The sequence below is a fragment of the Pipistrellus hanaki genome, assembly GCF_964339955.1.
Source record: "Pipistrellus hanaki genome assembly, chromosome: 9".
Classification (NCBI taxonomy): domain Eukaryota; kingdom Metazoa; phylum Chordata; class Mammalia; order Chiroptera; family Vespertilionidae; genus Pipistrellus; species Pipistrellus hanaki.
Window position 1 is genome coordinate 22426411 of NC_140511.1, and position 72089 is coordinate 22498499.

At 40.3% G+C, this 72089-nt stretch overlaps 1 pseudogene across 1 annotated transcript; it reads right to left on the reverse strand.

Annotated features, from left to right (window-relative positions):
- Positions 1-10129: 10129 nt before the first annotated feature.
- On the reverse strand, positions 10130-50248 carry LOC311627620 (large ribosomal subunit protein uL11-like; annotated as a pseudogene). The gene is made up of 2 exons: positions 50110-50248; positions 10130-10809 (listed from the first exon to the last, which is right to left on the reverse strand). The product of its transcript is annotated as a large ribosomal subunit protein uL11-like (transcript).
- Positions 50249-72089: the final 21841 nt, after the last annotated feature.

Genomic DNA, 72089 nt, shown 5'->3' on the forward strand with positions numbered 1-72089 from the left:
CAACAAGGGGAGGAAATAAAGCCACTTGCTATCTCCCAGGAGAACAATTGAACTAGGAGTAACCAGTGTCAGGGCATCAAAGCATGAAGGGAGAGAAGACAACTTTTTGTGCAGTGTTAAAGAGATTTAGGATATTTTATTTACAATCAAATGAAGATTATATAAACGGACAGATGGGAAAGTCTTCAGGGGAGGGGGAATGAAGGGCAATAGAAAGAAAATTTAGGAGAAAGGGAGCACAGAGCAATAAGGGGAAAGAAGAGAGGATCCCAGAGATTCAAACTTTGAGTGTAGTTGTAGGACTCCTAGGATTGTAGAAATGGGAGGGATTGGTGAGGTCAACAAGTGTTGATATCCAGGGAAGTGAAGACAGCTGCAGATAGTGGAGGGCCCCCAGGAAGCTGGCCATGGTCTCCCTCAGGATTCTAAACGGAATATGCTAAGGGAATGATCAGTCCCCCACAAGGCAGAACTGGAGATGGTGACGAGCAGGAGATTCAGCCTCAGAGGCAACACTGCTCAGGAGCTCGCTCATGCTTCCAGCCTCAGCTCAAACCTTAGCTCCTGGATGCTCGGCCTCCCCAGGCAGCTTGTCAGACACTTGTCAGGAGGGAGACCAGACAAGCAACAGTACGCGGCAACATGCTTGACTGGGGGTAGTTCTACCTTTGCAACATCTCAGCTTCACCTTCAGAGAAGTGTTCTGGGCAGCAGGATCCTGAATGCCAGTCAGCAGGTCCGGGCAGCCCTAGGAACATGGCCGCCTGTGAATACGGTGAAACGCTCCAGGTCCCGCCTTTGGCCTCCAGGCCAGTCCAGCCAAAACAACAATTTTGGCTCCAAAGAAAAAGGCACGTTACCATCCAATCTGGCCACTTGAAATGAAACTAGAAAAACATCCTTAGAACAGAGGTAGGTCTTAATTCACCTTCCTCTTTTTTTTTTTTTTTTCCTCTGAGGGAACTTGGGTTTTAATTAGTATATTTTGTCCTCCTAAATCTGATATAAAAGTAAAGTTATATGCTTTCTACATCATATACAGGCCTGATACTGTATGTGCCATTCGTTTTACCACAGTTATCCGAGGTGCTGTGAGGAGAAGGAAGTGCTCATTTGTTGGGGGTGCTATTTGGAACAAGTTTTTCAGAAGTAGGTTAAGCCACAATGGCAGTATGAAACTTATTTAAAAGCTGCCAGACATAAGTATAACAAAATATAAGTAGAACATGTGTTTTTAATTATATAAAATGGAATTTTGCTTTTGTCATATTTTTTTAAAAGTTTTAAAAAAAACCCCAAAACTATTGCCAGCCTGAGAAAATGACAGTGAGAGGAAGGGGAAGAAGTAGATAAAGTGTCAGTTGCAATATGACGTATTCAAATAAAACCTCCATCCAACACTTGCTTCCATCTCCTTGACTGCCCAGTCTCCTGCGCATCACTATTCTGGTCCCCTTCCTTACACTCCAGAGGGCAGGGAACATATCTGCTATTTCATAGTAACCCTTTCCTACACACTATGAATAGGAAAGCCCTCCCCCACTCTGAAAAAAACGCTTGTAGATGCTCAGGTATACACACACACACACACACACACACACACACTCACACTCACACATTCTCTCTCTCTCTCTCTCTCTCTCTCTCTCTCTCTCTCTCTCTCTCTCTCTCTCTCTCTCTCTCTCTCTCTCTCCAGGAGATTCATGTCTTCTGCCTCCACTCTACTCCACCCCCTCAAATTCCATCCTCTGACCTCCCAAAGTAAGTCCTTCTCCGCTATAAAATGGGCACTCAGTACAGAACAGCAGTCAATGCCAGGGTCTGACCTGACCACAGTCTCTGCATCCCCGCAGTGCCTAGCGCCTTGCCTGGTGGGAAGAAGGCATTCGGACATGTTTGATGAGGCACCTGCAAGACGGACATGCCGCTTTCACTAAGGATGTGTGGGAAAGGAGGCAGGGCTCTGGGGCAGTGTGTTGGTAGGTGAGTGAGTGCCAGGGTGAGACAAAGGCTTGCAGAACAAAGGCATGGTGACTATATATTGAAGTTTAGAAGTTGTTTTCTTTTAGATCGCAACCAGATCAAGAGAGAAGCACACAGCACGTACACACACACACACACACACACACACACACACACACACACACACACATTTAAGAGAGAAGAATGAAGGGGGGAGGAGAGAAAGACACACACACACATACACACAACACACACACACACACACACGGAGAGAGAGGTGAAAGAGAAATCTTGATTGGCTGCCTCCAGCGCGCCCCCTACTTGGGATCAAGCCCACAACTGGGCAAGTGCTCTGAAAAGGAATGGAACCAGCAACCTTCTATGCATGGGATGATTTTTTTGTTAGAGAAATCCTAAATTTCCGAAACTGGACTCTGCTGATCCCAGGAAAAAAAAAAAAGGATAATCTCGGAAACAAAAGGAACTGCTGAACAGTGATGTGGGTAGATGAGATGCTTAAAGATGAGACATATAGTAAACCACAAAGGTGCCAGCAGGGTGATGACTACCATCAGGTTTTCCAGGTTGCAGTCTGGCTCCTCATGGGCTCAGAGGGCAAGGCCAGGCCCCCCAGAGAGGACCCAGGAAGCCGGGAGTGTTCCCTGCTCGGCAGGGGCCCGGGTTACTCCTCCCTGGCCTGTCCTGCATCCCTGGAGGCACAGAGAACACTGCGCTGGTGAGGCATTTCCACCCCGAGAGACTCCCTTCAATCACTGTCGCGCTCACAAAAAGCCCTGGCCTGCTTTCCTTGTCTCAGCTGGAGAGGGGTGCCCAGCTCTTGCCAGAAACGAATTCTTGATGTAGTTGACAAAAATAAAACTGCCTGTGAAAAGCCAGTTTATACATTAAAGACAGACACATAGCTTTAGTGGCAATTGTATTTACTGGGGAAAATAAATAACAGACTAAATCATCAAATAACACTCTCTCCTCCTTTCTTCCCGACCCAGCTTTCCTTCTCCCCGCTCTGTGCTCAGCCCACAGTCTCTCTGTGGGTAGTTTATTTCACCAAAGAAGCTGTTTGATCAACTTGAACTATATATCAGCTGAAAACAAATCCATTTGACCAGGAGAGGGGTGGCATGAACCCTTTGTCTTTCATAGGAAAAAATGGGGGCTGAGATGTTACTGACCATAGGGACGGAGGAAAAACATGATCATTTTGAAGTCTCCCGTCACTTTTCACTTGGCTTTTATTTAAAACGTTAATCCCTTTCCCCCACACCAATTGAAACTAAAAAAACAAAAAAAACAAAAAACAAAAACACTCCATTTAAAAAAAATTATTTTACTAGTGGCCTGATGCATGAAGATTCATGTAAGAATAGGCCTTCCTTACCCTGGCTGCTGGCAGCACCTTTCTGTCTTCCCACACTGTACAGAGGCCAGGGGCAGCTGGGGTGTGCAAAATGCCATGGCAACGATGCAAGCATCCCACCCTGCTCCCAGCTGCTCTGTGCCTGCTTATGCAAATTAACCCACCATCTTTGTTGGGTTAATTTGCATACTCACTCCTGATTGGCTGGTAGATATTGCAAAGGTAAGGTCAATTAGCATGTTACTCTTTTATTAGGTAGTTTGTTTGTTTATTTATTTACTTATTCATTTATTCATTTATTCATTCATTTTTGCTGCTTCCAAAATCCAGCCCTGTTATGGCAATTTAGGACAAAAGAGGGTCAGACCTTCCCAAAGGTCCTTTCCCCTTAAGAAATTCTGAAGGAGGCATCTGTTTTATGACTCTCTTAGGTAGGTTGGGGGCCACACGATACTGGTTTAAAAAGCAGACAGTTTTAAAGCTGGGAGGAAAATAGCTTTAAACTCTCCACCTCAATTTGCTGAACTATTTCATCCTCTGTCATGACACAAATATCTATGATGTTAGAGACACTTGGGTTGAGCTATTAGACTCTTATCAAAATATGTGCTTATCATTACAGAATCACAGAGTGATAAAAATGTGACCTAAACTGTTATTAGTAAGCAGGATTTAGCTTTCCTTTGGCTTAGTTTTTCCCATCTGGTTTTGGTTTTTGTGGTTGCCTTTCCAGTTCTGAGCAAATGTAATAAAAAAGAAGATTAAGAAAAATGAAAACACAATATGATTTGTGAATCTCATCCAGTCCAATCCTTTAAGTAAATTGATTTTTTAGGAAATCAGGACTGGAGTATGATACTATGCTAGAGACCCATGTATCAAATATTCAAATCGGTACACAGATATAAAATAAACGATTCTTTCTGGAATGCTCTTTTAAACAGAGAAAAATATCATTCCACCCTACGCTGATCCTCCATAACATCAAAAGGGAGGAAGAAAGAAAGAAAGAAAGAGACAAAGAAAGAAGAGTAGAAAAAAAGAGAAAAAAAAGAAATCCATCAATGAGGAAAAGCACAAAAAAATTATTGGTGAGAGTGGTCAAGAGCCTGGAGGCAAGTTCCTGCAGGTAACCATTGATCCTCTGACCGAAGGTTCCCCTTATTTTCCACAGAATTCATCTACCAGGGCACAATGAAAGCACATGCTTTCTGTTACCTTGGTCACCCCAACTTGGGTCCAACCTGTTCTATTTCTTGGTCATAACATGGAAGTATAGTAATAATAATAATAGCTCACAACCATTATGTGCCAATTGTTACATTAACTATAATATAAGCATTACCTTTGGTCATCAGAGCAATCCTCTGTGGAAGGCTCCTTCTTTTCTCCTTCTCCTTCTCCTTCTCCTCCTCCTCCTTCTAATATATTTTATCAATTTTTTTACAGAGAGGAAAGGAGAGGGATAGAGTTAGAAACATCAATGAGAAATATTAATCAGCAGACCTCCTACAGGGTATGTGCCTACAACCAAGGTACATGTCGTTGACCAGAACAGAACCAGGGACCCTTGAGTCCACAGGCCAACGCTCTATTCACTGAGCCAAACTGGCAAGGACTATTATTATTATCACTGCTTTTTTTGAGGGGGAAATCAAAGCTTGGAGATGCTAAAAGACTTGCTTTAGTCATAGAGTTATTAAGGAGGTGGAACAGAATTTGAAACAACAGCTCTACACCAACACTCATTCTTTATCCTGAATCTCTTCAGTCTGAGTCAGGCACCCACCAGGAAAAGAAAATTAGCTGGAAGGGCTGAGGCTCACCCTCCTTGTTCTGACTCCCAGCTTATTGGCACGCTCCCGATCAGCACACGAATATTACAGTTCGTCTTCTCATCTGTCTACTAGTTCATCTTTTCTATTGGACCAGAGCTCAGAACTCCACAGTGCCTGACACACAGTAGGTGCTTCAAACATTGTTCTTGGGTAAAATGTGCTAAAAATGATTACACACCGGGCATTTATAATAATTAATACTAGTCATGCATAGCAAATTCTGCATGTTTCCTCCCACCCCCACCCCAGATATTCAAAAGTTTGTAATTGAATACAAAATTTTAAAACCTAGGCAGGTGCAGTTGAAAATATAATCTGACCCATAATTGCCATTATTATAGTTGACATTTGCAAATTTAATTCTAATTACAGAATTAATCGTTGCATTGTATTGAAAAGAAAAGGAAGTGTTTTAATTTAACATTTTAATAGAAAGTGTAGGAACACTTGCTAACTTCATTTAAAAAAAAACCTGCCATCAAGTAATTTTTGAATAGCTATGCCACAAAACACAATTAGCTTTTTTGATGGAAGATATCTTATTTTAACAGAGGGTTTTACCTTTCAGCCTTGCATTGTATTTAGCTCAGGCCTCAGATGCCCTCTAGTGGTGATACATAGTAAGTAAATAATACAGTAAGTGGAAAATAAAAGTAATTTATTGGGTGTTGGCCCTTACACAATCAGTAACCACATCTGTTCTGACTTATTAGATAAATCGAATATAATGAAAAAAGTTGGGATTTTTTTGGTCTTCCCAGATTAATGTAACGTCCTTTTAAAAGGTCTCCAAGTATTAAAACAATAGTAGAAATACCAAACATACACAAAATGAATAAATAAGAGATAGAGCATAATTAAAAAAAAAATGTATATGTATCCAGGACCTGGCTTGAGAAAGAGAAAAATAAATAACAAGAAAAAGAAAAGCACTCAGTTTTTGTTTGAGTTAAAAGGCCATTGTTTTTCCATGTTATCATACTCCCAAGACACAGAATAAGAAAACTCATCTCCATGTGACTAAAATCAGCCCTCAGCCTGTGCTCTCTCCAGCTGATCCAAACACTGTTATACTGAGGACACAGAGAAAAAGCTTTCAGAATGCCTTGCACAAGTGAGCACACAATAAATGTTTACTTATTGGGTCCTCAGGAAACAATCTTTTGTTAATAAGTCTTGACTGTTTGAATCTTTCAAAAGATAACCTGCAGGAATAGAAATTTCTATCATGGAGAAAATTAATATTTTCTAGCTGCTTTCAAATTAAATTAGAGACATACCTTGGAATATTGCAGTTCAGTTCTGGACCACTTTAGGAAAGTGAGTATAGTGATAAAGCTAGTGGTAAACTTCCTCTCTCCCATATCCCCAAGTTACCTTTATTTATATTTTAAAATCTTTATCACTTTTTAAAAATATTTTTATTGATTTTTCACAGAGAGGAAGAGAGAGGGATAGAGAATTAGAAACATCGATGAGAGAGAATCATCTATCAGCTGCCTCTTGCACACCCCCCACTGGGGATGTGCCCGCAACCAAGGTACATGCCCTTGACTGGAATCGAACCCGGGACCTTTCAGTCCGCAGGCCAACGCTCTATCCACTGAGCCAAACTGGTCCCAGCTAAAATCTTTATCATTGAAAGTATGACATATGTTCCCTTTTTGGCCCCATTGACTGCTTCTAGCCCCTCCCCCATCCCAAGCCTTCATCTCACTATTGTCTGTGTCCATGGGTATATATGCATACAAGTTCTTTGGTAGATCTCTTCCCACCCACCCACCCGCCTCATGCCTTCCCTCAGATTTGACAATCTGTCTCATGCTTCTATGTCTCTGGACCTATTTTGTTCATCAGTATGTTTTGTTCATTGGATTCCACATATGATTGAGCTCATGTGATGCTTGTCTTTCTTTGACTGGATTATTGTGAGTGATAATCTTTGGGTGGTAGAAGATATTGCCTCCACTTCGTTAAAGACGTGACACCTATGAAGCACAATAAAGCGAAGCACACTAAAAGGAAGTATGCCTGTATTCCAAAATCATTACCAGAGGAAATTGTTTCATTCACATTCTAAAAATGGAAACAATGGTCACTTGAAAGAGTCTGATTGAAAACTTTCAGTGTTGCTATCAGGATCACTTCTAGCAGCTCTACCAATTTAGATGAGTTATAATTGAGAAATATTTGTTAAACTTATTTTATTGATTTTTCACAGAGAGGAAGGGAGAGGGATAGAGAGTCAGAAACATCGATCAGCTGCCTCCTGCACACCCTCCACTGGGGATGTGCTTGCAACCAAGGTACATGGTCTTGACTGGAATTGAACATGGCATCCTTCAGTCCACAGACCGATGCTCTATCCCAGTTGTTGGCAAACTGTGGCTCATGAGCCACATGCTGCTCTTTGGCCCCTTGAATGTGGCTCTTCCACAAAATACCACGTGCAGGCATGCATATACAGTGCCATTGAAACTTTGTGGCCCATGCGCAGAAGTTGGTTTTCGGCTCTCAAAAGAAATTTCAATCATTGTACTGTTGATATTTGGCTCTGTTGACTATTGAGTTTGCAGACCACTGCTCTATCCACTGAGCCAAACCGGTTAGGGCTCAGAATATTTTATTATGTTTCAACATATTGGAAATTGATAAAACAAACAAACAAACAAACCCTGATTTCTTAAATTTGTATAGATCCAAACTATATTTCAATGGTAAACACTCAAATTGAATCTGATGACAGTTTTCAATTTGTAAATAGAAAAAAAAAATGGTTTAAAATACACAGAAATATACAGATGGGACTCAATATGCTTGTCCACAAGGTGTCACCATGGTACCTATGAAATATAGTTATAGCTATATTTATCTGTCTGTGACCTTATTTTTTAAAAAAACAAGCCATCAGTGGGTATAGGTGGAAAAGTGCAGAGTGGATAAACGGAAATGGAAAAAATAAAATAAATTTAAAATAAATAAATAAATAAACAGTTATAAAACATCTATACATCAGCACATGATTCTGAAATTAAGCACACATAAGAAATAAGTGAATTCATAAATGTCTAACATATATGAAAGTGAAACTTATTTGTTTAGATGTATATTGACATTTTAATTATAAGCATTCAAGGACAGTATTAAACTGATAATCTAAAAATATATGTACGGCTGTATTTAAGATTATTCATTTTTTGACAGATACCCTAAAAAACATGATATGTTCCTGAACTGTGACTCTCCTCACCAAGTATGTGATACACTCCTGAGTAGTTACAGATTGAGGTAAAACTTTTATATTTACTGTGCACGAGTGATGGTTAAAGAATTGAGTCACGAGTGATTTCTGAGTGATAAACAACTGACAATTTGTGCTTGTCCTCTGTTTCTGCTTTAAGTTGGCTCAAGGTTAAGAGCCAAGAAGTCAAAGCAGAGTTCAAAATCCAGGTCAGCAGCCACCTGTACAACCTCCAGCAAGTTCACTAACTCCCCGAGCTGGCTTTTTTACTTATAAAATAGCACTCCGTCTCATTGCTGTGGTGAGAGTAAATCAAGACAATGCATGTAAAGCACCCAGCACAGAAGTTGTTATTAATTTCAGGAGAAAAATGTTCTGCAGACTCACATTTTATGCTTTGATCACAGACCTTAGCATATGAGAGACATGAGTTGGGTTCACAGATATGGAATTTCTGTGTAATAAAATTCAAACATCCCTATAAAAATCTAAATACTCGCAATAACCGATATCCCACAAAGGACTCTAATCAAGGTTTTGTTTGCTAAACTCAATACTTTGTTTGAAGAGCAAGCAGACGTCTGGCCTTGCTTTCTGGAATGGTTTTCTTCTCCTGGTGAGAGTCACTGAGATTCGCCTTAAGTCTGGCAGCTGCACACAAACATCATTTGGCCAATTTTAGGCAACCTGTGGGATTTCTTCTCATCTTCTATGTGGCATTGTAGTATTCTCCTTTTTTTTTTTTTTTTTTTTTTTTAAAGCCTTCGACAGCTCCCCAAGGCTCTGAGAACAAAGTACAAATGAGGCAGCTTGCCCAATTAGTCGAATCAGCCTCAGATATGGTACCCGCATATTCCCACCACCAGCTCATCAGCCACACTTTACAAATGAGAACTCTGAATGCCAGAAGGCTGAAATGACGTGCCCAAAGCAATATTGCTCCTCAGTGACTGAGGTAAGACTAGAATCCCGGCGTCTCGTTGGCATCATCTCTGCATGAAGGGGACTCCTAATCTCAGAAGAACCAGAAGGATCGCATTCAAGACAAGTGCTAATGTTAATGGCCTCAAGGAGGCTGGAACAAAACTGTAGAGCACTCACCTGTCCACAGCAGTCAGGTTTCTCCAGGGGTGAGATGTGTCCAGGGCCATAGCAAGTGCCTCTTTTTGTTTGTGATCTCTTCTTTATTTTTTTGTCTGTCTCTAAATGTTTAAATGAGACAACTAACTGAAACAAGTAACGCTACTGCTGCTTTTTGCAGGAGGCACATTGGCCTGTGGACTACTCTGAGGCCCGGAGTCCTACCCTGTGGGTGGGGACTTTGCTAGAAGCTCAGGCCTGCATTGGAGGAAACCTTCGCCACTCGCAGTGTGCGCTGTGGGTCAGCAGCCTGCGCATCCCGGGAGCCTGTTTGAAATGCAGAGTCCTGACCACATCCATATTTTGGAATCTGAATCTGCATCAGAATCACAGATTCCCAAGTAACCAGTGTAGACACTAAAGTTTGAGAAGAACCATCTTAAGCACTGCATGAAAGAGCCTCACGGAAGCTGAAGCAGGAAGCTAAATTGTGTTTAGATTTCTTTGTGATGCTCTGGCTGGTTGCCAAAGGGAAAAACTTTGTTTTTTGTGTTTTTTGTTTGTTTTGTTTTGTTTTGTTTTGGTTGTCAAATGATCTTTAATTGAAACATTTTCCTTCGTAATTCTTAACTAGCCACTAGCCAGACATTCCACGGCACCACTGTGGATCTCATCTATGATGTCATGAGGGTGGAGGCCATCAACATTGCACCCCACAGGCTGGCACTCCCCAGGATCCCTTTAATGATTCCAGAGAGTTCTCTAGCTATAGGTCCTATAGGTCGGTGCCGCGTCTGTCGGGCTATGCTGACAATCTCAGCAAAAGGGGTATTTCCACTGAGCTTAATGTGTTTTTCTTCTTTCTGTCTCTTGGTGGTTCTTTGAGGGCTTTGGTGACCAGGGCAGAAGCAGAAGGCACTGCTTCCATCTGGGTCTTTCTGTTCTCAATGGCCAGTTCCACCGTGACCCTCAGACCCTTCCAATCACCAGCTGCTTTGGCAATGTCATCACCAACTTTTTCTGGAGACAGGCCCAGGGGACCAATCTTAGGGGCCAGGACAGACAGGGCACCCACACCCTGCCCCCCCCCCCCCCCCCCCCCCCCCCCCCCGGTGCACCTCAGGTACACGACTTTATTTCGTTAGGGTCGAACTTTGGGGCATGGTGGAGGCAATTGGTGTCTGATGAACCTGGATTCAGGAAGACAAAGAAAGTTGCCCCTGAGCCTCCTCCAAGCCAAAAGCCGAAAAGCCCTGAGTCGTTATTGACACTTTTTTGAAACTCCACAAATGAGAGTTTCCTTCTCCCTTCTTAAAGGAATTAGTTTTTAAACAAAGGAATTAGTTTTTAAACAAAACGGACAAAAATGTTTAGCTTCCTCTTTTGCTTTAGCTCTAAGAGAAAATTTTATTTATTAGAGGAATTTTAGATACACATATAGAAAAAATAAAATAAACCATTTGCCAGTGCAGAGTGATAGCCACTATTTTTACTATCCAATTTGTACATATATATGTATTTATTTAATCTTTTGAATAAATAATGCATTCATATAGTTATAAAATATGAAAAGCTATATAATAAAATTTTTGCCCATTCCTATACCCCATATGCTCAATGCCACCCCTATCCCAATAGATAACTACTCATTAATTTTTATACATTCTTTAAGAGATAGTAAGTATAATCACATAAACATGAGTATGTATGCTTTCTCCATTTTTACCAAAAATGATAGCTTTATTCTACACAGTTTTGCACCTTATTCATGTTTTCACAACTACTAAAAGACCTACATTTATGATACATTTCGTAAATTGTATTTCAATTTCTATTACCATAATCATTTCTCATATATCTATAGAGTCTTCATAAATGTTATTTGATATTAGAGGCCCAGTGCATGAAATTCTTGCATGGGTAGGGTCCCTAGGCCTGGCCAGAGATCAGAGCCCATTGGGGCTTTTCAGCTGCCTGCTGGGGCCTTCCTTCCCTGACTGATGACTGCTAGCTGGGGCCTTTCTTTGTTCCATGCCACCCCCTGGTGGTCAGCACACATCATAGCGATCAAACTCCTGGTCTCCCAGTCAAACTCCTGAGAGACACTTTGCTTATTAGCCTTTTATATATATAGATGGCCCCACAGTACTTCATTGTGTAAATTTGGAATAATTTATTTAACCAGTGGAGGTTACTGATGCACATTTTGGCCCTTTCCTGTTCCCCACTTCAGTTACAGATACCTTTGTAATGAAACTTGGTGCACAGATATCACTATGTCTGGGTACTGGGGGAGCTGGACAGACATACTCAACTGCCATCAAGAGCCCAGAATGCCCATATTCTTTCCCTTCCTCAGTTTTGTTCAGTTTCTTTTCAATTTGAGAAAATACTATGTATTTCTATATTAGTTATTATAGATAATACTAATATTATCTCCCTTTTCTCTTAATATATAAAGAGGCATTTATAGCTTGTCATAAATAAGGCTTAACTACTATGTAAAATGATGGGAAAGGGGGAAAGAGCAGATGATATTTCCACCTGGCAAAGTGTTCATTCCATAACTGGTAATAAAGGAATGAAATTACTTTGAGGCAAGTAGAAGTAGAAAAAAATAAATAAAAAGAAAGAAAACCTCACCTAACTCTGAGAAAATGGCAAAGGAACATTCATATGAAATGAATACCATACAGGAATCTGAACTTAAAACAGGTGGAAAATAATATTAGAAAAAGAGAAGCTTTTCATTGAAAAAGGTGTCTTAAAAGTCTGAATAAGCCAAATAACAAAGGAAATAGGTTTGCAGAGAGACGTGCATGGTCTACCATCCATCTTTGAAGCACAGGGCTTGGAAAGTATCAAGCAGAACCAGTTCTTGGTCAGAAACTATTTGAGATGGACTCACCAATCCAAGCAAACCCCTAATACCATAGCTTACCTCCTGGCAGAGTCTAGCAGGAGGCAGCTGACCATTGCAGTGCAAGATGATGCGATGAGATTGAGTTCAGTTCAAGCAGCAGAAATACGGAGAGGAAAACATAATTTTAGAACTGTTGGGGAATGCCCATTCTTAGGGTAGGCGAGGATACCAAAAGCCAACAAATTTTCTACTCTCTTCAATCCAATCCAATGCAATATGAAATTCAGCCTCAGAGAGCCAGTCAATCCAGGGTTAGAGGAAAGCTGAAGCCTTAAATATTTGAGATAAATTCCAAAAGGAAGGGTGAAAAGACTTGGTGATTGGAGAGGTATACTATATGCACATCTATTAACTAGCACGCTGTAATAGCTGAACTTGTAGGATGCATCATAAAGAACCTATAAGTGTGCTCCCTCACTATCTCACATGGCCCATAGGAAATCTGCAACTTTGACCCATTGTAAATGGGAATTCATTCACTCCCAAAATGTTTCCAGAGACTGCAGATAGGTCAATCCAATCAGCACCTCCTCTTTAGATTTCTCAGTCATGACTAGAATCCCTATGTATAATGTCTACTAGTAGGAGACCTGTTGGGTTCCAGAACCATTCTTCCCTGGGCTCCAGGAAAAGGTGTACAGGTACATACATACAGCTCCCAAAGTTCTCACAAAACCTTTTCTCATTTCCTACTCTAACTCTTTGCCACCTCCAACTCCCTTACAGGTTGTAAGTGTGGCTTAGGGCTGTAAAATGATTCTTGATGACTCTTTTGCAACTTATAGATTGGTGGTATGGCACCAAAATTTTACATGTAGTGTATTCAAAATATAGTTAAGTTTTAGTCATTTTTAAACAGCTGATAGGCACATCTGTAATAATAAAAGCATAATATGCTAATTAGACCAAACAGCCGAATCAACTTTCGGACATCATTCTGGATGTCCTTCCGGAGGAAGCCATGAGGGTGGGAGCCGCAGCAGAGGTGGTTAGGGGCTTTCAGGCAGGCAGGCGAGCAGTTAGGGGCAATCAGGTAGGCAGGAAGGCAGGCAGAGTGGTTATGGGTGATCAGGCAGGTGAGTAGTTAGGGGCAGTGAGGCAGGAAGGCTTAGTGATTGGGGGCAATCAAGCAGGCAGGCAGGTGAGTGGTTAGGAAGTAGCAGTCCCAGATTGTGAGAGGGTGCATGTTAGGCTGAGGAAATCATCCCCTCCCATGCCTGGATTTCATGTGCATATATAATTCTCGTGCATATATAATTTACATTCAAATTCCCATCACTTTTAGAGTGGCATTTTTAGTATCTAAAATACTGAGAAACTTGTATGATATGTTATCCTATGAACAACACAGACTAGAAGGGTCTTAAAATTTCTTGAATTTCTTTTTTATGTTTAAGGGGTTGCATGTTCTGGAAGATTTAAACTTTCAGGTTGAAAGTGTATTTTATTTTCCAGAGGAAAACATCCATGCTATTTTCTAGAGGAATAAGGAAATGAAATGCCACAAGTGAGGAAACCATTTAGGTTGGGGATTGTGTATGTATGTGTAAAATGCGGGATGTCTATGAGATAAATCTGTGTGGGAAAATGTCATTTTGGGATTGCATTTTTATGTTATGAAAGAGTGGGAAGGAGAAAGATGAATAATTGACCCTTGCCATTTTCCGTTTCCACTGCCTTCTCTCCCAAGCAGATAAAACACATAAATACTATCAATAAATGCAGACTGTAAAGCAGTACCTTGGCAGATGTGGATTATATTCTAAAGGAGCACATTCGAAGAGCATCACCCAAATCACTTATTTATTCTGCATCCCTTATACATACCTCAGTGCAATTCTGCAATATTATCATGCACTTTAAGCAAATCTCCCTTGCAAATTAGCTTGATCAAATTTTTAAGTTGGGTTTGGAGTATTTTTAGTCTAATATATATATATATATATATAGCCAATGACCAGAACACCATAACTGGAATGACTGGTCACTATGACGCCACTGCAGCCAGTGAACCAGCCCAATTAGGGGTGGGGCTGGCTGGCCAACCTCCCGAGGGCCCTACTTCCACCTGGCCCCACTCCTGATTGTCCCCCTACCCCAATAGGGGGTGGGGTTGGTCAGCCAATCTCCTGCAGCCCCTCTCCTTGGCCAGCCCCATCTCCAATGGGACCCCACCACCCTTATCAACCCATGGCCCCTCTTCCCAGCCAGCTCTGCTCCCCCATTATACCCCCACACTGGTGGGACTGGCCAGCCAACCTTCCAAGGCCCCTCCTCCATCCACTGATGCCCAATTGCCCCCCATTTGGGGGAAGGGCCAGCTGGCTCCCTGCCCATAGCCCCTCCCATGGCTGGCCCCTGCCCCAATCAGCCCCCCACCCCAATTAGGGCAGTGCCCTCTGGCCAAATGCCCATGACTCCTCCCCCCAGCTGGCCCGGCCATGATCAGGCCCTGATTGGGGCAGGCTGGCCAGCCAACCCCACACCTGCATGAATTCATGCATTGGGACCCTAGTATAAAATAACTTCATGCTATGCTAAGTGAAATAAGTCAGTCAGAAAAACACAGCAATCACATGATCTCATTCATAAGTGGAATCTAATTAACAAGATAAACTGATGAACAGAGTGGATCCATAGACATGGAAGCATGGAACGAGTGTGGAATCTCAGAAGGAAGGTAGAGGAGAGTGGATGAGTGGGAGGTAATCAACCGAAGACTTTGTATGCATATAGGCATAACCCATGGATGCAGACGTGGAGTGGTGATGGTCTGGGTGGGGGGAAGAAGATGGGCTGGAGAGGGTTGATGGGGGAAAAAAGGGGACATACGTAATACTTTCAATAATGAAGATTTAATAAATGAATAAATAAATAAATAAATCTATAATAATAAAAGCATAATATGCTAATTAAACCAGATGTCCTCTGGACATCCTTCTGGACAACCTTCTCAAAGTCCCAGGTGCCAGAGGGAAGCTGGTGCCAGCAGCTAGGGGAAGGAAGGCCTACTCTTGCATGAATTTTGTGCATCGAACCCCTAGTCCTATATAATAAAGAGGTAATATGCAAATTGACCATCATGCCATCACACAAGATAGCTGCCCCCATGTGGTCACAAGATAGCCACCACAAGATGGCCAGCAGGGGAGGGCAGTTGTGAGCAATCAGGCCAGCAGGGGAGAGCTATTAGGGGCAACCTGGATGGCAGGGAAGGGCAGTTGGGGGTGACCAGGCATGCAAGGGAGCAATTAGGAGTTGATCAAGCTGGTAGGGGAGTGATTAGTGGGTGATCAGTCTGGCAGGCAGAAGCAGTTAGGGGCAATCAGGCAGGCAGGCAGGTGAACAGTTGGATTGGGCCTAAACCAGCAGTTGGATATCCCCTGAGGGGTTCAAGATTGGAGAGGATGCAGGTTGGTCTGAGGGACAATGCACAACCCCTCCACATGGATGAATTTTATGCACTGTGCTTCTTGTAAATAAATAAAATAATTCTTCAGTTTATAAGAGTCACTATGAATTTTCTCCAATATTAAATCTTCCTCAGTATAGTTTTATAAATTAAATTTATGCCCTGGCTCGAGTGGCTTAGTTGGTTGAGCATCATCTCATGCACCAAGAGGTCGCTGGGTGGATTCCCAGTCAGGACATATACCCAGGTTGTAGGCTTAATCCCCAGTAGAAGGCATGCAGGAGGCAGCTGAAAGATATTTCTCTATCATCCTGTTGCTCTCTTTCCCTCTCCCTTTCTCTCTCTCTCTAAAACCAGTAACACCAATAAAAAACATATTAAATTAAATTTATTTAATTGGTAAAAAAAATACATTTTTTTGTAGCATAGACTCTCCTCAGAGCACACCAGGGGTATACTGAATATTGAGATGCCCCAAGTATCTTGGGCAGGAAAGAAAGCTAGATGGAGAGGACATACATATACCTATTTCTGAGCAAACTGGAGACAAGTCCTGTGTGGGAGGGCCTGTGGAGGTAGCCATGGCCAATTCGAAGGATCCCACGTGACGTAGGGGCTGTGCATCAAAAACGTTTGCTTTTTATTAACATCCTCTCACGTGTCCCCAGACAGGGGGCGAGTGCGGAGGAGGGATGTTTAGGACATGCGTCTTTTCTTCTGGGCCTTGTTTCTCTATCAGGATCACTCACGTTTAAAAACATGCCCAGAAGGGCAGGATCTGATGGCGTCATGGAGAGAGAAGAAAGAAGATGAAATGGGCCTGGAACCCTAAAAGAAGAAGCCAGGTCTCGTGCTAGCGTGAAAGGTGGGAGAAAAGTAAATGCTTCTCTGGGCTCCTTGAAGATGGGGAGAATGTCATCGCAAGTGGCCATTCAATACATGCTGCTTAAGGAAAGATGGCCGCGTCTCAGGCACGCAGCCGGCAGCCTGGCCAAGGCCTCAGCCCTGTCTTGCACGTTCAGCATCCTTTCCTCAGTGTGTGCACTTTGGAGGGCAGAGCCCACCTGCCAGGCGTTAGCCTACCCTCCCCCTAGCTGTCTCGGTGCCTCCCTCTTACCTCCTAGCACCTAGGAAGGATGGCACACTCACTCTGAGCCTCATAAAGGATTGCCTAGGATGATCAGATTAGAATAACTTATTTGTAACCATTATAAATGTCTAAGAAATGTGGTGGGTACCATTTTATTTTTGGATTTTGAGAATTACAGAAGGCACACGTGCAATTTAGCAAAGAGTAGAAAGCAGATAAGTTAAAAAGAAGAATCACTCGCTGTGGCACTAATGAGAGATAGCGAGATAACCATCTCCCTGTACAAAAATGGGATCACATTGTACATATTTTTGTGTCATGTTTTTCCCCCGTCGTGACAAACCGTGAGCATTTTTTTCCGCGGCAGAATTTTAGAAGCGCTCTATTAATGGGATGCCTTTCTCTGATGTCCTACTTTAACCCAGCTACAGCTTTAAAAAATAAATAAACTTGGTGGCTCTTTTCCTGCTCCTAATGAATCATTACCATTTATTATGCCTCCAGGATTCAGCAAACAGTGCCAGCTCTGCCTCTGACAGAAAAGAAATGGGTTCACCCAAACGGGGAAGTTCTATTTGAAAACACAGCTAAAAATACACAGAAGGGTAGCAACATCTCAAGGGCAAGGTGAACTTCACCGGCACGTGAGGCGTGGGGAAATCCTGGCACAGACTCCATCCTTCCCCTCCCCCAAGCGGCTAATGCAGCTGGGGAGAGAGATTCCAGCAGAGGAAAAGAAGTAGCTCCATCTTACAGCAGCATTCGCTCAAAAAGATTGTTCAGGCTTTAATAAACCCGTGCCTGCGGTCCTACTACTAAACTCAAAATCAGGACCACACCCGGGTAAGCTTGTGAACTCTGAGCCAGGGGTGCTGCAGAGAAAACCTCAGCTTGTCCAGCACTCAGAGCTGGGGGCACGAATGCTCCGGAGACACCTGAGCATGGACCCTCTTTTCTCCCTCCCACCCCAGCGAGGAGTGGCCCTATTGGTCAGACTTTGGTTCAATCAACAGAGAATCTGTGTTTTTCCTAAAGTGTACATGTCAGTGTTTTTTTCGTATGTTCACAGGTTGTCCAACAATCACCACTGGCTAATGTCAGAACATTTCCATCCCCCCAGAAAGAGGCCCTGAGCCCAACACAGTCATTCCCTGGCATCCACTCACAGACCTCCTCTCTGTCTGTGACTTTGCCTCTTTTGGATATTTCGTATAAAGGCAATCAAACACTATGTGTCTTCTGTGTCTGTTTTTAACTTAATGTCTTAGCACATGACAGAACTTTATTTTTTTAATGAAATTCATTGGGTTGACATTGGCTAATAAAACTATAGATTTCAGGTGTACAATTCTGTAATACATCATCAAGTCTCCTTCCATTACCACTTCTCCCCCATTTACTCCCCCGATCCTTTTTTCCCTCTGGTAATTGTTGCACTGTTGTTTGTGTCTAAGAGTTGTTTTTGATTATTATTATTTTATTTTTTGCTTAATCCTTTCATCCTTTCACATTTTTCACCCAGCCCTGTAAATCTGCCTTCCTCTGACAGCTGTCAGTCATGTTTTCTATACATTTTTTTTTGTTTTTGTTTATTAGATTCCACATATAAGTGAAATCATATGATACTTGTCTTTCTACAACTGATTTATTTCACTTAGTGTAATATTTTCCAAGTCTATCTATGCTGTTGCCAAGGGAAGATTTTCTTTCTTTCTTTCTTTCTTTTTTTTTTTTTTTTAAACAGCTGAATAGTATTCCATTGTGTAAATGCACCACAGCTTTTTTATCCACTCATCTACTGATGGGCACTTGGGCTGCTTCCAAATCTTGGCTAGTAAATAATGCTGCAATGATCATGGAAGTTCATATATTATTTCAAATTAGTGTTTCAGGATTCTTCGGATACATTTCCAGAGTGGAATCACTGGGTCATAAGGCAGTTTCATTTTTAATTTTTTTTTTTTGAGATAACACCATACTGGTTTCTACAGTGACTGCACCAATTTTCATTCTCACCAATAGTACATAAGGGTTCCTTTTTCTCCATATCCTCATCAACACTTGATGTTATATTTTTTTATTTTTTATGATAGTTATTCTGACATGTGTAAGGTGATTTCTAGTTGTGGTGTTAATTTGCATTTCTTTGATGATTAGTGACGTTGAACATCTTTCCATATGTCTATTGGACTTCTGTTTGTACTCTATGGAGAAGTGTCTATTCAGGTTCTCTGCCCATTTTTAAATTGGGCTGTTTGTTATTTTGGTGTTGAGTTTTATAAGTTCTTTATAAATTTAAGATATTAATGTCTTATCAGATGTATGATTGGTGAATATGTTCTCCCACTCAGTGGGTTGTCTTTTCATTTTGCAGATGGTTTCCTTTGCTGTGCAAAAACTTAGTTTGATATAGTCTCATTTGTTTATTAATTTATTTTGCTTTCATTGTCCTAGGAGATATATAAAATATATATTTCTATAAGAAATGTCTAAGATTTTATTGCCTATGTTTTCTTCTAGGATTTTTAAGGTTTTGGTCTAACATTGAAATCTTTAATACATTTTGTGTTTATTCTTGTGTAAGACGATAGTCTAGTTCCATTTTTTTGCATGTATCTGTCCAATTTTTCCAATACCACTTATTCAATAGAGTATCATTATCGTGTTGTTTGTCTTTGCTTCTTTGTCAAATATTAATTATCCGTAAAGGCTTGGGTTATTTCTGGGATCTCTATTCTGTTCCATTGATCTATATGTCTGTTTATATGCCAGTAGCATGCTGTTTTGACTACTATGGCCTTATAGTATCATTTAATATCAGGTAGCATGATTCCTCCAACTTTGTTTTTCTTGACATCAGTATTTGGAGATTTTAATCTTTCACCAAGATTAGCCACCAAATGAAGTAGAAATCTTATTATGCTAAGCGAAATAAGCCAGTCAGAGAAAGATAAATATCCCATGATCTCACTCATTTGTGAACAACATAAACTAATGAAAAAAAATAGATCCAAAACCATAGAAGCATCAAGTAGACTGTCCAACCTCAAAGGAAAAGCAGAGGGGGGGTGGGGAGATAAGAGATCAACCAAAGGACTTATATGCCTACATATAAGCATAACCAATGGATACAGACAGTAGAGGGATGAGGGCATGTGCTGGGAAGTGGGAATGGGTGGGGAGGTCAATGGGGGAAAAAAGGATACATATGTAATAGGTTAAACAATAAAGAACTTAACAAAAAAAAAAAATCAAAGTCTTGAATTCCTCCTGTCCCTTAGGAATCTCTTCAGATACGGCTGTGGGGAATATGAAAATGAAACCACAAGTCAGAGTTGGGTGGGGAGACATCTAAATTAGGAAACCCAGTTTCTCTTATCTGTGTTCAATTTAGGGGGGGGGGAGGGAAGAAAATAATATCCAGTATTGAGAAAGGAGCATTTGAAATCTCCAAATGTAAATGTGTATTTATCTATTTCTCCATTTGTTTGTGTCAGTGTTTACTTCTTGAATTTTGAAGTTCTCTCTCCATTTTTTAAAATCTCCAACATGGATATTCTTCCATGGATTTTTAGAGAGAGAGAGAAGGAAGGAAAGAGAGAGAGAAAGAAAAAAAAATCAATGTGAGAGAGAGACATTGATTGGTTGCCTCCTGCAAATGTTCTGACCAGGGTGGGAATAGAACCTGCAACTCAGGTATGTGCTCTGGACCAGGAATTGAACCCAAAACCCTTCAGTGCTCAGGCTAACATTCTAATCACTGAGCTACAGTCAGGGCAAAATTCTGTTGTTGTTTGAAACTCAGTTACTTATGAGGTATATGCAAATTCAGTATTATTGTCTTGTTGTATTAACCACATGCAAACAAATGAAACTGGATTATAGTTTGTGTCCATGTACAAAAATTAATTCAAATTGGATCAAAGACCTCAATATAAGTCCCCAAACAATAAATTACATAGAAAAAAATATAGGTACCAAACTTATAAACCTTGGTTATATAGAGGACATTTTATGAACTTGACCCCAAAGGTCAGGGAAGTAAGGAAAAAAATAAATGAATAGGACTATATCAAACTAAAAATATTCTGCACAGCAAAAGAAATTGGCAACAAAACAAAGAGGCAGCCAGCCAGATGATATTTTCAAAGAGTAGCTCTGACAAAGGTTTAATACATAAATATATAAAGAACTCATAAAACTCAACACCAAACAAACAAGTAACCCAAGCAAAAAGTGGGCAGAGGTCCTGAAAATATACCTCTTCCAAAAAGACATAAAAACACCCAATAGGTATATGAAAAGATGTTCAACTCATTGGCAATTAGGGAAATGGAAATCAAAACTACAGTGAGATACCATCTTATGCCTCTTAGAGTAGCCATTGTCAACAAGATAAGCAATAACTGGTGTTGGAGAGGTTGTGAAAAAAGGGACCCTCATTTTCTGCTGGTGGGGATGCAGACTGGTACAGCCACTATGGAAAGCAGCCTGGCAATTCAAAATATTAAGAATAGAGCTACCATATAACCCAGCAATTCTACTCCTGGTGTTATACCTGAAAAATTAAAAATCATGTGTTCACAAGATATATGCACCCCTGTGTCCATTGCAGCATTGTTCATGGTGGCCAAGACATGAAAGCAATCGAAGTGCACTGCGATAGAGGACTGGATGAAGAAGATGTGGTCCATATATACAATGGAATGCTACTCAGCCATAAGAAAGGATGAAATAGCACCATTTGCAACAACTTGGATAGACCTTGAAAACATTATGCTAAGTGAAATAAGTCAGTCAGAAAAAACTGTGGTACATCTACATAATGGAATACTAGGCTGTGATAAAGAAGAAGAAATTTTTACCATTTGCAACAGCATGGATGGAACTGGAGAGCATTATGCTAAGCAAAATAAGCCAATCAGAGAAAAATAAATACCACATGCTTTCACTCATTTGTGGAATATAATGAACAACATAAACTGATGAATAAAATCAGATACAGAGACTGAGAAGCATCAATCAGACCATCAAACCTCAGAGGGAAGGTAGAGGAGGAGGGCTAAGAGGGAAGAGATCAATCAAAGGACTTGTATGCATGCATATAAGCCTAACCAATGGACACAGACAACAGGGGGTGAGGGCATGAGTGTGGGGGTTGGGGGGGTGATATTAAATGTCAACTGTAATTTTAAAAAAGCAGTAATCAGTGTTAGTCATACTTTCAAAGGTCTGATTTTTACCTTTTAGACTTTTAAAATGCCAGAAGAAATATGGGTTCATTTAAGAAAAACAGAAAGCACAAATAGGCAAAAAGATAATAATTATTCACTATTTTATCTTACAGAGATAAAAGCAGAGACATTTCTTTTTAAGTAAATAATCATTTCCTGATTTTTCCATTGATTTTTTAGGGAGAGTGGAAGAGAGAGGAAAAGAGAGAGAAACATTGATGTGAGGGAAACATATGGATTGGTTGTCTCCTGCATGAGCCCTGACGAGGGCCTTAGCCAGGGAGGAGCCTGCAACTAGGTACGTGTCCTTGACTGGAATCTAACCAGGACCCTTTGGTCCACAGGCTGAGTTCTAACCACTGAGAAAAACTGGCTGGGACTCCCATTGATTTTTTTAGAGAGAGTAAAAAGGAGGGGGAAGTACTGTATTGTCAGCGTACTGTGAGGTGAATGGAACACTGAGATTGACTAGAACATTGGTATATTTAAAGTTATTGTAGATATTATTATACACAATGAACTCCAGGGGGCTGTTGGACGCAGTGTCAGTGTAACTGGGGGAAGTGGATTTCTGAATCATGTCCGGGAGCCAAAGTAATGATCAGAGTCACAGCAAATGTGGCAGTGGCACCGCAAGCATTTCACCCTTATTTCCCGCAGCTCCGTTAGGATTTGATGGAAGCAGCACCTGTTGCAGCCAGCTGCAGACCCTGCAGGAAACCAGAAGGTGAGGGAGCAGCTGGCCAAGATGGGCCGCCTGTGTCTGCTCGGTGCAGCTACCTCTCCTGCTCACTCTGAAAGCTTGGCTGGTGAATCAGGAAAATGCAGCAGGGTGGTTGTGTGTACATGGTCTCTTTCTGCCAACATGTAACCCCCCTGCAGTTACCTTTCTACCTTTTTGTTGTTTACAATAACACCAAGAACACAGGCTTATTAAGGAAAAGAAAAAATAAACTATCCAAGTAAAAAGGAAATTATTTATGGTGACCCAAATTAAAGGTAGTAAAGTAAATATATATATATATATATATATATATATATATATATATATATATGCAAATGGAATCATCCTGTATATACTGTTCACAGCCTGCTTTATCTTGCTACTCTTAGCATCATATTTGAGTTGCATTTAAACCAAGTGCTGGTTCCTCCTCTTAATGCTGCTCTCGCACCAATTCTACCCTCTGTAAAATTTTATTTTCCTGTTGAGTCAGTCATTATTCTCTTTCCTGTCCCACAAAAGAAAGACACTCAGGTCTAGTAAAAGATGTTGCTCTCTATGGGACAAGTTTAAGTTAAAAAAACAAGCTCTCATCTTATGCTGTGTGAAAAAAGGAAAAACTTACAAAGAAATGGGACACTATTAAGCAGGGAATTAGTTCTTGCTGCAGCAGGAAAGGTTTTTTAGAAAATGAGAAGTCTGAAAATTAATTAACTTAGTAAGTGCTTTCCAGAACTTAGAAATATCTCCAGAATAAGAAGAAGAAGGAGGAGAAGTAGGAGGGGAGGAGAAAGAGGAGGAGGAGGAGGAGGAGGAGGAAACTCCTCAAGATTTTGGAGCAGAGTATTTGATCAACAGTTCACTAAGGATATGGGTGTAGGAAGAACCAAACAACAGCACCCCTAGATTAGAAATTCCATGAGGAAATCCAGCCAGTGAAACCTCCATTATGAGACAAGACTGACTAGAGGGAATGGCAGGGAAAGAAAGAGGGCAGTGGACAACACAGCAAGAAAGTTGAGAATATTGTTTCCTCAAAAAATATGCAAATATTCTAAATTAAGTATAAACAGAGCATGAGGCTCTGTTTACATTAAAATGAAGTGCATGTTTTTAAATCAAATTTAAAAGTTCACTAAAAAAATTAGTTTACAATTATCACTTCAGAAGGCAGGTCTTGTAAATATCATCTTTTCTTGGATGACCTGTCATATTTTTTCAATCTCTTTTCTCATTTAATTTTGTTAAAGAAACAAGGAAACACTTTTGAATTAAACTAATACACAGGCAAAATTGGATGAATTTTGTCTCTAGGGTGAGTGGGTCTGTATTCTCTTCTAAGACAAAAAAAAAATATTTTTTTTCCAGGGGGAAATGAGATCAAATGTCAATTTTTATAACATTGTGTGTACAGGCTGGGAACCTAAATTTGTCTATTATACTGCCCTTAAAATCAGGTCTTATATGACTACTTGTGTTTGGTCTGTGTCCTTTTCTATCAAGTTGCTACTGTATTTACTGCTAATCAATGTTCTGAGTTTACCAGGGCATGAATGGATCTTGATCTCAACCCTTCAGACTCCTCAGCCATTATATTGCACAGTCTTAGCGAAAGGTATTCATCATCCCTAGTAGTCATAGAGTGCAGCACACTCATAGACAATAAGAAGACATGGGAAAGCTAAAACAGAATCCTGTCAGTCTACTTTTCAGAAGCAATTACTATTATTGGGCTCAATTCCGCTGGTAGTATGGAGAGTTGTTCACTCTGAAATAGCAGCAGAATAGATAGTTACAGGTCTGTGGGGTTTGCATTTATTCTGCTTTTCCTCTAAGATGCATTAAGAACAACAATGAGAATAACTCTAGTGACTTCCTTTGAACACGTTATCTTTGAAGTGGACAGAAAAGCGAGTGGTCACTGAAGACGCTTTGAAAGCCCATGCCAGGGAACAGGGAGAGGAGGTAGAAAAAGATGGGAAAGGAGAATTATAATGATGGAGAAAAGGTAGATCTAATTTATTTTTCCAGGCAGTGTTCCCCAAATGAGAAAAAAGAAAAGGGACTTCAATTTCCATGAGCTACATTATTTGTAGCTGAAGTTATTTAAAGCTATCTCAGAAACTGATTATGCTTTATAGTCTTTCCTAAGGTTTTGTGGGCTTTCTCTTACTTTACAGTTTATTTGTTGAGGTAAAGGAAAAGATGACTCCATTTCTTTAAATTATACAATTTTAAACCATGCAAGTCAAATCTGCCCTGAGATCCAAGAGTCTCAATCAAGAATCAGATATTAAGTCAAAGCTCAGAAACTATTAGGTGTAAGAACAGATTTTGAGGCAAGAAACAAGATGGAAACTGAGGAAAAGAGCAATGTTTACTCAGAATAGGTTTGGGTTGCCCAGAACTCCTTTTTACCAGATGCAAGGGTTGCATTTAACCGAACTTGCTTTTAGAGGAGATGAATGCCTTGCTGGCAGTGGCCTCTGTGGATCAGCTCTGGGAAGAGGTACCATGGGTTCTCTTTCTGCCCGCATCTAGATTTAGCTCCTCAGCCTTTATGAGTTCAAGTCCAGCCCCAACATGCTTTATTCATAGGACACTTGGATCTAAACCCAATGGCAATTCAACAAGTAACTAACTGGTCAGGTGCTTAAACACATCATTGACAGATAGCTACCCAAACCTGAGGAGTCCTGGGAGGATATGCTGTCCCTCCACGGAGGAAGAAAGTTAAAATCCTTCCATGAGCTATCGTTCCGTCAAAGAATAAGGTCTCAGACCATCTCATTGGCCTCCAGAACTGCTTTTACTGAATTGTGCTTTCCTGGCACTGCTGGCTGTATAGTGTATAAACTGGCACCACCAGATCAGATACGTTCTTTCTGAATAAAAATTAATAACCTGTTAGTTTGATTGGTTCATCCCCTTTGCCTCAATCTATGTTGCCACATGGGGGAAACCAAGCTATTCTTTGGTTTGTGTCCTTCCAATTGTGATGAGGGGATGGAGTCTCTCCAAGAACTTAGACTTTCCTCTGGGTTTAGGATCCAGAATGTTCTTTCTCGTTCAGAGACATGCTGTACTGCCTCTCATCAGCAGTGTCTCACCCATGGGCAAAGCAGGCTGCTCAGGATGTCATAAAAAACTTGGAAATAAGACGAAGGATAACTATGTGGTATTTTAATATAATTCTGGAATATTATGGAATAGGTTTAGCAAAGGATTATCTAGTTCTTTAGCAAAATAGACCTTTGCTTGATTTATTTGCTACTATTGATTAGGGCATAAACTGTATAGTAAGAAGACTGATAAATTACAAATTCTTTTTGCCAGTAAAAATTATATGCATTCTTTAGTAGAAAACTATGGGGATCCACGGATTATGGTTTTATTCCCTTATAGTCATCAACTAGTTTTTAAAAATAGAATTTATCAAATATTTTATCACTCCTTTTCTGATTGATGATATAAACCTCTCTTCTGCAAATACTCATTGAGCCAGTTTTACTATATTGCTTGTTCCTTTATTAAGGAGTTAAACAAATCTTTGACACAGGGTCACCACATATTTTATTTTATTAAAAAATATACTTTATTGATATTTTACAGAGAGGAAGGGAGAGGAATAGAGAGTTAGAAACATTGATGAGAGAGAAACATCTATCAGCTGCCTCCTGCACACTCCCTACTGGGTATGTGCCTGCAACCAAGGTACATGCCCTTGACTGGAATCGAACCTGGGACCCTTGAGTCCACAGGGCAACATTCTACCCACTGAGCCAAACCAGTTAGGGTGATCACCATATATTTTTAATAATAATTGTATTTTTAACGTTTTGAAAATTATAGCTTGAAAAAGCCTTTCCTATCTGTTCTATGAAGCCCATCTTACACTGTTTGGGTGATCTTTGTCTAAAGAACTCTCTTTATCTGATCTCTGTAAGTCAGATTATTACTTCTAACTTTTATGAAAAAAAGCAGAATGGTGTCATAAGCAGAGAGATAGACAGATTTGAGCTGGAATCATTGCTTCCTGGCATACTTTGCAACCTTGAACAAGATCACTTAACTTCTTTGATCATATTTTCCCCTAAGATTGAATGAATCACACATGTTGCAATAATTAAATTTCTCCATTTATTCATTTGTAAATTGGGAAATCAAATTGGTTAATCTTTAAAGTCCTCTTCAGTTTTAAAATTCTCTGATTCCAACATTTTAGAGATTCTTATTCCCATTTAACTTTCAAGTGTCAGCATTACATGCACAAAGATCACTCCTTCTAGTTTAATGCTTGGCTATAGAACAGCAGCAGCAGGCTGAGCAGGGAGAACTCGAATATCCTCCACAAAGCAGGCTTATAGATCCCCAGGGTGCCAGGTCTCCAGGTCATTTTCAGTTCCACTCATAAAAGTACCAGATGCTTCATTAAGTGTAAATCTAAATATCTAACAATTCCGTGGGCTGACATCTAACTTTGAAACAAAGAGAACTATAGTCAAAATAATTATTACAACTTGTGCCAAAGTCCCCTGAGAAAACAACCACCAGATGAGGGTGGTTTATTCCTGGCATCATGATACCATCTTCAAGGACAGATCTCTAGCAAGAAAATATTTTTTTTTTCTATTCCTTTGGACTCATAAAACTAATTTTAAAATGTCTTTATATAAAACCTTAAAACAGGGGCTATTTTATATAAAACCTTAGGGGATATTTTATCATGCTTGTGAACTTAATGTCTCATCTGATTTTAATTTTGTATGTTAACAACAAAATATGTTTTAATGATGCTTTTTAAAATAAATATTGGCATGGTGTTATCCTGGTAACATTGCTAACCTAGTTAACCTGATTACCTTTTCTGAAATAATTTTTAAATTGTATTGCAAAACAGAATGATGATTATAATAATAACCTAACTATTTGAAAAAAAACTGTTACAAGAACTGAGAATTTCCTGGATGTAAGGCATATGTGAGTGATACATCGATTTTCACATTGAAGGGGAACAGAGTTTGCCACCCCAAAATACAACTTTTGGGGATGTTGATTATTTTGAGCTGACTTTTCTCAAGAAACAAAAGACTCATAAAGAACATTTGACCTTCCCCCTTAAAGACCTATCTCCACATTCAGTCTCATTGGGGATTAAGGCTCCAACATTGGGGATTTCAGTCCATAATAATGTTATATTTGTTACTAGCCATGTTGGCTCTTGGTTCTTGAGTCTGACAAAGAGAGAATTCAGAATCAAGACTTCTAGCACAGGGGAAGTTTATTTAGCATGCAAAGCGAAAGTATACTTGAAGGGAAGAACTCAGCGGGGTGCTCACAGAACTGCCTTGGCCTTTTAGAAAGAAAGTCACAGAGGCAGAAGAAGTGAGCCAGCTGGGCTGCATGGACTCAAGAAACAAGTTACAGAGGCAAAAGAAGGACCGTTGGAGACAGGCTCGGGGAGTTAGCCTGGGACAAGCTACTGCTGTCCGATGCTCCCCTGGTTGGAAGTCTCCTGCGAAGCTTAGAGCAAGCATGTCAAACTCAAAGGCTAACATGGGCCAAATAAACAAGGTTTAAGTTTATGTGGGCCAAAAAAAACCCAAAAGCTTCAATTTTCATAGAAATGTAGGTTTATTTTGATAGAGACATGCTGAATACAAAAGGCTGAAATAAGTAAGCATTAACAAAAATAACAGAACATTTTAATAAAAATTAATATTTTTTCTTGAATATTAACTTACCAGACACTGAATAATTGCACAAATTAATAAGCATAACACAAATAAACCTATTTTTTTTTTTTTGTACTCCAAAAGTGAAATATTTCCTGTTGCACACACCAAACAAGTTAGCACAAGACTAACGATTTGGCAATCGGCTGCTAAAATATTTGCTGCTAGTATTAGTGGAGAGAAATGGTGTGCCTGCTTGTAATGTGTGTAAGGGAAATGAATGCAACATGATTATAGTAATCAGTCATTAGTGAACATTGTAGTATGTTATTAGTAGTCTATATATATAAAAGGCTAAGCGACCAGCTGACCGGCAGACTGGCTGGTAGGTATAACGTGCACTGACTGCCAGGACCAAACTTTCAACAGAGGAACTGCCTGAGAAACAGCAACTTTACAGAGTGCCCTCTCACACACCAGGACCCCTCAGGGGCTGTCAGACTGCTGGCTTTGGCCCCATTCCTACAGGCCAGGTTGAGGGATCCCACCTGCCAGAGGGACCCCTCACTGGGCAGATGCCATGCCCTTCAAGCCCCAGCACCTCCCCAGGTGTGGCCAGGGAGGGGTGTAGGGAGGTTGACTCCAGAGCGTGTCCAGCCTGCCTTGCCCAGTCCTGCCCTGCCGGTCACCTTCTAATTAATTTTCTTTCAATGTGCACAAATCCATGCACCAGGCCTCTAGTGTTGTATAACAGGATATTGTAAAAATTAAGTTATGAAATTTTTATTAAAAAGTTTCTTACATTCTGTTATATTGACTGGGCCACAAAAATATTTGTTGTGGGCACCATGCCACCTGTGGGCCGTGAGTTTGATATGCTTGCCTTCTTAGAACTTAGGAGAGAGAAAGCGAAGTATGCCTGAGAAAAGAGGGGAGAGGGAAAGACGAGGATATGCTTCAGGGAGCGTGCACCCTGCATCCTTTGTCATAATGGTTTTTTCTGTTTTCTAATGGCAGGAATTTTAGGGGAGGCTTCAGGGGCCAATGAATATTCCAATCGCCATGGAATATTCATCAGCTTCCCAGGTGTGTCCTTTATATGCTGGTTCATCAAAATGAGCTTATAGGGTCAGGGTTGTGGTCTCTACTGATTGGTTAGGCAAAAAGTCATTTGTTCATTGCATCTGGTTTTGCTGCTTTTCTGGGCCTGGGGCTGAAAGGCAATGGAGGTCTAGGTGTTATCTCTAGTTGATTTCAATGATTTGGCTTGAGTGTGCTGGTTATCTAAAAATTCCAGAGATTTAACCATTTGCATATGGAGAAGTAGGACTGACTGTTCTTTTTAGAAACGAGCATCTCCCCGTCTCCCACTCAGGGCCCAGCATAATTCCGATAAAGGGGCACACATGGATGACGTGCTCAACGTGACTTTCTGGGTTAAGCCCTGCATTACAACAAATATGGATTCCACAGAAGAATGAGTCTTAAATTGCTTACTCTTCCTTTGTGACCGCAGTTCCGTTTGCTGCTGCCGAGATTGTTACACAAGCAAATAAATCCCTTTAATTGGCCCACCCTCGGGGCCAACAGCTCACCCCAGCAAGTAATCATGTGGAAGAGTGGAGGCTGCGGAGGTGGGGTGCATCCTGCTGAACAATCTTTGCTTTTATTTTACCAACTGATTTTAAAAGGCTGCATTGTAACTTGGCATTAAATATTTAAGAGTGATATTTAGGTAAGATTGATTCATTTAACAGGCATAATGGAGTGGGGAAGCCGCATGGAGCGACTAAAGGGCTTAACAGTGGGAAATCTGTGCTAGCAGGCATCAATCCGCACCTGGTAATGGCCCTGAATAGGCGCGTCGTCTTGCTATTTAAATAAATTGATGTGCAATTCATCTGCTGTTTAGAGCCATTGGAAATGCACTGCGCTAACTCTATTCCTTGGCAAGCATCCCAATTAAGGGCCTGGGTCATTTATCAGGAGTGCCAAGTGTAGTTTAAGTTGCTACCAAGCTTCTACCTTTTACCAAAATGGCTATTTGTTCTAAAAGGGGCCACAGGGGACTGGGGTGGGGTGGGGGGCCCTGCTGGGAGAGCTGCAAGGTGTAGTAGTAAGAAAAGGCTGGAAGCAGACAACTGCAGTTCAAGTCCTGACTTCTCTACTGAGCAGCACATCATTGAATCTCCCCGAAGTTGAATCTTTTTCTCTATAATGGGAGGAATAATGTGCCTGCTTTACTTTCTCGTGAAGCACAAAACAAGATAATAAAAGTGAAAGCACATTTCCGTTTGAAAAGTGCTGCTCAAATTGTGAGTTATCACTAACAGCATCATCCTTGCAGGGGCACCGTCATTTAATAAAATTAAATGTTTATTTCTCCTCATGTTCTGCCTGGTTTTCTCGCCTCCCTTTCCCTGTCTTGATCAGACAATCTCAAAGCTGGAAGGAGAACCGAAGTGTTAGCCTCTTAAAAGATTCACAGCTTATGAGATGCATAGGTTTGTATTTTGTTACGCCCAGACTTCGCGATCCCCAAGGACCACCAGGGAGCCGAGTCCGATGCAATAAACAAAAGAGCCTGTTCCATGCTAGCATGGGCTCCCCGATTCACGCCGGCAGCATGGCGGAAGAGAGCGCGAACTTCTCCCAGTCCAGGGGTTTTACTCCGGTCGGTGGTGATGTCACTGCCTCAGCTAACCCTGATTGGTTGGGTGAGGGCTAGGGATAACTCCGTCCTGCGGGGCGGAGTTGGGAGCTCATCCTCGTCCCGCCCTGCCCTCTCAATTTCTTGGTGCTAACTGTTCAGAGTAGTTCTGTAGTTTCATTAGCCGCCTCTTGGTGATATATACATCAGTAAGGGAGCACTTTAAAAGCATTTAGAGTAGGTATGATCATAAAGAGCAGCTAACTAATTTGAGAAATTTATTTTATGCTAAGACTTCTTAATAGATTACTGCTGATTCCACACATTTTGAAACATTCCATTCTTTTCATTTTGCCCAGTTGGACATGTTTGGACTTGGGTATAGAATATAGAGATATCATTTATGCCTGTTAATTTTAAAGAACTATAACTCCAAACCAATTAAGTCTGTGCTTTGCATTGAAGTAGAAGTTCTGAAAAACAAAAAGTGCTTACTTTTTAATAATGAATGTCTCCCATTGAAAAGTTTGAAACAAGCAATGGGATGGGTTATAATTATTTTTGGTCCATTTTTCTTGCTGATACAATTAAAGGAAGTGCACAGTAGCCCACTAAAAGTCCAATGATATACTATGCATGTTAAGAATCATGTTGACTTAAATAGTTTACCATTAAGTTGATTTCTTTGTTGTTTGCTTTTCTAATTATATCATGTACATTATTAAATATAATAATTAATAAGATGTTGACTATAGTTTGCTGAATATTACTTAATCATTCATGTCTAATGTACTTCAATATCCTCTATGATTAAATCTGATGGCTGACTTAGTCAAATGAAGATATTTTCATTAAGGGCAAGCAGTGCAACAATAATTCAATTCCATCCAGTGAGAGCATATGCAGTGTCTCCTTTTATGTAGCTAGGTGATATTTTCCAACCCCTTTCACTATTCGCTGACAATTGCCATCCGATGCGCTATAACGCTTCTGTCTACTCAGCCTTCTGCATTGATTTTTATCTTTCCTGGCTAACTGTCACCAGAATAATGGTTTCAACAAAAATCTAGTTGGTATCAAGTTTTTTTGCTTAGGAACCAGCATGTGCAAAGAAGCATTGGTTATATTGATAAAGTTTAGTGGAAAAACACCTTCCCAGATTTGCTTGGAATAGAATTTCTACTATTTTCAACTAAACATCTTCACAAGATATTAAAAAATAGTGGCAGTAGCTGACTAGGTAGATGGTGGGACGCTACTAAATTAGACTGCTGTCTATCTGGAGTTTTAACATGACTAAATGCTCAATTCTCTGACTAATCTTTTATTTAAAAAACAACAACAACATACAAAAAAATAGAATTCACAGCTCCTTTCTTGAACTCCTCTTCCTCCCCATACATTATTGTGATACTGTATTCATCTTTTTGTTAAACTATAATCATCAGAATATGTAAATTCATGCCACTCATAAAAATATAAAATGAACACACACCAACATTTTATTTACTTACTAATTAATGAGGGAACTATTAAAATGTTACAATTCATTCAAAGGACAACCAGAAGAACAGACTTACATAGACAATTAGAAATGATATAATGAATTTGCTAGCACATACAAAACTCAACATCCCATGGGCACTGAAATAATGTTAGGAACCATCTTTTCTATAGGGTGGGAAATAATTCTTATTTTCCTATCAGACAAAATATAATTATATTTCTAAGGACAAGAATCATCCTCATTACAATCAGTTTTCTATAACATATAGAATGGCAAAATAGCCTAGCCAAAGACAAAACAATGAAAACACAGAATCAGATGCCTACAAAGGATTTGCTAGACAATGTCCAGCATTCCATTGAAAGGACATTCAGTGATCTTTTGCCCACTTCTAAGCCTTTATAATCTGCCCTAACACTTTTAATTGGATGATGTCATTTTGATCATATCAAGATTCTCCGACTTTATGTCTCCTGAAAACCAGCCCCTTGGCCACTAAGGCCACTTATCAAGGACGTGAGGCCCTTTTTCCTTATTTCCTTTTTTGCCCTCAAATCTATGGTCCTCTCCACTAAGCACTCCTGACCTCCATCCCTCAGAAACACATTAGTAGGTGCTCTTGGGGCTTGTGGTCTTACTGCACGCATTATTAATGCAGTTAGATAACACCATGAACAAAGGAAGAAGAGACTAAAAGAGAGAGCCCAAACAGTGGCTCTATTCTCAGGGTGTCTCTAGGCTCGAGGAAGAGAAGTGAGAAAACCACATTCTTACTAAAAGTGGAACAAACAGCACATGGATGGTGCTCACTCTGTTGTGTTTTTTTTTATACTCCAGCCCGATGAACATGTGACTTTAGTCTGTCTTCCCTAGTCTGTCTTATCTAGTTCTGAACTAGATATCTGTCTGCCTCAGAGTGTTCTACTGTCTCTCCCTCTTTCTTGCAAAAATTTCCAGGGGAGAGGGGAACTCAAGTTAATCAACTTCCCAATGCTCCATAGGAAATCTATCCAGTCAGGTGGATCTCCAACATGCCTAGACCTCTTTATGTTGCCATAATCAGAGGGTCAGATGGCAAGACCTATTGGACCTGGAAAAGCAGAGTGGGGGGTTCAGAAGTCTAAATATAGGAGCATGATTAGAGATTCATTAAAAAGACACTCGCTCTAGGACCTTGAGCTTAGAATGCCAATCGATGACAAAGATATGCCCTGAGCAGACAGCCTAAAGGAGCCATGAAATGTGGGCTGATGATGAAACAGAGACCGTGTCTGGGCTGTTATGTTCGCCCGCACAAATATGAGTACCAGGTTAATGTCCACCTGAGGAACAGTCGGCCCAAGGAAGATTCAGTCACTGAGAATGAGGAGTATTCCAGGAGACAAAGGCAATGTCAGAAATGTGGCCCATGGGCTGGAGGCCAGAGGCGAGTGGGTAACAGCAGGTTTGACTCACAGCTAAAAAACCTGCATCGTTATTAGCATGTTGCTGGGACAAGGGTTGGGTTCAATGCATTCAGTGTGTGTGTGAAGGACGGTGAGTCTCTTGATGGTTAATTCGACACTTTTCTGCAGTAGAGAGCCGTGGGGCGGTAGGCAGCAAGGAGGACTCAAGCAGCAGATGAGGGGATCTTGCCTCCGAGTTAAACTACAATTCCTGTAACTGAAAACTCCCAAGGAGACATACGACATTTGGAAGCTTAGTGCTTGCCACTGAGGTTTTAAGTATACAGCACGGAGCCTGCTGTGAAGTTCTGTCCTCAGATACAGGACTTGATTACGATTCCAGGTGCTTAGCGAACGCGCTGCCAAATATCTGTGCCTATCCGGTAGCTTTTGTGGCTTCATAAATCACAGAACCCATTTTATCTTGAATTTTAATTTTATTTGCCCTTATAGAGTGATAAAGTCAATAAAAGTGAGGCTCATTTACTCTTAAATAATTAAAATCTTGGTTTTTAAATAGCTATTAGATATCCAGATAGTCAATTGAATCCATTTCTAAAGTGCATTAAAACCTCTATTTTTATGAAATAGAAGGGTACTTTAGCCACTCAAAGGCAAAAATTCTGTCAGATTAGTTACGGGCCAAGTCTACCCTACAATCTTTGACCACTTGATCCTTGAATTAGCATTGCAACTTATTTGTGTACATTGCTAAGTAGATACATACAGCAGGTTTTTCTAACCTTTTATAATTTTCTAGAACTAATGATATACTATGGGCACGTTAACTTAATCATCATTCTAAGGTCACGTGTGCTGTCTGAAGCTGGGCTTTGTGAGAGAAATAGGGCACAGGCCAGACCGAGAGACCCCTCTGTTGCACGATTGGAGCCAGGGAGGGATGCCAGGGATTGGCCAGCTGGAGAGAAACCACGGGAGGTCTCCAGGGTATGTCTAGCCAGTCTTGCTCAGTCCCGATCAGCCAGAACCCAGAAGCAAGCTAACCTACCAGTTGGAGCATCTGCCCCTGGTGGTCAGTGCACGTCATAGTGAGTGGTTGAGTGGCCTTAGCATATCATTAGCATATTATTAGCATATTATGCTTTGATTGGTTGAACACATGACTGGACACTTGGCATATTAGGCTTTTATTATATAGGATTATAAGTGTATATTACAAAGCAATTGAAGGCAATGATACATTCTATATTATCCCAGTACTTCAGCTTTCTACGTATCTTAGTTTTCTCATACAGAATAACTGATGCTTTTCTTATTATACTGCTTTGAGGATTAAACAAATCAATCCTTGGAAAGTTTAGGTCTCAGCACACACTAAATACTCAATAAATTATTATGCTTATTCTCATCATTATTTGTATTATGGGCTGCTCCATTCAAATGTGCAGTTGCCTCACCTAGATTGTGCTCATTACTCCACACCTTCTCTCCTCTTCTCTTATCTATGGAATGCATCTTTCTTTCAAGGTTCTTTCCTGAGTCATAAAACCTTCCCTTATCCAAGGCTGTCCTCTTAGGCTTCTTCAGATTGCTCTTTGCACAACTCCAGTGGTTACCCTTTCCATGACGGTCATTGTACTTGGACAGTTATTATGATAATACTAGTGATCCAGTGCATGGATTCCTGTATGTTGAAAGGAAATTAATTAGGAGGTGGCTGGTGGGGTGGGACTGGGTGATGTAGACCAGACATGCCCTGGAGACAACCTCCCATGGTCCCTCCCCACTGGCCACACCTTGGGTGGTGCCATGGCTTGAAGGGTGTATGTGGAGTGAGTGGGGACCCTCTGGCAGGTGGGGTCCCTCAGCCTGTGGGGATTGGGCCAAAATCAGCTCTCTGACATCCCCTGAGGGGTCTTGGAGTGTGAGAGGGCACTATGCAAAGTTGCTGTCTTACAGGCTGTGGAATGCAAACGCAAGTGTGCAGTAAGCCAGATTCAGGGCCAACAGTGCTCCAGCAATAATATAACCCCTGGCCAAAGGTGGAATTGTGGGACCCCAAGAGGAATAGGGCTCCCTCCTCTCTGGTTTTGGGGTCCGTCACCCAAGAAATGCTGCTGCCAAGTCACTGTAGCTTGGCAGCTCCTGTGTTGAGCATCTGCCCCGTGGTGATCAGTGCACATCATAGCAACTGGTCAGATGGTCAGACACTTAGCATATTAGCCTTATATATATATATATATATATATATATATATATATATATATATTCTGGCAGATATCACAAAGTGTCTTGAAAATGGTGCTTATGCCCATTTGTACAATGTCAACTTTTAGGCTAGTGGAAGTGCAATTTTTCATCATTGAGCTTTCACTAATTTTCATGGATCATTGAGCTTTCACTAATTTCCATGCATAGGTTAGTAGATGGAAAGCCAGACATGGCATATATAATACTTGAGAATGTGGAAAGAAATATTTGTCATACGATTAAGATTAAGTAACCTTTAATACAAAAAAAAATTGCATCAGTTTTGGAGTGAACTTTAGGATAGAAGATTTTAAATCCTGTTGGTTGTCTTGCACAAGGCTGTGCCTGAGACCTTGGTCTGCAGCCACAGGAATTAAACAATCTCCTTAAGAACAATGAGACTTATGTCATTTCTTTCAGTGTCAGTGTTCTTTTTTTTTTTTTAAATTGGGATAAGAGCACTTGTCCTGCCAATCTAATTCTGAAAAAAAATCAAATAAGCTTATGTTTGTGAAAATGACTCATAAACATAAGAATATTTTTCTATTTTGTTTCACATATCTTGGAAGACATTTTCCCAACTTCTGTTTTCTTTAAATCATAATCATGAGAATTGCATCTGCCTTTCTTCTACTTTTTCCTGAAGGGAAATGAGTTAGTTAAGTGACAGCTCTAACCTCCAGTTTATGGTGCTAATAAAAGCTACCTCTCAGGAAAGGGCTTGGCCAGACTTTTCGTCTATTGGGTCTCATCAAATGGGGGCTTGGGTAGGTGAGGCATCCAAACAAATGAAACAGAGAAGTCTGATGAGAAAGCAGGTTTGAAGAGGTCAGTGGGAAGTGGACCATGGGATGATCAGAAGAAAAAGTCATCCCTGTGGGGCCATTTTTTTTTTTCCTGATTACCCAGCTATCATATTATTGTGTTTGGAGCTCTTGGAGGCACAGCCCTGAGCACACTCAATCTGTGTGATTTAAGATCATGAACACTGAAATTCAAACTGACACTTGAGGAATCTGAACATTTGGCTCCTGGATTAAAATGACAGCTTGTTCCTTTTCACAAACACATGGTTTCCTAGACTAAAGACTGAGCAACCCTGAATTTAGTAAGCAAGACCTAAGTGGAACATAAGCTGATGCTTTAATAGAATGAAAACGGATGCTCCCAGTTTCCATAAACACTCTTTTTTTTTTTTCCAGCTCATGAGTACCTTTTCTCAGGGATGAAATCCATCTTTTTGAAATGAGGAAATGAACTGTGTCACTAGCCCTCAGAGTTATGAGTGAAAAATATGGTGGATGTTCAGCCTCTCGCAGGTGCAGAAAATAATTCAGCGTATCGAAAATGTCATGCCGACCCCTCGGATGACTTTAGCCTCTGTGTACCAAACATCGTACTTGGTTTGAACTTTTTAACTTTTCCAGTTGCCCTGTTTTTAAAATTCTCTTTCTAAAAATGTGGAAATAGTTAGAGATCCCTATGCCTTTTCAAAAAAAAAAAAAAAAAAAAAAAAAAATCAGGTATTTTTAGCCAGAAGGGACCTTAGACACCATGTAGTCAAATCCCTTCAATTTAAAGGTGAGATGCTGAGACTCAGGTGAAATGATTGCCTCAGATTGTTGTTGAACTGGGAATCAAACCACTTTTTCTTCTTTCTCTGTCCTCTACACCATAAGTAAGTTAGTTTCTTCTCATCACTGTTAACCCAATTTTGTGGAACTCAGCTACACAGGACATAATGGTTAAGGGTATGGTCAGTATCTGACCTTGCCTCCATTGTGACGATGGGTAAATTACGGAGTCTAAGCTTCAGTTCCTACATTCTTAAAAAGTGGATAGAGATTCACAAGTGTATGATGAAATATTTATGTAAAGTATATCAAGCCAGACACAGAGTTGAGTGGGTGAGTGCTTCATGAATATTAGTTATTTTTTGTATGTTTACATCTGAAAAACAAAAATGTTTTGGTGTGGTTAGATGATTCTGCAGTGACAAACAAAATGTTATTGTACAATCCATGTACCTTGTGCTCTAAGTAATTTTGAAATCCTGATGAGGTGTTTAAAAGTCAAACACTTCCTTTACATACACTTGCATTTCTTTTAGAAAGACCTGCCCTCCCAGGACTTTTAACATCAGGTAATGGCTTTCAGTTATTTTCCATTTGGATAGCAAGTAGGAGAGCTTTACCAAAGGGGAGAAAATAGTCGAGCCAGCTCCCCCGCCTTGGCCTGTGTGTTTCCCTCAGCACAGAGTGCTGTTCTTCCCTGTGTCTCCACATTCTACTCATCCTTCATGGTTTTGGCTCCAGTGCAGCAGGAACCACGCACTAGCGTCCTTGCCTGCCTCCAGAAAAGCTATGTCACTGCTATTAACAGGCTTCAACAGGGATGCTGCCCTCCTCAGGTCATCGTTGGCTCCCTCTAGCGCTGAGATTAGAGCTCATCGCTCTGCACCACAGCACCCCACACGTTTTCCATCACAGGACGCGGAGAGGTGATTCTGACTAGAACCCTGGCTCTTCTGCCAGATTCCCTGGGCTCCAATTTTTGCCCTGCCATTTCCTGGATATTTGATTTTAAATAGGTTACACACCCTCTTTGTACCTGCTTCTTCTTTTCTAAAACAGGACTTATATGGCTCAGATGGTCAGTATGAGGATTAAATGGGCTAATTCATTTAAACAAATAAAAGTTACCCATTGTAATTATCTCATAGTATCATGGCTCCTTTTTAAAAGAATCCTCATTTGAATACATTTTTTTTATTGATTTTTTAGAGAGAGGGAGGGAGGGAAAGAGAAACATCAATGGGAGAGAGAAATATGAGTCAGTTGCCTGTGTATGGCCTTGGCTGGGGATTGAATCTGCAATTTAGGCATATGCCCTGATTGTCTATTGAACCCAAAACCTCTTGGTGAATGGGATGATGCTACAACCAATTGAGCTACTCAGTCAAGGCCCTGGCCAAGTTTTGAACACCTTGAAGATAAGGCCCAGTGTGTGTACAGTATTCCTTTAGCACTTAGCAATAGTGTTATTGTCCAAGTCATGTTAGCTGCAAGATGAAACTAAAAAGCAATAACTTTGGTCAAGAGGGACTGGAACATGTTAAGAATCTTATTGACCACTCAGTTTTTGCTTCCATCATGATTTCACTCCAAAATATTTATAATTGATATCCTATATAATAAAAGCCTCATATGCCAAGTGTCCAGTCGTCTGGTTGTCTATCCAACCAATCAAAGCGTAATATTCTAGTGATATGCTAAGGCCGTTCAACTGCTCTCTATGATGTGCACTGACCACCAGGGCGCAGATGGTCCAACTGGTAGGTTAGCTTGCTACTGGGGTCTGGCCAATCAGGACTGAGTGAGATGGCCCAGACACACCCTGGAGACCTCCTGCAATCCCTTCCTGGGTGGCCAACCTTCCATGTCCCCTCCCCAGCCCTGATTGTGCAACAATGGGGTCCTTTGGCCTAGCTTATGATTTCTCGCAATCCGGGACCCCCTCAGGGGTTGTCAGAGAGCTGGTTTCTTCCCGATCCCACAGGCCAGGCTGAGGGACCCCACTGGTCCATGAATTCATGCACCGGGCCTCTAGTATATATATGAATGATTGATTTCAGAGAGCAAGGGAGAGGGAGAGATATATAGAAACATCAGTGATGAGAGAATATCATTGCTCAGCTGCCTTCTGCACATGCCATGACTAGGAATCTAACTCTGACCTCCTGGATTATAGGTCTAGCACTCAACCACTGAGCCACACTGGCTGGGCCCAAGACTTTAAAAAATGAATGTCCTAAAAAAAACAAAAATAAGGAACTTACTTTAAAGCAGTGCCAAGTAGTCATCATCAGATAAAGTTCCAGGAAAAGTTATTTTCTATTTGCTATTATTTAGAACTACACTTTTTTGTTGTTGTTGTTAAATTTTCTTTTGCACACTGTGTAATGCTTTGAAACTTATTTAAAAAAGAACACATCCACTATCTTAATTTAAGCTACTGAACTTCCATACTATTCTCTGGAGGCACAAGGCCAGCTTGTTATAATATGGACGTTGAAATCAAGTTGCATCAGCATCATCTCAGAAATGCATGTTGTAGCTGAACACAGCATCCGGTGTTGTCTGTGTTTTTATTTCAGTAGCACTCATGTCAGGGCTAGAGCACATGTTTTTTGGTTAATTCTGCCAAAATGTCATTCTTGTCAAAGCGTCTACAGAGGCCCACAGTAGATGTTAAAAATGTAGCGTGGTGGAAAATTGCTGTTAATATTACTTAGCTTTTGAAGATGTTTTTCTTTATAAGGTTTGTGGTTTCATTGTACCTCAGCATAAATTCTTTGGTTGTTTGTTTTTCATAAATGAACTAATTTATTGAAATATCGTCACTCAACTAGTTATGGGGCATTAAGATTATCCCCAAATTCTGCCAGGGCACTAAGGGTCACATGGGTTTATAGACATCAAGCTAATGAGTCTGACTCATTAAAAAAAAAATCATTTGTCATGCTTATTAGAATGAACCTATATTCCTTTATTACCTAGTACAAATCCTTAGCATATCAAGCCCAGAGCATAAAATTAAAATTGCATGAAACTTTGATCTCCTTCTTCATTAATCATGCTAGATAATTACACACAGGTGTCAGCCTCCATCTAATGGCACATGCTTTCTGACCCCTGAAATAATGCTGAATATTTGCCGTGCACACTTACAAGGGAACTGAGATATGTACAATACAAACGAAGAGTTGAAAATTTTACATTTTTGTACACCATGAGCTGAAATTTTTACCTGCACTATACTTAGGGATAGCTTTAATTAGCAATAGCTGACAGCTAATCCAAGGATAATGAATTTGAGGGCTTAAATGAATAAAAGGATAAAAATGTATAAGAATAGGTCAAATTAAGTTTTGCAAAATTAATATTCATTTAGATAATGTTTTGAGACCTTCACTTGAATTTCTTTGTTTAGTTTTCCCAATATGTTACTTGAATTAAATAACCAAATAGTGATCACTTTATCATTCTATAATCACATGGTATTGCATCTAGTAAAATATATAGCACACAATGCCCTTTGAAAAGTGTTATGTAGTGACATATTAAGTCTTGTGCAATTGAGGATAGTGTGATGTTGGAATAAGTCTTCAATCTATTAATTTTGCTATAACTTTAAAAATCTATTCTTACTTAACTTTCAGTCAGCTGCCCCCAAGGGGGTAAAATCTACTAAGGTACTAGTATATTGTAACATATGAGTTATGCCCATATGTATTATATTTATTCTGTTTTATTTTTCTAGAAATGCAAAAAAAAAAAATCTTGTTACTGAAATCAAAGATTTACCAAGAACTCCAATTATTTAGGCCAATATAAGAGCACTATTCTTAAAAACAAACAAAACAAAACAAAACAAAACAAAACAAAAAAACCGACCACAAATGTTAGCGTTGTCAGTGAGTTTAAAATTGGTCAGCAAAACTCATAATTATTTTAATTTGCTTGATATAGATATCCAGGATGCTAGATATATAATGTAGAAACCAGCCATATCTTAAATAACATTAATTGTATGATTACACAGTAATTCAGGAATTCTTTACTGAACATTAACTATTTATAGAACAATGTGCTAGGTCCTGAGGATATAGAGATAAAAGAATTCCTAATTAAAAGGAACTGACAGACAACTGGGGAAGCTAGATTAGCAAACCAATAATTATAATGGTGAGATTTGCATGGAGTGCTATAGACACTCAAAAAGGAAGTTCCTAATCACTGGTGAGGGCAGGTCAGGAAAGAATTCCCTGGGAGAGTGATCCTGGAGGAAAGTCTGAAGGAAAAATTAGTTCAACAAGAGAAGACTAAAGAGACCGGAGTGCTAGAAAGAGGGAACAGCATAGATAAAGGCAGGAAGACTTGGAATAAAAAGCATATCCCTCTCTGGTTTAGGTTTGGGGTAGAGTATGTGCTGAAGATTTGCAAGAGATGAGGTTGGAGAAGGCAGGACCAGGTCATGAAATCTTATAGTCATGCTAAGGAGTTTGGATTAATTCTTTTTTTTTTTTTTAAATATCTTTTATTGATATTTTTACAGAGAGGAAGGGAGAGGGATAGAAAGCTAGAAACATCAATAAGAGAAAAACATTGATCAGCTGCCTCCTGCACACCTCCACTGGGGATGTGCCCACAACCAAGGTACATGCTCTTGAGCGGAATCAAACTGGGGACCCATCTGTCTGCAAGGCGATGCTCTATCCACTAAGCGAAACCGGTTAGGGTTGGGTTAATTCTTAAAAGCAATCATTTCAGACACATGTAGAGACATGGTATGATTTAATTTTTGTGCTAAAAAACTCAGTTTGATAACAATGAGGAAGTTTAGTGTGTGTGGGGGGTGGTGGTGGGGGGAAGGGTTAGGTGGTTTTTATATTTCAATTAAGATTTTTTTTAATGGTATTTCAAATAGGTCCTGAACCACAATAGGGCCAATTGAATAAAAAGAAGGGACAAGATTAGAGTTAGTAAGAATCAATGGAATTTGGTTATATATACCCTTATTAACAGGGCACTTGACCAAAGTCAGGTTGGGTCAATATATGAGAAGTTTTTCTACCTGTATTACTCTCTTTTTTTTCTTGCTTCCCATCAAACAGGTTTTGCTGGTGCCGGTCGCCTCAGGGAGGTATGGGACAAAGAGAGAATAGACACAGCCAACATACTTTTGTTCCTTGTTTCTCAAAAGTCTAAGATTTAGGAGAATTTGGGGGAGTCTGTAGAGTTGGTAAAAAGGAGTAGGAAGCATGGAAATGACTTGGTATTAAAAACCAAACCAAAGGATTTCCCCTTTCACCAGAAGGAAGAGATCAGAAGAACTTTGCTGAGTGAGTCTTTCCTGAAGTGTAGGCTGCCATGTTGGCCAGTGCTGCAATTGTATGATATCCTGACTGAGGTGGACATTCCTGCTCTCCGGGAAGTGGCAAGACCAGAGAGAAAGGGCTACAGGACGAATTCTTGTGGGTGGAACTAAGGGCAGATTTGAGACAAGAAGTCTGTGCCCCAATGTGGTGCCCAAGAAACAGAGACCCACTGTATTTGAGGGGATTGTGTGGACAGGGACAGCAAATATTCTGGCAGAAATGTTTACTGAGGATGGGTGAGAAAAGCTTGATGAGAATGGGAGCTCCAAATACAAATTGAAATGCTTTATAGAAAGAGAGAGAGAGAGAGAGAGAGAGAGAGAGAGAGAGAGAGAGAGAGAGAGAGAGTTTTATTTCTTTCCCACCTGAGTTTGAAGACTGGGCTTTATACATATTATAACATACATTTTGGGGGTTTAAAAGAATTATATTCCTTATGTTCTTCTTCTTTTTTTTTTTTTATTTATCTGGAAAAGAGAGTAGCAAGAAATGTGAGTAAATGAAGGAAAAGCAATTTTAGGTAAAAAATAAAATAAATAAGAAAGAAAAAACACGTATTAAGATTCTTTAGCAAGGACCAAGCATATTATAAGAGTTTTTCTCATCTGGCAGGTTTTTTTTTTTGGGGGGGGGGTCGTGTTGGAGGGGGGTGTCTCTTTCTAAACAATGCAACAGATCTGTGTAAAATGCTTTGTATTTTATCCTCTCCAGAGAATTAAAAAATAACTGTGCTTTTCTTGTGTATCAGTCTCTGTTTGGAACTCTTTCTTTGTAAGTGAATAATTCATGGTAAAGAGAATCTTCTCGTTGCCCATTTGTCTTCCTTCTGGATGATGCTCTCTGCGGTGGGTGGGGTCATCTGTCACCAAGTGTGCACAGGGGAGGAAGTGGCCCTTCCACTATCAGAGTGACTAGAACTTCCTGGGATTGCTGACACTGCGGGTCACAGTTACATACACCTCCTATCACCTGTCCTTTAGTGTCACCATTCCCTTCTCATAGTCTGACTTTACTGCAAATGATAACCCCAGTTTTGCACAAACCCTTTAAAGCAGAACTCTTGTTCTGCTTCTGTCATCTCTTTCTTCCTAGTTTTTATGTTGTGTGTGATACTCCAAACACACTGCTGAAGGCGCCTTCCTACTTCTGAACCATCTATAAATGGTGGCTTTGATTGTAGTGTCTATCCCAAGGTCTGGGAGACATCCAGGCTGGTTGACACCCACAAACATTGATTATCTTATCTGCAAGACCTGGGGGCATATGGGCTGCTTCTTAATCCACTTTGGAAACAGTTTGCATGCTTAAATGTAGTTATTCTGTCCACTGTTGTTGCATTACTCTGGTTTCTCATTGTACACTTGATTATTTTTAAGAACTTTCATGTACTTACATAGGAGTATGTGATAAACAACAGTAAAACACTTTTAAGTTAGTTTGAAGTGTCAATTCACTATTGATTTAGATATTCTTATTGATGAAAAACTCTTACAGCTTTACAGACTTTTCAAAAACATAGTTTGTGACCTAGCTGTGTTTCCAGCTTCTTCAGTGGTTTTACAGATTTTTCTGTAGAATTTTAGAATTCCATCTGAAGTCACTGAGTACCAAGTTTCAAGAAGGAAAGATGGTCTTTCTCTTTCCTTTCCTTTCCTTTCCTTTCCTTTCCTTTCCTTTCCTTTCCTTTCCTTTCCTTTCCTTTCCTTTCCTTTCCTTTCCTTTCCTTTCCTTTCCTTTCCTTTCCTTTCCTTTCCTCTCCTCTCCTCTCCTCTCCTCTCCTCTCCTCTCCTCTCCTCTCCTCTCCTCTCCTCTCCTCTCCTCTCCTCTCCTCTCCTCTCCTCTCCTCTCCTCTCTTCTCTTCTCTTCTCTTCTCTTCTCTTCTCTTCTTTTCTCTTCTCTTCTCTTCTTCTTTTCTTTTCCCTTCCTTCCTTCCTTCCTTCCTTCCTTCCTTCCTTCCTTCCTTCCTTCCTTCCTTCCTTCCTTCTATAAACAAATATTTATTGAGCACCTCCTGTGTGTCAGGTGCTATTGTAAGAACCTAGGATCATGTTGAACAAGGTAGACCAGGTCCTCCCTTTTGGAACTTATACAGGAGATAGATAATATATAATGGAACTAAGTGATAGAATGCAGGTAAAGCACTTACCACAAGCTCTGGTATGTAATAAGTGCTCAATAAACATTATAATTGTTTATTTTAACTTCTGTAGTTATCAGATATTCTTAACAGTGGCTGGACTATCCCTTTGGCATTCACTGTTTGGGGTCAGGCTTCCTGTAGTTGTTGCACTTTTAGATAAGGTCATTAATTTCATCAACCTCAGAAACTGTCTGGGTGGCTGACATCAGGAGAGAATCTGTTTTGGAGGAAGTCTGGCCTGCTGCATGCTCTGAGTCTAAGTTGAGGGACATATTGCCAGTAGCCACTTCCTGTTGCCCTGCAGACACTTTTCCATCTTCTAGAATGCATCATTACAACTTCTTTCTTCACATTCCCCTCTATCATTAATGTGATATGTCAAAACAAGATGCAACACATCAATCATTCCTTGGAGGAATTCAATAGCAGTTTTTGTGAGTAATGGAAATGATTACCAGGTTGATAGTGAACTTACTATTGGCTGTCTGATATGACAGTTTTCTCACATGGTAGCAAGTGTTAAATGAACCTGAAAAGAAAACTGAGATGCCAGTGTAAGTAGCAATGGAGGGTAAGAATTTACTCATAAAGCTATGACTTATAACTAAACATTTTTCACTCTTGTGAGTATCTAAGGATCTAGATGGAAAAAATATCAACTAAGACTTCTTAGAACATGTACTAGGACCCGCTGCCTATTCTCTAATTCATGGGTATTAAAATTAAGGGGCAGGTACCTTGTAGGGTTTATCTGATATCTCAACTTTCATCTCCACTTTTTCAATAAATAAGATTGTCATTTTTTATATAGTCAAGAAGGAACATTTAAAAATATTTTCATCTGTTATCATCATCTATACTAATAAAAGAGTAATATGCTAATTAGACCAGAAGTCTTCCAGACATCCTTCTGGACAAAGCCATGGTGGCTGGAGCCTAGGCAGAGGCAGTTAGGGAGAGCAGTTAGGGGTGATCAGGCCAGCAGGGGAGGGCACTTGGAGGTGATCAGGCCGGCAGAGTGGGGGTGGGAGTGGGGGCCACTCAGGCCAGATGGGGAAGCAGTTGGGAGCGAGCAGGCTGGCGGGGGTGCAGTTGGGGGTGAACAGGCCAGTAGGCAGAGTGGTTAGGGGCCATCAGGCAACAGGCAGGTGAGTATTTAGGAGCCAGTGGTCCCGGATTGCAAGAGGGATGTCCCCTGAGGGGGTTCGAGATTGGAGAGGGTGCAGGCTGCGCTGAGGAACATCCTTCCCGTGCAAGAATTTCATGCACTGGGCCACTAGTCCTATATAATAAAATGCTAATATGCAAATAGACTGAACAGCCAGATGACTGGTTGCTATGACATGCATTGACCATGCATTGTTCAACACAGGAGCTGCTCTCTGGTGGTCACTGTGCTCCCACGGAGGAGTGCTGCTCAGCCAGAAGTTCTGAGTCAGGCTCCCAGCTGGCAAGTGCAGCAGCAGTGGTAGGAGCCTCTCCTGCCTCTGCAATAATGCTAAGAATGTCCGAGCAGGCCTAAGCCATCAGTCGGACACCCCCAAAAGGCTCCCAGACTGCAAGAGGGCACAGGCCAGGCTGAGAGACTCCTCTTCCCCCGAGTGCATGAAGTTTGTGCACTGGGCCTCTAGTCATTTAATGAAAGAAAAGGTATTTTATATACCAAAAAGATAGAAAAGGCACATTCTTGGAATAAAGAGCAGTTTTACAAATGAATAAAATTAATTTTATAAAAGAATGTTGAACTAGACCTATGTTTCCCAATGTCTATTGTGGCCTACAAGACAATTTTAGGTCAACTATGAATGACTACATTTTAAATGTTAGGTGTTTTAATGTGGATTAGGATTAAATAACCCGCACTTTAACACAATACTATTATACATTATACTATATTATATTCAAAATAGCAGTTTATTTCCCTTTGCATATAAGCTTTTGCCAACAAACAAAAATTAGAGCCAATTGAAAGAAAAAATATGAAGGCTATTAGAATATAGATTACTTGCAGATGTAACAAAGTTACTGTGTAATGCCTGATGTTTAGAACCAGGCCGAGAGCAGTTAGGGGTGAGGCGGTTGGGGGCAATCGCACTGCCCAGTCCAGTGCCCACGGTTTGATGAATGACTTCACAACTTGGTCCTCGTGGCAATAATAACAGCAACGAGGTTGCAACCCCGGGGCTCCCATTCTCCAGGCTGCGGATTGCCTTGGCTTGGATTTGATTTTAGAACCCTACTCTTTTTCTCAATAAAGCTCTTCTGGCCTCCACGTTTGGTTTTATCTTGCCCCATTTTTTTTCTTTCATTAAATATTTATTTTCTTCAGTCCCTTAACGTGGGAAAAGAGTAAACCTAATAGTGGTTTGTCGAAGTACGTACACTCTCTCTCCACAATGAAGCATTACCACTAACCAGGATGATTCGTCTTCATCCTTCATTAGAGGGTGTTATTCGCTGAAGTGCTTTATGGCCAGAGAAACTTGCTGGCCTTGCAGATTCTGTTTGGGATGGTACTGAATCAAATGTGTTCTTGATGCAGAGATAAATCATGCCTGAGACTTCCTTGGTTGAATTTGTGTTAATTCCTAAAACTAGCTAACAAGAAAGATGAAAACTTACTAAGAAGACATGGTAGTCTGTGGGCGCTCTAGTTCCGAGATGGTTTCTCATGAAATATACCTTACCTTAAATACATACTTAAATAATTAAAAGAGTTTTTTTTTCTTTGCAATGAAACTGAAAACTGAAGTGTATGAGAAGATGAGGGCCTATTTTTGATGACAACACTTTTAAAACGTTTTATAGGGCAGTAAAGGAAGGCAGAACCACACTGGTAAAAAATCAGTAAGAACTGCATCTAGGACTTTTTGCTAAGCTGCATTCTTCCCTATAGATTACAGCCTGTGTTTCTTGATATAATTTAAAAAATGATTTCAAAGATCCTATCCCAATTTATTTGCAGGTGATTCACATTTATTCCTCAATGTGATTTTGATGATAATGCTCTAGAGATAAAAATAATGACTATTTATTAAAGCACCCATATGCTAGGCACTGGTACTATATACATTGTACGTATTTCATTTAGTTCTCAACATGAGAACAAGAAATGAGTATTAGTATTTCCATTTTTACAAAGAGAAAAATAGGCTAATTAACATCTCTAAAATGGCACAATTAGGATTTTAATTTGGTTTGTTTCTGTTTGCAAAGCCTGTACTTTTAACTATTATGCTGCTCCTACAAAGGCTTTAGCCAGAGAAAAGCAAGGGCAGGATAGATCAAGTTGAGTTATAGCTGAAACCCTGGTCCTTGCTGGAAGTAAGAGATTGGATAGTGAATGATAAATAAATAAAATTGTAAGAAATGGATATTGCCAATCCTGGGTGACCTTCCTTTTGAAAGATGATGTGGATAAGAGTTCTGTGGACTGGTTAACCTTTCTCTTTCCCCTGATCTCACTCTTCTTGAATTGGAAAGAGTATTTAAGATATCATTAATAACCTACTCTTAGTTACTCACTTTCTGTTTTAAATAGCCCAATATGTCATGGTAGATAAAATGTTAGGAAGATTTAGCCCTGAAGAAACTTTGGATCCAGAAATTAAAGATGGACCCCATTTTTCTCTACCTCCTTGCTCAGGAATGTATGAATAACTTGAGCTATTAAGCTTTTATGAGAATGAATGGAGATCATTTCAGTTTTGACAAAAGATGTAAGATCAGAGTCCTAGGAAAAGAGATGGAAGGAACAGTTACTCTGAGAATGAATCCTAATAAAAGAGTAATATTAATAGATCCAAATTAAGATCAGTAGGCCTTGATATTTCAGCATCTTGCTTGTAGTAATGGGAAAGGTAAATGGAAATTATTATTGCTCAGGTTGGATCAGGGGGAAAGTGAATTGGAAAAAAGAAAGGGGAACATTTGTACTCACCACTCTGTTTCTGTAATCTTGGGTTTAGGTGGCTTACCTGAGGCTCTGATCACACTAGCAACCAATGATTATAGAAAGGAGAGAAAATCTGGGCTTACTCTGATGTTGAGGTAGGCCACATGCTTCTAGGAAAGTGATGGGTTCCCACAATGTATTAGCAACCCTACCTTGAGAATCAGGGTCAATTACTCCCACTGATATGGGCCCTCATTTTTTGCCAGCTGGTTTCTGAGATGAGGAAACTTGAAGTAACTGGGCATCAGCCGTAGATTAAAGTTTAGCGTAAGCTTTCCTCTTCTGGGAAAACAGGTTCTCTAGGGTCACAAACCTTGCAAGTTGGTCAACTGAAATCCTTTGTTCTTAGACCTCTGAATTCTATGTATTAGAGACTTGGCAGCATATCATGGTCGTCAACGTAGGGAGTATTCTGCCCTCTAGATGATGGTGCGCCTCCGAGCTGCAGCTCAGCTGCATCTGGTCTCTCATGCTGATGCTAGTGGGTAGTGTGGCAAGTGAAAGAACTGGCATCGTTATGTGCCCTCTGTTACATCTTCCCTTTAAAGCGGGCCTCCTAGCCTGAAGCAGTATTTTGCAGTGAAATGTGTTGGTGGTTTTAAGGTCCTCTATGCCTGAAGGCAGTGGTGCTGGCTGAGGTCCTGCTGGCAGGATGGGCAAACTCATCCCTGGAACACATATCATCTCCCGTCAAGATGAATTACTGCCCCTTACAGGCTGGAAAAGGCTCCATGTAATCAACTTGCTATCAAGTAGCTGCTTGATCTCTGGAGGGTATGGTGGTGTGTCAGGCCTCCTTGTTGGCCTCTGTTTCTCACAGGTTGGACACTCAGCAACAGCCATAGCTACATCAAGCCCTCACGAGAGGGAAATCATGCTTCTGGGCGTCATCACTTTAATGATGGCAGCGTGGTAGTTGATTACAGGCTGGTTTACGTCATTTGGTCTATTTGGTTATTCTCTTTCTCAAGATGGTTGCTGTCCAAAGGGCATCGTCATGCAACGCAATGCTGTGATAATCATCTATAAGTTCTTCCTTATACCTTTTGTTCCTGTTCCTCAAATGTTTTTCCTCCCAGTCCCCTGACCAATCACTTAAGCAATTCACCATTGCCTTTGGTATTTTTACCTTGGCCACTTTTCCCCCCCAGTTTTTAAAAAATATAATTTTATTTTTATTGTCTAAAGTTTTACTTATGTCTCCTTTTACCCCAACTGACTTCTCTACTCCCCCCACTCAGTTATTCCCACCCCAGGCAAGCCCCCACCTCCCCAGTGCCTGTGTGCATTGGTTATGCTAATATGCATGCACACAATTCCTCTCACTCACATGTGGGATATAATGATTAACATAATTTGATGAACAAGAATAGATCCAGAGACAAATGGCAGGGGAGGGGCGGTTAGAGAACTTGGCCACTTTCATCCCAACAAAGTGTTTGGGTAGGGGTGTCCCCAAACTCTGCGCATTGAAAGGGTTTCCCTTATTGCTGTCTCTCAGGTCACCCCTAAGTGGGGCTGCTGTGCAGCCGCCATCATCTTCAGCTTGCACACAGACAGCTCTGTGAGCCAAGCTCAGCCTTTTCCCTTCTTCATCGGCTGGTCCTACGGGCACCTTTCCCACCTTCCTCCCCACAGCCACAGGTGTGAACTGATGAAGAGGCACAATTACAACAGTGGTGGATGACATGGAAGTCTAGACAACCTGCTTATGGAGCTTACTCACACCCTCTGGCCTCACGTATGCTCTGTATGCAACTAAATTTATTGTTATGATATATTGTTATTGTATCCACCTATGACCTTGTGTATCTGGCTGTATACCATTCATGATGGGCAGCTCTAACTTCTTGGTCTCTTGATCTCCCAAGGTCTGATATTGCAGTTCCCCTAGAGTTCAGTAATATGCTAGATGCTTTTGAAAGATATATGTTCTTTTCTGTAGATGGCACAGCCTGGCACTAAATTCCTAGACAACCTATATTGTTATTCTGCTGGAGCTTGTCACAATCTGCACAAAGCATCTTTTCTCAGCATAGATGCCTCGAGTACCATAAGTTGTGCCATAAATTGTGACCCAAGTAGCAGACCTCCGCACCACAGGCTAGACCTGACACAGAACTCTTTCTTGCTCTGAGTCCAACTTAAAGAGATACACCACTGTGCCACTTGGAAAATGGTTCAGAACAGTATTTTCAAACAGACTATGCTGTCTCTAGAACATACAGCCAGTTGGTTGATTTTTTGCCTGGCGATCAGAGCTCCCTCAATTTTTCTTTATTGCTAAGGCAATGTCCAAGGATTCCCCAGACGGGGTCTCTCAAAATGTCCCAGATGTGGGTGGGCTCCTACATCTTCATAGAGTTTATATTTCTCATTCAGGAGTGATGCTTCCTCCATCATACTTGCCACTTCCTGCTCACACGGTCCAGTTACCATGATCTCATCAAATAAAGCACCAATTAAATGTTCTGTGGAATGCTCCAATGATTCAGGCTCCTTTGAACTATATTATGGCATAAGGTGGGCTAGTTAACATAGCCCTTGAATGCCAGCGTAACTATATTTTGTTGTTCATCTCATGAGAATACAGAGTACTTCTGATCCTTCTTGATAGGAATGGGAAAGGTGGCATTGGCCAGATCAAAGGCAATATGCGATGTTGCGTTGCTGTGCTGTGCTGATCTGCAGAACCAGAATTAACATTTTTGAGAGTGCCACTTTTTGAGTTTGCATTGTTCTACTGCCATTTACTAGCATCCAAGGATGTAACCTTGAATCAGGCAGCTCCCTTTGGCAGCGGGAAATGCCTGAACAGAGCCTCAGCTGTGAGTCATCCACAGACAATACTCCAAGCAGCTGGAAGAACGAGTGCATCCATTCCGAGGGAGGGATCTGGGCTGCCCATCACAGCATACACCACAAACAGGCGCTTCTAATCATTCTGACTCGCAATTAAGTTTGTGTGCTCTCTTCAGCAAGGGCGCCCTCTACTCCTCAGCTGTGAATTTAAAGTCTGCTTCTTCTAGATCCCTGGAAAATGTCCAGCATTGATTTATATTCCCCTTTCGGTTTAGCATGCCCATTAGTTTGTGTCCCTGTGTTTCTCAAACAGCATTAAATTGTCATTTCAGAACTATTTGTTTGTTTCAAACTTGAGTTACTAGAATTGTCCAGAGGTTAAAAGTGAGCACAATTGAAATAGACAAATTGGTATTTCTTATTTTCAGAGGAGATTAGTGATTCTCACCTTAATTCACATACGTATACCACATTCACAAACATGTAATATACAACACATACACACACACACACACACACACACACACACACACACTTAAAGCAGAATGCTTTGTACATCACCCCACTATATTTACATGCCATTGCTTTTGCAAACCACACAAAGTATGACATAAAAACAACGAGGGAATTTAATGGCTACTGCAAGAACTATTTCTGGTGTGGTCAACTGTTATTATAGGTAATAGTACACATTTAGATTCTGTCAGCTAGATCTTGTAGCTGATAGAATCTAAATAGAACTCTGCATAGGCCAGTGGTTATTAGCATGCACCTTGGACCCAGAAATCATTCCTGGGTTACCGCTGCCTGTTATAGCTCCATGGTTTCTTCTTTTTTCCACTAAAAATAGAAGCAAGTAAGAAAAAAAAAAAGAAAAGAAATAAAAGAAAGAAAATACATTATTATTTTGGAATTAATTTTGAGTTATTTGTGAGTTAAGTATAAAAATATCAACTATTTTTAAACTTCTGAAATTATTATTAATAGCTGTGACATCGTGCACACCCAATCATGACATACTAAAGTGAGGAAACACTACAGCTGAAAACTACTGCCTTGGAAAGTGCAAACTTTCCAAAACTGTCTGTGTATCTGAGTCATCTGGAGACTTAATTAGTCCAGATTTCATGTCCCTTCCCTTCCCATGAAATCAAGTTATAGACTAGTTCTATCACCCCAAATCTCCCCGTGTCCTTTCATCGTCAGCTTCTCCCACATGCCCAGATCCTGGCTACCACTGATATGTTGCTTCTATATTTTTGCCTCTTCCAGAAAATCATATAAAAGGAATGATATGTACATAGCCTTTTGAGCTTGGCTTCTTTCACTTACAAGGCATTTGAGCTTCACCCGTGTTGTTACATATGTCAGTAGTTCATTCTTTCTTATTGGTGCGAGTATTCCATAGTATGAATACATTACAGTTTAGCTATTCACCAAAGGACATTTATGCTGCTTCCAGTTTTGGGTTATTATTAGTAAAGGTGCAAAAGGATTCTGTGTGACTGTAAGTGATTTTTTGTTTTGTTTTGTTAACTCTTACTCGAGGATATTTTTTTCCATTGATTTAGAGAAAGAGAGAGAGAAAGAGTGAAAGAGAGAGATGTCTGAGAGAGACATATCGATTCCTTGCCTCCCACACACGCCCTGACTGGGGATTGAAGCTGTAGCTAGGTTTGTGCCCTTTACTGGGAATCAAATCCACTACCTTCCATGTGCAGGCTGACACTCTTACCATTGGGCAACACCTGCTAGGGCAAATGCAAGTTTTTATGTACTTGGGTAAATGTCTAGGGATAAAATTGCTGGGTCATATGTTAAGTATAGAGTTAACTTTATAAGAAAACTGCCCAGCCATTTTTCAAAGTGGCTGTACCATTTCGCACCTGGCCTCTGGCCTTAGCAACATGTAGACATTCTAGTTGTCCTTTGTCCATACCATCATTGGTAGGGCCCCTCTTTTAATTTTTATAACCTTCACAAGTATACAGTGGTATCTCACTCTGGTTTGAATTTGCATTTTTCTTACAGCAAAATATGTTTTCACCCACACACACTGAGTTTGAGAATCTGACTCTGAATTCCTGTTTTGCCAACTTTGAGTTGAGTCACCTTCATTGTTAAATTATTGTAAAATAACCTGGACCTTTGGTCACATCCTGGTAATGTTCCAGGCCACCAGTTACACAGGTACGTGCTATTCAGTACTCTCCAAAGTTGCAGACTGAGGAGAAGGCACTTGCAGCAGTGTGAGGGAGTTCATGTTCTACCTGCAGCATTATGTATTCTCTGCTCTTGTCTCGCTGGATAATGAAAGATGCATTAACGGTACCGGTTACAAAGTGTGCGCTTGATTTACAGCTCTTTGTTACTTTCTCAGGCAGTCACCGTGCAATGGGAAAATCCACACGCAGCAATCCAAACACAATTTAGACTGAATTTGTTCTCTGCAATTTAGCCATTTAATTAGGGGTTTTAAAACTTAATTAAAAAGTTAAATCATTTGTTTAAAATGATTTCTAAAACAATGCTATTGTAGATGGTTCAATTATATAAAATAAAACATAATAAGATATGCATTTCCTTGTCTGAAGTTATAGCATCATTCACACATAGCAGCACAGCCCCATAAAATGTACTTGAGAAGATAGAACAAAATTGAAATATAGAGCCATTAAGTGGGTATTGAAAGTAACTTCTGGTCTGTGAAGTTGTTTTTCTCTTCTTTGTTTCATGGTCCTTGCAACATATGAATTTTTTTCTCTAAAAAAATGTAAATGATGAGAGAAGACATTTAAAGTATATTATCTACAATTCCCTCCAAAATGTGCACAAGAAAACTGGAATGAAGCTTCCCATCAATCTTTAGTTATTTAGTGAGAGGGGGAAAATGCATGGCTTGTTTCTGAGTAAGGAACTACACCTAGGCTTCCCACCAAACTAGGCCCTGTGCCTTTCTTCTTTGTAAATATGTCTTTATTGACTTTTACAGAGAGAGAGAGAGGAGGGATACAGACAGGGAGAGGGAGGAGATGGAGAGGGAGAGGGAGAAGGAGAGGGAGAGGGAGAGGGAGAAGGAGAGGGAGACAGAGAGGGAAAAGGAGAGGGAGTGAGAGGGGAACAGGGAGGGGGACGGGGATAGGGAGAGGATGGGGGGAAGGAGAGAAAGAGGAGGAGGGAGAAGGAAAGGGAGAGGGAGAGATACATGGATGGGACAGGAAACATTGACAGGATGCCTCCTGCCTGCCTCTCCCCCACCCCCCAATGGAGATGGAGCCCCAAACCTGAGCATGCGCCCTGATTGGGAATCAAACTGGTGACCTTGCTCAAATAACTGAGCCACAATGGCTAGGGCCCTGGACATTGCTATTTCTGATTTTTGGGTCCACTTCCCTTTCTACGTTCTAGGGATTTGATCTGTAATTCCCTCTTCTCAAAGCTGCTTTGATTTTGTGGCGTGTCTTTTGCCTCAAGGTGGGCTGGGAATTATATGAAAAGTGCACATGGACTTAACTACCTGCATTGTTAAAAATCTTGCTATTGTATGAAAATGGAACCTATTGGACTATCTGAGGCATCTATGTGTTTATGAATTTGGCGGGGTTGTAGGATAAGTAATGATTATATCACATTGTATCTGGATAAGATCAAGACATCAGATACCGGCTGCCAGTCTACTGGAAAAGGGCTGGATGCAGCCAGAAGTGAGGGTAGTGCTCTGAGATGACATAGATTATACCTGTGAACAGCACCTGGGCTCCTAGGCTACCTTATACTCAACCTTGTCTATATATACTGTGGGCTAATGGAACATGAATATAAAGAAAATACTGTGTAAACATTTCTTCTTTTAAAAAAATATTTTATTGATTTTTTACAGAGAAGAGAGAGAAGGATAGAGAGAAACATCTATGAGAGAGAGAATCATCGATTTTTGCACACACACACCCCCCACCCCCACTGGGGATGTGCCCGCAACCAAGGTACATGCCCTTAACCGGAATCGAACCCAGGACCTTTCAGTCTGCAGGCCGACGTTCTATCCACTGCAATGCTTCCTGCTGTGAACAAGGCGAGTGGCATGAGAATAAGACAAAGTTTAGAAGAGGAATAATTGAAATGATTGGGAAGACTCAACCGAGAGTCAATAAAGATACTAAAAATGTTCTGAGAGGTCTGGGAGACTCAAATGACATTAAGTAGTTTGAAGCACAGAGAATTCAACGAGTGTGGCATTGTGATCCCCTGTAGCGATGCTTGGCACCTGAGGAGCAGGGAACATGAACATTAGGGAAGTTAGGGTAGAGAATTGGCATTGTTAGTAGTTCTCAAATCATGCTCGGCTTCAGAATAACCCAAGAATCTTTAGAAACATACACATTCCAGGATCCTACCTTCAGTGTGCCTCTTTTAGTAGGTCAGTAAGTCTGGATTGGGCCTGGCAATCAGTACTTTTAGGCAGCACCTCTAGTAAGTGTGGCAGCCAGTGCAGACAGGAGTTTGGAAACAATTGAAATAGATGTTAGAGGAAAAGGAAGCTTGGGAAATTCTGTGATTACAGTGTTTGCATGACTGAAATATTAGGCCCTAAGATTTATCTGGGCAGGGGGAGGGACAGTTAGACACAGACAGGCACAGAAGAATAAGAAACTGAGGGAAGAAAGTAAAAGGATAAGATGCAATGGGGCTGGCTCTGCAATGGACTGAATGTGTGTGTACCCCCAAACTCACATGTTGAAATCTTAACCCCAAAGTGATAATGTTAGGACATGGAGTCTTTGGAAGGCAATTAGGTCATAAGGATGGAGCCCTCATGAAGGGGATTAGTGACTTTATAAAGGGGTACCAGAGAGCTCTCATTCTCTGACTACCACATGAGGGTACTGCAGTCTGCAAGCTGAAAGAGGGCTTTTATGAGCACCTGGCCATTCTGGTACCCTGATTTCAAACTTTCAGCCTCCAGAACAGAAGTATCTATTTTTTTAAAAAGCCACTCAGTGTATAGTATTTTGTTATAGCAACCCGAACAGATTTGCTGGCAGAAGGAGAAGGGAGGAAATAGAGACAATGAGGTATTCTGCCAAAAATAGTTTTGAGACTGTGGTCCAAGAGAGGAAATTCAAAGCATCTAATCTTGGATTTTATTTTATATCTCCTCATGTCAAACCTTCCCCTTCCTGCCTGAGATAGAAAAAGAAACCTAAAGACACAGGGGAGGGTACTGCATTCGCTTTCTAGGGCTATTGTAATAAATACCATAGACCGGGTAGATTCAACAACAGAGGTTTGTTTTCTCACCATTCTGGAGACTAGAAGTCTGAGGTCAAGGTCTTGTCAGAGTTGTCTTCTCCTAAGGCCTCTTTCTTTGGCTAGTGGATGGTTGTCTTCTCGCTGTTTTTAAATGATTTCCTCTCTGTGTTCATTGTCTGCTTCCTAATTTTCTCTATTAAGCACACGAGTCATAGTGAATGAGGGCCCACTCATAAAACCTCATGTTCTTTTCTTTTTAAATCCTCATCTGAGGATATATTTTTTACTGATTTGAGAGAGAAAGACATGAGAGAGAAACACCGATCAGTTGCCTCTTACACATACCCTGACTAGGGATGGAACCTGAAACCTAAGCATGTGCCCTGACCAGGAATTAAACCCGCAGCATTTCATTGTACACGATGACACTCCAACCAACGGAATCACCTGGCCAGCGCTGACCTCACTTCCTTCCATGACCTCTTCAAAGACCATGTCTTCACGTACAGTCACATTTCAGGACTTCCACCTGTGACTTTTGGGGGATCTTAGTCTGCTCAGGTTGCTATAACTAAGTACCGCACAGTAAGTAGCTTACATAGCAGACATTTGATTCTCACAGTTTTGGAAGCTGAGAAGTGCACAACCTAGATACCCACCCGTTTGGTTTCTGATGAGAACGCTCTTCTTGGCTTGGAGACAGCCATCTTCTGGTTGTGTCGTGTGTCCTCCCATAGTTGTGCAGGTGTGGGTGGTGAGAAACATTAGGAGCCCAACTTTGTGGCTTAATTAACCTTATATACTTCCTTAAAAGGCTCATCTCCAAATACAGCCTCACTGCCGAAACTGGTTTGGCTCAGTGGATAGAGCCTCGGCCTGCGGACTGAAAGGTCCAAGGTTCAATTCCGGTTAAGGGATGTACCTTGGTTGCAGGCACATCCCCAGTGGGGAGTGTGCAGGAGGCAGCTGATCAATGTTTCTCTCTCATCGATGTTTCTAGCTCTCTATTCCTCTCCCTTCCTCTCTGTAAAAAAATCAATAAAAATATTAAAAAAAAAATACAGCCTCACTGAGGGTTGGGGCTTCAACACCTAAATGTAGGGAGATACTAACACATCCAGTTCAAAATATGGGGTGGGACAGGGGGGAGGGGGCACAATTCATCCTATAACAGCCATCAAATCTAAGCATATGATGCTGAAACTGCTGAAAGAAAAGAAAAACAGAAATATGCTTTTTTGTTGTTGTTGGCTTTTTAGAAATTAAGACAAACCTTCCAATAGTATCACAATTGAAGCCTCGCTGAAAGAGGGTGCTAAACCAGACTTCTCAAGCAATTTTACCATCCTTGCTAGTTTTGACTTAAGGTACCAGATCCTACTCTAGCGGACACCGCATTAGAGATGACGAGCCAGGCTTGATAACACAAACCAATTTCCTTTTTGAACTGCATGGGGAAATACATTTGGGTCATTAGCATCCTGGTGTTTAGAATCCAAATGAGAAATTTTATAGAGAAATTAACATATTATTTATTGATTGAATGTTCAAGTAAAAACTGCCTAATAATGAGTGTAGGAGTGAAAAAGATTTCAGGGATGTCAGCTATCAGTAGTGTTTCACCGTCTTGGGTCTGATGTTAGTTATTCTCATGCTTATATCCTAACACTGAAGGAGAAGAAACATTTTCATTATCACCTCTCAGGGTTTATCCCAGAAGCCTTCAGGAACCACAGCTGTGTGGAAATTTGATATAAACCCAAAGGTGCCATGGTTTTATCTTTAAAGCTCATTTTATAAAACAACTACATCCTATTGAGGTATAATCTGCATGGCATAAAATTCACTCATTTTTATTGTCCAACGCAGTGGTTTTTAGCAATTTTTATAGAGTTGTGCACACCATCACCACAAAGCCGTTTTAGAACATTTCTGTCACCTGACTAGGATCCCTCCTGCACTTTACAGTCAAGCCCATTCCCACCCTCAGCCCTAGGCAACCATTAATCTGCTTCCTGTCTCTGCAGTACATACCTAAGGGTATACAAATATAGGTAAATGCCTAAAGGCTTTTGGTATTGTTTCTTTCTAGCTCCTGTAGTTGTATACCCTATGACTGAAGGCTAAATTCTTCTAGCATTGTTTTATAGCCTGCAAAGGTTGTCCTTAAGCTCAGCGCGTGTCTTCCATGTCAAGCAAGACACTGTAGAGGACACAATGTGGTGCAGAGGTTCCCTCTGATTTTGAGTCTAGGTCCCTGCTGCTTTGAGTCTAAACCGTGTTTTCCACTGAGATTCAGAAAAATATCCTGGGGGGCAGGCCTGCCTTGTATCTTCTGTAAGAAATGAGAATTAATCTGAAAATAAACAAACAAACAAACAAACAAGAAAGTCTGCTAGGATTACCATATCTGCGTCTCACAGTTGTTTCCTGCCTCAGTTTCCCCATGCACTCATCTACACTGGATTACCTCAATTATTTGAATAACATAGGGATATTAAAATATGAAATTATGAACACACTACATTCCATCCAATCTCCATACCCCCTTATTTTATATGCTGTGTAATTTTATATATATATTAAATTACACAGCACATAAAATAAGGCCTGTGTATTAATTTATATATATATATATATATATATATATATATATATACACACACACACACACACACACACACACACACACACTACCTGGACATATGTCAGTAAAATAAAAATGAACATGATGATTTTATCTCCAAAGCCCTTAAATTAAGTTTCTAGGTTAATTCTTGTTGTAATGGTTTTAAAAGTCGGTTTAGTCACCAGGTCAATGTAACAATATTGGGAAAAAGTCTAAAATCAACTTTATTCTGATAATAGTCCTCCTTTTGCTAAAGGTTAAGCCATGCATTTACTTAACCTACTAGCTTGCCCATAGTTTTACAGATAGTACTTTAGAGATCCTTGATGCAACCAAGACTGTCAGATGATATAAAGAAAATATGGCAAGCCTACTTGTTAAAATGAATGATTACTTCTGATTTCTAAGCCCCGACAACCTTTTATTATTTCTAACGCCTACATGGGGACAAATGAGCAGTCTGAAAAATTGATTTTATTACTTTGGAAATGGAAGCCTATTATTTTTATTCCAGTAATTTCACCAAATGGTCATCCCATTCAAATATATATATTTTTTCTAAGCGAGTCCGTTCTGTCTATCTCTTTCTGGTCTCCACTGAAAGCAAAAGATGTAGTTTATTGCAAGTGTGATCAGAGAAAAGGCAGAGGTAATGCTGCGGGTTGAGAGGACATGAGCTTTTCCTTAGCATGTAATTGAAACATGGAACAGTAAACATAAATCATACTTTTAATTGTATGCTGCCAAAATGAGACCCAAAATGTTATTTAAAATATTTCTTTATTTATGCTCAAAGCACTTCTTAAGGGACTGAGGCCACACATAGTTTATAATCTTTCCTCTTTCCTTTTCAGGTTCATTGCATTCACATAGCTTTTCCACATTATTTATGACAATGCCTCTGATTGTACCATTTGCATCAGCATTCATAGCTTGCAAAGCTGAGGCAGGTACAATACTTATAAATGAAAAAAAAAAACAACACAAAAAAACACCCAAACTCATGGGAAGATAAATGCAGAGATTGGGGTAATGCATGCACAAGGCAAGGAATGCCAAAGAGCACCAGCTCATGGGTCAGGTTCTCCCGCACAGCCCTCAGAAAAAATCGCCCTGCTGACACCTTGATCTTGAACTTTTAGCCTCCAGAACTGGGTAACACTGAATTGCTGTTAAGCCATCCAGTTTTAACACCTTGTTATGGTAGCCTTAACAAATTAATACACAGGCCTTTTACTAACCTCTTTGTGCCACAGTTTCCTCATACATAAAGTGATAATAGTATTTACTTTCTAGGTTCTTGTGAAGATTAAAAGAGTAAATGAATATAAAATGCTTAGAATTGTGTCTACAACAGAGGGCTGATGTTATTGGTTGGTCAAATCAACAACCATTCCCATTTCCTTCTTGTTTGCTAAATACTAAATAGAAATCTATTTGTAACCTAAGTTGTCCTGCACATGTGAAGATCAATAATTCTTTACATATAAAAGGAAAATAGAAAGGAGTTTTTTTTAAGGGGCGGTTAAGCAAGATGGAAGTCAGAGGTATAAGAGAGAAGATAGAGCAAATCAAAGTGGCTAGTTTTAGAAGGTAGAAGAGGGTGATGGAACAGAACAATTTTGGGTGGTGAACACAATACAATATACAGATGATGTATTATAGAATTGTACACTTGAAAATTATATAAATTTTATTAACCAATGTCACTCCCAATAAATATATTTCAAAAACCCTCACAAAGTGGCTAGTTTCAGAAGGTTAAAGTTTTTGTTTTTTTCCTTAGGAGGTTAGAGTTTTAGAGGTAAGAATCTATAATAATAAAAGTATAATATGCTAATTAGACCAGACAGCCTAATGACATTCTGGACGTTCTTCTGGATGAAGTTGCAGTGGTGGGGGCTGAAGGAGAGGCTGTTATGGGTGATCAGGCAGGCACGTGAGCACTTAGGGGCAATCAGGCAGGCAGAAGAGTGGTTAGGGGTGATGAGGCAGGCAGGCAGGCAAGTGGTTAGAATCCAGTGGTCCCAGATTGCGAGAAGGATGTCTAACTGCCAGTTTCCCTATGGGATAGGGCCTCAACCAGCAGTCAGACATATCCCAAAGGGTCCTGGATTGCAAGAGGGTGCAGTCTGGGCTGAGGGACTCCTTTCCCCCATGCATGAATTTTGTGTACCAGGCCTCTAGGGTGTAAGTGGCCAAATATTAATATTTTTAGAAAAAGAAAGAGTTGTTAGAATTTACTGGCTTAGTAATCATAGATCCACCCATCTTTAGCTGATGTGTATAAATGTGACCCAATGAATACTAATTGGAAAGCCTCTTAGGAATCTAATCTTGACCACAAGAAAACAAAGAATAAAAATGGATGGAATTTCTATAATAATAATTAAGGGCACAAGTTCTAGATACAGGCCACCTGTATTTGAATCTCGAGTCTATAACCAATTGTATGAGTTTGGGGCTGTATTTAGCCTCCCTGTAATCAGTTTCCTCATGTATAAAATGAAAATGATAATAGTACCTAATTGATCTGGCACCATCTACTTACTGTCTAAACTATTAGGTATGCACCAGTGAGTAAAATATGTGTTGTTTTTTTTTCCTACATGGAACTTTCAAATTTTGAGAGAGATAGATACCAAATAGAGAAAAATGAGTATTTATTACAAATTGTGATTTGTACATATGTGCTATGTAAAATGCGTAAAACAGTCCCTAGCACATAGTTCTATATTTTAGTAGCAGTGTTCTGATTACACATTATCCCTATAGTTTCCCATTCCTAGCTCTCTGGAGATATCTTAGCTCCTATATATTTCTGAGCTTGGTTTTCTGCCCTTCCCATTGGTGCTCAGAACTCCAGTATAGCTTCACTAAATTTTGTTTTGCTGAATTTAACCAGAGATGATTTCCATTGCTGGAGTAGTTCATAGGGTTGTTTTAAGGATTAAATAAGATTGTGTATACACTTTGCAAAGCAGTATAGAGTTACCTCAAAAAATTAAAAGTAGAACTGGCTTTTAATAACTGGGTCATAAGGCTGACCCAGAAATTCCACTCTGGGAATATATCCAAAGGAACCCGAAACTAATTTGAAAGAATATATGCATCCCTATGTTCATTGCAGCATTATTTGCATTACAATAGCCAAGATATGGAAGCAGCCCAAGTGCCCATCAATAGATAAGTAGATAAAAAAGCTGTGGTACATTTACAAAATGAAATGCCACTCAGACATAAAAGAGAAGAAATTCTTACCTTTTGTGACAGCTAGATAGACCTGGAGAGTATTCTGCTAAGTGAAATAAGCCAGTCAGAGAAAGAGAGGTACCATATGATTCACTCATGTGGAATCTAATTAACAAAATGAACTAACAAGGTGGAGACAGACTCTTGGATACAAAGAAGAGACTGGCAGCCGTCAGAGGGGAACTGAGTGAAAAAGGTGAAGGGATTAAGCAAACCAACAATAACAACAACAACTCATAAACACAGACAACAGTGTGATGGTTACCAGAGGGAAGAGGTTAGTGGGGGGAGAGGTAAAAGAGGGTTAGGTGGGAATAAATGGTGATGGAAGGAGGCTTAATTTAGACTGGTAAACACACAATACAATATACAGATGATGTATTGTAGAATTGTACACCTGAAACCTATATAATTTATTAACCAATGTCACCTCAATAAATTTAACTAAAAGATACAGTTTAAAAAGATTATGTATATTAAGCATGCACAATTTCAATCAATATTAATTCTGGAAGGGGTTACCTGGGCATATTGAACTTGGAAAGGATCGAGTTAGATTGAGAGTGAGTTGATAAAGATAAATAGATGGAAAAGCATCAGCACATGAATTGAGTGTAAGGGAGACCCAGAGGACCGGCATGATGATAAAGGAGAGCTAGCTTTCATTTATAGGGATAATAGCTTGAGAGTGATGAACAAGTGATTTGAGAAACTCACAGAACTGAGGGCCAAATGGAATGCATTAAAGGTATTGTTTAACTGTTGATAATATTCCCCCAGAAGATTTAACCTAGCATATGCAGTCCTATTCAAAAACAAACCCTTTCTTCTTCTTCTTCTTTTTTTTTTTTTGTATCATCTGAGGAAGCATTGTATAAAAATAACCTTTGAAGCAAATGGTTTTTATTATTGGCATAAAGAACTACAAAAAAAAGACTAATAAAGAATGGTGAGGCTGTTTGTTTGACACCAATCCATGTAGACTCATTATTCTAAGGTGCAAAGGTATACATTTTAAACCCAGGGGAAAAGATAACATTGTGCTGATAGATGCAATAATAAATACACAAGTGCATATTCATATGTTGCTAATTATTCTTTTGAAGCTGTATAAATTACGCATTTGAAAACTAAGAACTGAAAACATGATACATATGGGAAATTCATCAGCATTCTGAGATAAAAATTAAATGAAAGAGGATTGCTGCAAAAGCTATTTCCTGTCAAGTTTCTTCTATTCCATTTCTAATTACCAGTTCCTACTCAGCCTAAAGGATAACCCAGTTATCCTTTAGGCAGCAGGAAACAGGAAGTACTCTACCCCGTATTTGTTCCCAGTTCAGAGTTCATACTGGACTTTTTAAGATAATCTCCTATCCTGAATTACAGGGTTAACAATAGCCAATACTTTCCACCATTCCATTAACTAATCAACATGCTTTTATTCAATCTCTCTTTTGAAAAGTGATTGTACACTATTTTTCCTGGTCTATCCAGGATATTGAGTAAGCATAGCTAATAAATGCAGTTATATAGTCACTGCCCATATAGAGCTCTCAAACTAGTGAGGAAGATAGACAGAAAAAGAGAAGGAATGTACATTTTCAAGTTGTGTGTGCTCTGAGGAAAAAGATCAGGTGAATAGAGATGTGGCGGTGCTACAGAGGGTGGACCTATTTAGAAGGAATAATCCTCCCCTGTAAAGAGAAGGATGAAGATGTGAGTGAGATCTTGTCCCAGGCCTCAGAAAGCTCATTTCAGGCGCTGAAAAGTGCCCGTGGCTGAGGTGCTGAGGTGGAAGCATCTCTGCTCGTGCGGGTTGGCTCCTGCACATTTTTTTCTTTTTCTTTTTTACACTTCTCAAGTTCTGTTTTCGTGAGGGAATGACTTGAGGCTAGTGAAGTCAGGAGAAGGTCAGGATTTTCTTTCTCTGGTCCGAGTATGACTGTTTTTGTAGGGAGAGCCCTGTCCTGACCGGGAATCCTGTGACCAACCATCCAGATTCTCTTTTTGGCACCTTTTTCATCTGTCCATTTTGTCTTCTGACTGCTCCTCACTCAGCCTGGGCTCCAGAGATAACAAGCTTTAAGCCTTCCTATGGGCTTTTCTTAGGTGTTCCAGGTGTGACCTTTTTGTTCTCTGAACTCCCATATAATATAGTTCCAATTGCAAATTTTACCTGGAAAGCTGCCAAAATTTCAAACCGATAATTAGCCAGACAGGAGACTGGAAAAAAAAAAGGGACTTGGGAAAGAGGCATTTGAAGGGGAAATTCCGAGTTGACCATCAACCTCTATGTGGACAGGGTGGTCTGTGTATTAGATACTATCGACAACCATCTTGTGAGTATGGGATTCCCCAAAACACCAGCTAGTTTAGTGTACTTGTTTGAGGAACTGCACCTAGCACACTGTAGTAAAGAAGAAAAGCAAATGGCAGTCACAGTGGGCTGGCCTCCACTATGGGCAGACTAATGCCCAATTAGAGGTTGAAGCTCATGCCAGAAGTTGGAAGAACAGCTGGGGTTAGAGAAGGATGTGTGATTGGAGAAGGAAGCTACTTCACTAGCTTCAGGGCAGGCAGACAAGGTGGAAGAACAGGATAATACAATAAGTTGGAGATCTTAGTTTGCCATTTTTCAAAGGCAGGAAGGCATAAATTGATGTGGATTAAGGCCAAAGTGCTAGTGATTGGGACACTAAATGATGGAGAACAAAGAGCAAGATGCTATGGGTATTGACAATGAAAGGAACTCAGTCTGACACTTAATACAAAGGAAAACAAATACAGAACAACAACCCTAGCCCTTAATTTAGGAAACATTCATGAGAGAATGTACTCCTGCTCTGCTTGTTGGTAGAGTTACCAACTTCCACTGTAAAGCCAGGGGAAGTATCCAGGTATGGTTAGTGTGGCTGTGAGATACAAGGGCAATGGCATTTCTCTGATCTACCAGGATGCAAAGAAATTGAGCAACATCACCACACAACCTGCCCTCTGGCAACACCTGTACAGCTTCTGGAGAATTCAAGGTACCCACTCCCTTATACTATGCATGGGGTTTTGGCCCAATGAGGGGTATCTTCTTGTGCATGTGAGACCCTTCAACTCCATAGAGGAGGCACAGCAATTTTGGGGGGAGTGGAGAACTAGAGAGGCAATCTACAACTCTTTGAAGACTTTGATCGGGCTACATTTACTGAAGCAATAAAATCATGATATTCCACTCCACTCCCAGAACTCGGTTCAGGATCATGCTAAAAAGCCTAGTCCTGGAACAAGACATAGCAATCCATCAGTGATCTTGGGGAACTGACAAATCCCTAAAAAATAATGGGTATAAGCGATGGGAAAGACCTGAAATAGAGAGGGAACTAAAAAAGCCAAATATTTATCCCAATGGTCTGTAAGGGGTCTGGCAAAAGTAACCTGGAAGCAAATGTGGTTTGATCTCATTCCTGCTGGGACCCCACCTGAAAAGATAAAACCTGAAACCCAGTGCTGTGTTGGTCAACTTGTGGAAAGATTAACATCTAAATAACTGTTCTGATCTTCTCCACCTGCCCCTACCAACTCTCATGCCACTCATGTTCAAGCAGAGGCCTCAGAGATATAATAGTCCTATTTGGGATGGGTGCATCTCACATCTCTGGTATAAGATGCAGGCCTCCAGGTAAGGGAATGGTCTACCTCTTTCTTCAGTTTCTTTCCCTTCCTTGTCTAAAATGGGTCTGGTTTCAGATATCACCTGGGAAAACTCTCAAGATTTCAAACCAACAAATAGCAAATGTCCCTGTACTGCATTCAAGTTAAGGTCTAATATCTAAAGCTGCAGTAAAGTGTAAGTGCCCATGGGGAGGTGGATGGATGGGCCGCAATAGAACATAAAGAAAAGTACTCTCTGGGGAAGTTTGCTTACACCAAAAACTAGATTTGTCCTTTTCTGTGGTGGGTAAATCTGTAATGTGAGAAGGAGCCATAAACTCTTATTCCACCCATAAATATTGGCCTTACCTAATCCACTCCCTCGGTTCTGATTCCATCCTCACCAAGCCACTGTATGACTGCAATGTGGTTTCTCAAATAGATCTGCCTGTGGCAAGAGAATGTTTTGTCATAGCAACAGACACATTTTAGATGAACATAACAGTTATGTTTCTCACTGAAAATGAACAGATTGTGTCCCTGTTTGTGCTTCAGTCAGTTGTGAGTTTGGTTTTCTGGAGTCATTTTCTCTGCACCTAATCAACTGTGTGACAAGGTTGTAATAAATACACTGCATTTTCAAAGCATCGGATTAGAACTGGAGCCATGGCAACCTCTTCCAGTTTCTTAACTTCCTTGTAGTGTGCCTCTTTTTAGCTCTAACAAGTAGGCGCCCAGGGGATGATGGAAAGTCCTTGGGTCTTTGTATTATTTGTGGTGAAGGGCAATTTGCTTTGATCTTTATGAATGTGCATGTCAGAGAAGAACTCCAATCCCATAGAGATCTAAGGAGTAAAGCTTTCCCAACTCCATAGGTGCCACCACTTCACAGATGATGAGACAACGGATGAAAGCAAGATACTTTAAATCTCAAGCACAGGAAAGAATCATCCTGTTCCCTGCCTCCAAATCCCACAGGGAGAGGTGATGAGCCCAGATGGAGGCTATGCATGCGGTAGATTGTGTTGTCCTTGAAATTTGGCACACTCAGAAATAATGTGCACAGACTCTCCGGACCCACGGAGGACTACCTTTCTCAACAGTGCATATTTCAGAGGAATAGGAGACAAGAAGGAATTCCAAGAATGGGAATTGTGCAAATCCTGTGAAGTAGAGTTAACATCTGCCAGTTTAACTGCAATAGAGGGTCACTCAGAGAAATCAGAGAGACACGGCCATAGAGAAAGCTTAGAATCGGCTAAACGCTTCCACTTTTACAAAGAGTACTGGATTTTCACGCTATGAAGTCTTAAAAGCAGATCCTAAGGGTCTTTTACCCCAATGCCTTTACTAGTATTATATGTAGAGAAAATGGGCATAGAGAATGCACATTGCTATGATCATATAGGCAACTGACTAGTAACAGAAAAAGAAGCAGTTCTAACTTCTGAAACATAATTATTACTTATTTCATAGCAACTATTATTTTTAGTAACACAATTTTTCCAAAATAAATGTTCAAAGTTCATTTAGTTAAATATTTAGAATTTGAGAATAGGTTTCTTGTCAAGTTAGTGGTGTAGGTAGATGCTGTATTTACCTCCTCCCAGGACAAACCAAAATTACAACTAAATTATAAAACAATCAACCTGGATAACCATCTGAAGACTAGCTGAACAGAAGTCCTATAACTAAAGATATAAAGAAGAAGCCATGTTGAGACGGGTAGAAGCGGTGGAGGTGAGAAATGGGCTGGCTCCATGTGGAAGTGAGGTGGTTGAGAATTGGAAAAAAAATCACAGTTGCAGAGGTCCCAGTCTGGTGTGAGAGGTCTCAGTCCCATGCCGGGCTCCCCAGCTTGAAAGACCAGTATGGGGAAGAGAAGCCCATATAACATCTGGCCATGAAAATCAGCGGGACTGCATCTATCTGGGTGAGACAGAAGACTGCTAGAAATTCAGGCATGCTATTAAAGGTACATGCACAAATTCTTGCAGGCATTCACCTTGGGCCACAGTGCAGACACCAGAAAGGGAGAAGCTGAATTGTGTGGCTTCAGGGTGAGGGGTTGAAAGAAGCCAAACATTGTCCCTATGTTGAAATAAACATATTAGAGTTTAAAAAATGTAAAATATACATGAAACCATGAGCTGGTTCTTTGAAAAGATAAACAAGCTCAGTATACCTTTAACCAGGCCCATAAGGGAAAAAAAAGAGAATCCAAATAAATAAAATCAGAAATGAAAGAGAAGTGACAAATGACACTTCAGAAATACAAAAGATTATAAGAAAATATTTATGAACAATTATAAGCCAACAAATTGGACAATCTGTAATAAATGAATAAACTCATAGAAACATGTAATATAAGATTGAATCAGAAAATAAAGAAAATCTGAATAGACTGATTACTACCAACAAAATCAAATTAGTAACAATAATTAAAAAAAAAAAAACTTCCAATAGCCCAGCTGGCATAGCTAAGTGGTTGAGTATGGACCTATGAACCAGGAGGTCATGGTTCTAGTCCCAGTCAGGGCACATGCTTGGGTTGCAAGCTCAATTCCCAGTGTGAGATGTGCAGGAGACAGCTAGTCAATGTTTCTTTTTCATCATCTATGTTTCTATCTCAAAAAATTAAAAATTGAACTACGGTATGACCCAATGATTCCATTCTGGGAATATATTCAAATAAATCCAAAACACTAATTCAAAAGAATATATGCATTTCTATGTTTATTGCAGCATTAATTACAATAGCCAAGATATGGCAGCAACATAAGTTCTCATCAATAGATGAGTTGATAAAAGAATTAGTACATATATGGCAATAAAAAAGAATACTATCTTACATTTGTGACAACATGGATAAACCTGAAGAGTATTATGCTAAGTGAAATAAGTCAGACAGAAAAAAAGATAACTATCACATGATTTCTCTTGCACGTGGAATCTAAAGAACAAAATAAATGAACAAACAAAAAAGAAACAGACTCATAGATACAGAGAACAAACTGAGTGCTGTTAAATAAAAGAGGAGTGAAGGGTGGGTGAAAAAGATGAAAGAATTAAGAAGTACAAATTGGCAGTTACAAAATAGTTATCAGGATGTAAAGTACCCCATGGGGAATATAGTAAATAATATTGTATTTACTATGTACGGCTCCAGGTGGATACTAGAATTATCAAGGGATCACTTTGTAAATTATGTATTTGTCTCATCACTATGCTGTACTCCTGAAACAAATATAAAATAATATTGAATGCCAAGAGTAACTGAAAAAATGTTACCATGAAAAAAATTCAGAGTGAATTAAAATTAAGGCTTAGAGTAGTTGGAGTAATTTCAGAATGTGAGACTTAGAACCATCTAACACTTATTGCCCACTACTAGATTCTAGGAAGCCCCTTAAAACTGGGAATGAAGGGTGATTAAGACAGACATGGTCCCTGCCACTGATCTCTAAATTAGCAAGAATGAGACACAGGCTATTTTATTTTAGCTACTCAAATTTCTTTAAACTTCCCCCCCCCCCCCAAATACAGTTTGTACTCAACATTATTTTGTGTTAGTTTTAGTTGTACAGCATAGATTAGAGACAGTCATATACTTTACAAACCATTCTGCCTGGTATTTCCAGTACCCACCTGACACCTAACATATTTCTTACAATACTAGAGGCCTGAGGAACAAAATTCATGCAAGGGGCTTAGCCTTGCAGCCTTGGCTAGCCCCAGCAGCCCTGGCTTCATCTGGAAGGTTGTCCGGATGGTCATTCTGCTATTCTAATTAGCATATTAGCTCTTTATTATATGGGATTATTGGCTGTATTTCTTATGCTTTACTTTACGTCCCCATGACTATTTTGTAACTACCAATTTCTTCTTAATCCCTGTGATATGGTCTGTGCTGTTGAAGTGCAGGGTTCTGTGAAAGCATAACGAAGGGTAGGGACAACTGCCTAGAGAAAGTGGATTATGAATTGGCGGTGAAGAGGATAGAGATGAAGGAGGAGGTTATCAAGAGGCTGTAACCTCTGGTTGACCCACAAGCTGGACCTGGGCAATAGGAGGTTCCTCCCCACCTCCCCTGTCCTTGGAACTAACATTCCGCTCACTGTTCCCAACAGTGGGAGCTGTGTACAATGATGTAGCCTTGAGAGAGCAATGTGTTGTTGAGAACAGGTGGACTGAATATATGACTGGACCCCGTGAAAGCCTCTGGATAAACTTTTTATTTATTTGTTTATTTATTTATTTATTTATATTATTTTTTTATTGATTATGGTCTCACATAATTGTCCTTATTCCCCCATTCCCATTCCAAACCCCTCCCTAGATATGCCTCCCCCACCCCCCGTTGTCCATGGCCACTGGCTAGGCCCATATGTATGCACACAAGTCCTTTGGTTGCTCTCTCCCCTTACCCCCATCCCCCCTTACTTTCCCTCTGAGGTTTGAGAGTCTGATCGTTGGTTCTCTTTCTCTGGGTCTGTTTATGTTGTTCATTATTTCCTCTAGATGTGTGAGATCATGTGATCCAAGAAATACCCTTGTAAGAACATAAACTGCAACAAGCCATAATGGTTATGCTGAGAGGCAAATGAATCAGTTTGTAGTGAGTTCCTTTCTGGGCCAACAGTTCGTTTGAGTCCCAATTTCAATGCCAGATAGTTCCTTATGTGTACATGCCAGCCATGATATTTCAGATCTGGTTGGTGGACAAATGGCGGTAATGCAGGTCCGCCTGTCTCTGGTTTGGTCCTGGGCATCCTTTAGTAACCCCCAGCCATGAAGACAGAAGAGACACAATTCAGAGATGGAAGATGCTGACGACGCCTCAGCATACCAGCAGACAGCAGCTGTGGATAAACTTTTAAGACAATGGGAAATGAGTATTGTCTATTTTAACACAAAAACTTAACTATGTTTTCCCTATATTAGAATTCAAGAAGGCTTCCTTCCATTGAAAGAAAAGGACAACCATTCCTTGTAAAACAATGAAATGAAAATATTTTGTTTTCTCCCTCAGGGAAGTTTTGAAAACTAAGTCCTCCTGGCCCTCGAAGAAAAGGTAATCAAGCTTTTGGTTTCTAGTGATTTTAG